Genomic DNA, 72,089 nt, shown 5'->3' on the forward strand with positions numbered 1-72,089 from the left:
GAAAAAATAAAATTTAGAACCTGTCAAAAAATTATAAAAATATCTCTATCTAGGTTTTTTCTTTTATTTTTGTGTTTATCTTCTTTTTTTTAAAAAAATAGTTACAGTTAAGAAGGACTCAATGTTATTCAATTTAACTCGGGTCAACTAAGGTTAACTTATCAAACTTGTGATCAAAGTCATGAGATGAGGATAATTTCATAGAAAACATATCAAAATAAATCACGAAGCATATTTCTCAATCAACCCAATACTGAATGATGAAATTGAGAAAAACAAAGTCAATTAGAAAAAACAAATCTCGAGTCAACTTAGTTAACTTATCATACTCGCATATAAGATTATGAGTTTGGGATAACCTCATAAAAAAAATTAAAAAACAATTATAAATTCCAATTCCCAATAAATATAATGTTGAATGGTAAAATTAAAATTGAAAAAAAAAACATAGATTAGAAAAAAAATCAAAGGAAGGAAAAACAAAACACCATTAAAGTGAATAGAATTAAGTAAGGAGGGGTACAATATTTGAATCATGAGATGAGATAACCTCATAGAAAGCAAAGTAAAATAAATTACGAAACCTAATTCTCAATCAACCCAATGTTAAGGATGAAATTGAGAAAAAAAATAGAAAAGAAGAAAAAAAAACTTGAGTCAATCCAATGTTAAAGAATGAGATTGAGAACAAAAGTTAATTAGAAAAAAAAAAAACTCGAGTCAATCAAGTTAACTCATCAAACTTGCAATTTGGATCATGAATTTAGGATAACCCCACAAAAAGTAAATTAAAAACAATTATGAAGCTCAATCCCAATAAACATAATATTGAAGAATAAAATTGAAATTGAAAAAAAAATATAGATTAAAAAAATATAAAAGGAAGGAAATAAAACACTATTCTAGTAAATAGTATTATGTGAGGAAGGGTACAATAAAACTCTCTCTTCCTTTAGTTTTTTATTAATATTAATGAGCTTATAAACCATTAAAAACTCCTTTCTATTCTTTTTTTAAAAAAACAAAACCAAAAATATCTATGATAATGAATGTTAGTAAGTTAGATTAAATTATGAATTAGATTCTCTAGTTTGGAGAAACAGATAATTAATTTGTCTTTTATTTAGAATTTTGATCAGTTTAGACCACCTTTAATTTAATATTGATTTATTTTAAAAATTGTTCATTTCTCATTAACCTTTTCATAATATATATTTATTTATTTATTCCATTTTTTCAAACAAAAAAGTTGAATAATTTGGAAAAGTACGTGAAATGAACAAAAAATAATAGTTAATTAGTTTTTGAAGCAGGAGGGATTAATTAATTTATTTCTCAAAACTAGAGAGATTAATTTATAATTTATTTTTAATATAAATTATTGTTTAAGTGAGATAATATTTTAGTTGAAATAGTTTTTTTTTAACATGATATAAAAGGTTTTATAACCAAATGATAACAATTTCTATCTCTACTACATATATTTTTTTTAATTAAATTAAGAATTTCAGAGTAAGGTAACGCAGGTTTATAAAAGTTTCAAATTCAAGGAAATTATAATACAAGATAGCTCTTATAATTTACGGCCAACTGGAAAGCGAGGTAAAATAAACTGTCCTTGGTTTTTTTTCTTTTCCTCTCACCACAACTCTTACAAGTTGCCATTGTGCTAGGGTCGCATGAAGGGGTTATAGCAAAGCAGATATGAATTAAGACGACGAAGGGTTGTCATGGTGGTTGCTCACTGTTTAATAGTGGTCGATGTTGGAGAAGGAGAGTGAAGCACGGTTGTCGTGCTTGTGAATGACAAGAAGGAAAAGAGGAGAAGGGAAGAAGAAGAAGAGGGGATGGTTTTTTTTTTTTGTTAATCGTGGGTGTCCGAGTTAGTTTACGCGCATCTCGACTAATTCCCCAAGACCCTGAAGTTTACGACCATATAAGCCTCTAGTGGCCATGAAGTTTGTGGCACTCGAACTGGTGACCTCTGTGGAGCAAATCCAGAATCTAACCAGTTGAGCTAGATCCATCAGGATTAGAAGGGGGGATGATTAACAGCATTGGTAGTGGAGAGAGAAAATGAAAAATAGCTAAAAATTTAAAAATGTGAAAAGACATCTAAATTCCTAAAATTTATAAAAAAACTTCGAAAATAACTAACATTTGGGTAAAAGTAATGATTTTTTTTTATGAAAAATATTTTTTTGTTAATTTTTGAAATTTTATTAGAATATTTAGAAAAAAATAATTGGGATTCAAAAATAAGCTAGAACTTTGCACATTAAAATTAATATATTAATACAAAATATCTAATAAAGTATAAATTATTAACGTTCACACATGTTATAGGTGATACTTTTATCAATATGTAACCAAGTTTATCTAGGTTTAAATCCTCATTCTAACATATAGTTGTTTTATATTTTATTAACTTAGAAGCATATTTTCATCAATTCATATTAAAATTATTTAATTTCTATTTACATGAACATCAATTTCAACTAGAAGGTTATTTTTTTTATATAGAAAGGTAATAAGATGTAAAGGATTGCGCTTACAACTATGTTTGTCGGCAAAAGGTAAAGGATTCTTTGAATGCAATATATTTTGTTTTATAGCTATGGACATTTTTTTTTCATATAAAGAAATACGTTTTACAATTTGTGTGGCCACTAAAAACAACTATTATAAAATAGAAGGAAAATTAAATCGAAGAAGAAGAAAATGTAAAAGAAGGAAAATTATTATTTTTTATTTGTTACAAGGAAAGCAAGGGAAATCAAGTTTTATTTTTTCTGATACATTCATGTAAAGAGAAAGAAAAATAATTTTTAAGATATTATTATAAATGTCAAAATTATTGGCATTGATTAGCAAGTTCACTCATTATAGAGTGAAATTTATTTTTCTTGTTGAACATGTCAATACTAACTTCACCAATGCAATTCAATGGTAAGAACTATGCTTATTGAAAAGTAAAAATGAAAGCTTTCCTCAAATTACAAGACAAGAAAGTCTAGAACCTAGTTTAGCATTGATGTACCAAGCCTAAACGTCTTTTAGTGACTGGACTAAGACGAATACAATGATTGTAATTGGAATAATAAAGGCTAGAATGCTATATTCATGGCAGTGTTTCCTGATGAATTTAAAAGAATCTCAATGTGTGAAATAGCCAAGGAAGCTTGTTATATTCTTGAAGTTACTTATGAGGGAACCAAGATAGTGACCAAATTCCAAATTATATGTCGTGACCTGATTTCCAGGTCCATGACTAGTAATGCAAACATAGCACCTCAAGGTGCCCCGTCTGCGCTAAGCCTCAGAACTTACACATTTGATATCATAAAAATCATAAAATAGTGCAGCATAAAACAAAATATTCAAAACTCAGGAATTCAAAACATAATTAAAATCACTATATGCAGTATCTATGAATAACAAATAAAGAATAAACTAGAGGCCTCGAGGAACAACTAAGGCATACTGACTCAAGAAGCAGGAAGAACATAGCCAAAACATCCTGCTACCGAAACTAAACTAAAGACCTGAAAAATATAAATGGAGGGGTGAGTCCAAACACTTAGTGAGAGATAATAATTATAATACATGCTAATAAACATTTTAAGATAAGTGAATTCGGTTACATAAATCAAGTATCGAATGAAACATGTATATCAAAGGTATCATATCAAATGATGCATAAAAAAAATTATGCATGTCAGAATTACATATCATATTACTAACATCCTACTCATCAACTAGGGAACACACACACACACACACACACACACACACACACACAAATATAATTGTGGAATCCGCACAGTATTGACACCCTGCTCGCCAACTAGGAAACATAATACCTTTTGCACATAGGCTACCAACTCTTTATTAGAATGGAGTAACTAGCTACCCTATGTTAGTCTGGAGTTTTTGACAACGGTCTAAATAAGGTAACAAGAATCATGAGCTGAAATGAACAAATAACATGAATATAAGTTTCATGGTTTATCATCAAGATTCACAATGCAAGCATGATCACATTTGAACAAATATAAAGGATATAAGAACCATGTTCAAATCAAAAAAGCATATGATGAGTATTTAAGAAGAAAACAAAATAATAATAACAACAACTAATCAGACTTATATTATCAACAATAGCAATAATACTCATCATTTCATACCAATATATAGCCACACACACATACATAATGTATAATAGAAATAATCTCACTCACCCGGAAAAAAAAAAAAAAAGATAAACGAATGCAAAACCAGAGATTATTGAGGCTCGCTAGGAGGAACGTCAGCAGAACTTATAACAGATATGGAAAACACTAAAAAACAACTCAAAGCAACATAACATAAAATATTAAAACCATAAACTTAGAGACCAAATAATAATAATAAAGTCGAACTAAATTCACTCAATCGATTCCGAACATAACCCAAACTAATCGAACCTAGCAGACCTGGTCGACTGGATTAACCAACTGGTCAACCATTACATAAACCAACCGGTCAGCTGGTTGTAAAATATGAACCGGTCGACCGGTTCAGCTCAACTGGTAGTCTGGTTGGTTGGAATTTCTAGAATCCCGAGCTGCTAATAAAAAATCTGCAGAACCCAAAAGTAATAGACATTCTGTTCTTCAACAAACCCATATTATAGACATCAACCCAATTCATTTTAGTCCAACTAACACCCTAATACATAGATTAAATCCCTTAAATCATTCATATATTAAATCAATATATATTAAACATCTTAAAACCCTAAAACACTTCCTTAATCCATGAACTATCAAATCCCAATTGAAAACTTAAAAGAAGGTAGTCATAATACTTGTTTCTCCAACACTTCTTAAATTCTAAAAGCTTAAGTTTAAAAAGAGCTGAATCCCTTGGTATTTTGAGAGAAAATTCATGGTAAAAGAAGAAAAAAAAAAAGAAACAACCTCTAGTCACATACTATTATATATGTCGGTTTGGATTGGTTTTTGGGTTGGCCTGAGCTTAGGCTTGGGCTTGGTCCAAGAATTTGGGTATTACATTATAAATGTTAACCTCAAGATTCAAGGAGATAAGAATGTTGAAAGATGAATCTTTTAATGAGTTTTATGCAAAAATTAACAATATTATAAATTTCAAGTTCAATCTAAGAGAAAAAATAGAGAACTTGTAAATTGTAAGGAAGATTCTAAGATCCTTACCTGAAAGATTTTGACCAAAGGTAAAAGCGAAAAAAGAAAGCAAGGATTTGAACACTATATGTGTTGAAGAATTGGTAGGTTCCTTACAAACTTATGAATCTACATTGCCTCATCAAAAGAAAGGTAAGTCCATTGCATTTAAATCTGTTAATAAAGAATATGATAATTCTTCTGATAATGATTTTAATAGTGAAGATATTGCTCTCATAGCTAGGAAATTCAGAAAATTAAGTTTAAGAAAAAGAATAATGGTAATGATAAAAAAAAATTTTGCCAAAAGAAATGAGTTAGAAAATGGAAGCTAAGGTAAAATTGAATCTAAGAAAAGAGTTAAGTGTTTTGAATGCTCAGAATATGGTCACTTGAGAAATGAATGTTCTAATTTTAAAAAATAAAAATAAAGGAGAAGCCCTTAATATTACATTAAGCTATGAATTTGATTCTAAAAATTCTAATTCATCATCTGATAATGAATTTGATTTTGTTTCTCTTTTTTGTCTTGTTGATGGTTGTACTAATACGTACCAAATTATCAATACATTAAGTGATTTTGACAAATACAAAATTGTTAACAAATTTAGTAGTTCTGACATAAATCAAACTATTAGTTATTCTAGTGATTCAAATATTACTTTTATTATTGACAATCATGAATTAAGCTTGTAGAAAGCTTATGATGACTTATGTGAAGAATTCATGAAAGTTAAGAAATTGAATAAGAAGTTGTTCAACAAGCTGAAAACTATGGAGAACAAGAAGAACAATCTAACTGAGGCTCTAAAGCTATCAGAAATAAAGATATCTAGATCTCTTACTAAGCTCAAAGCACTTGAGAAAGAGCTGATAATGTATAAATAGAAAAAGGAACAATCAGCAACACAAAAACATGATGAAATATTGAAAGCTCAAAAGCTCAACATCGATCGTATAGGTTTAGGATACACGATGCTTGGAAATTTGATCAACAATACATTGCTAGCCTCCTCTTCTAAGGAATTACCTTTAAAAAAGGTAAAGCAAAAGAGATTATCATGCTATAAACGAGTCAAACAATGTCCAAACAAGTAAGTTAAAAGGTAAGTTTACTCCTACTTGTAAGTAATATAGAATTATAGGACATACAAATATGAATTGTTTCAATCTAGGAAATAGATTTTCTAATAAGAGTCAAGATCTAGAGTACAAATTTGATTTATTATTAAATTAATTATGTACTATAAAAAGAAAACTTGGTAAGTTATCAGGTTGTAAGAAATCTCAAGAGTTTGAAAATTATAACAAAATAATAATAAAAATCAGTGGATAGTTAATAAAAGAAAAATATGTCTAGGAGCACATATAACACTCAAAACAATGAATAACAATTTGTGGTATTTAGATAGTGGTTGTTCTAGACACATGACAGGAGATAAAGGTTAGTTCAATAAATTTAAATCCTCGAGTGGAGGATCAGTGACCTTTAAAGATAGAAGCATAACTACTATAAAAGGTAAGAGAAGTATTGATATTCTTAGTTTACCTACTTTTCATAATGTTTTGTTTATAAATGGCCTTAAAGCTAACCTACTGAGCATAAATCAATTTTGTGATGAGAATCATAGTGTATAGTTTTTTAAAGATGAATGCAACACCTACAATTGTGCTAGCAAATAAATTATGCAAGGTACCAGAACATTAGATAACTACTATAGAGTTTCAACCTTAACCACTTTGGGTTGTCATAAGGTAACACTAGATGATACTAATCTTTGGTATCAATATATTAGTCATATCACATTTAGAGACTTGTCAAAGATATCTAAAAGGGAAGCAGTACATGGTCTATCAAATTTGTGAATAGTCAGCAAGATGATGTGTGGAGCATGTCAATAAGAAAAATAAGCTAAGGCTTAACATAAGAAGACCATTGACATTCTGACCTCAAGACCCCTTAAATTATTGCATATCAACCTAATAGGTCCAACTCAAACTAAAAGTTTAGGTGGAAAGAAGTATATCATGGTCAATGTGGATGACTATTCAAGATATATTTGGGCTATTTTATTTAGATAAAAGCTTGAATCTTTTGATCTTGTGAGGAAACTATTCAGAAGACCACAAATAAAAAGGCATATTTCCATCTTTAGAAGACGCAGTGACCATGAGAAAGAATTTGAAAGTATTAACTTTTCATTTTTTATGAACAAGGTATATATCAAGAATTCTTTGCTCCTATCACTCCTCAACAGAAAGGTATAGTGTAGAGGAAAAATAGAGCTATACAATAAATAACTCAAACTATACTAAATAGTAATAAAATTGCACTGTACTTTTGGAGGGAACTTGTCAACAATAATGTATGTATTTTGAACCATGTTGTAATTAAACCTAGAACAAAACTAACTACTTATGATTTATGAAACAACAAGAAGCTCATGGTCAAATACTTTAAAGTGTTTGAGAGTTCTTTCTACATCTTGAGAGATAAAAAAAACTTATGTAAGCTTTATAGCTAGAGTGATAAAGTAATCTTTCTTGGATACTCATTACACAACAAAGTCTACAGAGTCTACAACCTATGAACACAAACTATCATGGAATCAATCAATGTGATTGTTGATGACAATCTAAAGAAATCTGTCTAGAAACATCTCAATAATATCATTGAGATAACTGAAGAAACCTTATCAAGATAGGATGAAAAAAACAAGGAAAAGAGTTTTTCACACGTTTCTAAATAGTCATAAGAGAACGAACCTTTCTTAAGGGTAAAACATAATAATTAAAGGAGAATAATATTGAGAAATTAGATTTAGGTACAAGGTTAAGAAAATTAGTTATCAATCAAGATTTATATGTGTCATTTGTCATAGATTGAACCTAAAAAGGTTAAAGAAGCCCTACAAAATAAAAGTTAGATCAATTCCATGCATGAGGAACTAAATAAGTTCATAAAAAATAATGTATGGGAATGGGTTCCATGTCCTGATAATCACAACATAATAGAAGCCAAGCGAATCATTAAGAACAAATCAAAAGAGCATGAAACAATCATTAGAAACAAGACTGGTGGCACAAAGATACACTAAAGTAGAAGAAATTGATTTTGATTAAACATTTGCACCAATAGCTCATTTGGAATTTGTTTGCATACTGCTTGCAATTGCTTATCACTTGAATTTCAAATTGTATCAGATGGATATGAAGAGTACATCCTTAAATAGAATTCTACGAGAAAAGGTCTATGTAGAACAACCTAAATATTTTGCTAATCATTTGTTTCCTAATGTGTATAGATTAAATAAAGCCCTCTATAGTCTAAAACAAACATCGTAAGCATGGTATGAATGGTTAATAAAATATCTGTTAGATAACAGTTTCAAAACAGGACAAACTAACAAGATTTTTTTTTGTAAGAAAAACGGGTATACATCTACTCATTTCTAAGATTTACGTTGATGACATTGAATTTAGAGCTACTCCTAATTCACTTTCTCATGAGATTTCTAAAGAAATGAAATGTGAATTTGAAATTAGTATGATTGGTAAGTTAAACTTTTTCCTTGGCATACAAATTAAACAGGGTAAAAATAAAATTTTTATTTCTCAATCTAAGTATGATAGAGATATGGTTAAAAAGTTTGTTATTAAAGGAAAGAGTCGTGCTCGTACACCTATAAGCACATCTGTCAAAATCAGTTTAGATTTTACAAGTAAGCGTGTATATTCTATACTTTATAGAAGCATGATAGAAAGTTTACTTTATATTACTACTAGTAAATCTGACAGTACTTTTATTGTGGGTGTTTGTGCTAGATTCTAATCTAATCTTAAAGAATCACATGTTACAACATTTAAAGAAATCTTAAAATACCTTTGTACTACAATTGATTATGATTTAGTTGGCTATTCAAATATTGACTAGACATGTAATACTGATAATAGAAAAAGCACTACTAGAGGGTATTTTTATGTTGGTGGCAACTTGGCAATATAGATGAGTAAGAAATAGAATTCAATCTCATTATTCATTGTATAAGCCAAATATATTGCAGTAGGTAGTTGTTGCACACTACTTCTTTAGATGAAGAAGATGCTAGAGGATTACGGTTTCTCTCGAGATATTATGACTATTTATTGTGATGATCCCAATGTAATTAGTATCTCTAAAAATCATATGCAATATTCAAGAACCAAACATACATACATGGTTGAATCAAATATTGTGTCATTAGAACATGTGAACATCGAATATCAATTGGTTGACTTATTCACGAAATCTTTAAATGGTTTAAGATTTGAATTTCTTACGAAAGTCATTAGTGTATTTGACATGCCCTGATTCTTAAAAGAGAAAATTTTTAAATAATAATAATGATGATGAAAAAAATGTCTACATAGTTTTGTTTGTGTTTTTATATGTTTTCACACAAGTGATAAATTGCTAACATTAAAGCACAAAAGCAAACTTTGTAAGTATACCTAGTTTATACCTTTAAATCTCATAAATTTTATTTTGCTAAGATCAAGGAAAGTCTTGTCTAGTATGGTCTTCACTTTTAAAATACTATTCTTTTGGAAGATCAAATAAATGTATTATCTTAAGCACCAAGAGGAATTCAAGTTGTTTTATTAACTATTAGCAAAAGTAAAATTGAGTAAGGTGTCTTTGAATTGACTAAAGCTAGTTGAACCTAGTACACAAGTTGTTAAGATATATAGTTAGAAGCATTTGAGAGAGCAGCACTAACAGTGGAGTAAGAGTGCACAACCAGCTAAGAAGTTACATATAGTTTCACAGCATATACTCTTGATACATAAGTGGAGTATGAAGAAAATTCTTAAGGAAAACTGTTCACTGAAGAGTTGGAGAATCTGCAGACTCCTAGGAAGAGTTTCTGTGTTAACTGTTAGCAAGTGAATGTTCCAATTAGAATAACAACGTTTTTAAGATCATCAAGTGTTTAGGCAAGTTATTGCGATAGAAGACCAAATGAAGTGTTTGTCTTAACAAGGTAGTATAGATACAAATAATTTGTAGTCTAAAATACTACTCATGTAATCTTCTAAACTAGTGAAAGTTATTTATCTTGGGCTTAGCTATCCCGAAGAGTTTTTTTTATCTTTTAAAAAGTTATTTAAAAGCTTCTCTATAGTCAAATAACTTGTTTATTTAAGTTTTCTGTAATTATATTTATTTGGTTATTCATAAGTGTTTACAAAATATTAGTAAATTACTTCAACGGAAAAAAAAAAAAAAAGAGACTGTCAATTATGAACACCATTAACTCCCCCCCCCCCCCCCCCTTTTTTTTCCCTTTAACAAAGTAAATGACTTATTAATTTCTTTCTCATTACTTTTCTTCCACTTACTTTCTCTTAGTACATTCACGCTATTACTGCTTATTTATATCCGTATTAAAATAGACCTAAAATGATTACTTGAGAGCAAATCTTTTGCTTAACCAGCACAACTTCCAATCATTTTTCAATTTGTAGGCAATGAATGCAGTTTTTTAAAATGATTTTTTCAATTGAGAATGGATCTTTCACATTATTAACTTCAAGGTTGTAGCATTTGTATATATAATGATTATTTTTTAGATTTTTTTTAATTTTTTATTGAAAAATATTAATTTAATATTTTTTAAATAAAAATTAATTTAAAAAATATTTCAAACTACAAAATCAACACGCTTTGACTACGTGAGGTTTCTTTAGTTAGGACCTTCCAATGAGAAAAAAGCCACGTAGAAAATGAATTTAGCTTTAGGGCATTATAGCAAAATAACTTTTGTCTGGTTTTGAAACAGTTGGTCATTCTTGGTGTAATTTTGATGTTCTTGGATTATATGATGATTAACTCTTGAGCAAGCATTTCACACATTCGGGATGGAGTAACAATAAAATATTGTAAATCATCCTAAGATTCAAACGTTGAACAATTCAACAACATGAGGAACAAAAAATTATGTACAAGTTGGAGTGAAACCTCCAAGATTGCATGGCAAAATTATACACTGTGTTGTTATCTTAAAAAAATTAACACAAGTTGGAAGAAAATGAAAAAGGAAAAATACACGTTGCCAACTATTAAGTATTGTATAAAGTTTCACGCTGACGCCCCACACCTCTATATATAGCCCTGGTTCGTTCCTTTCCAAAGCACCATCCCTAGAACTCACTTCTTCCTTCTTTCTATCTTGTTTTCGACTGCAAAGCTCTTCCCTTTCTATCTTGTTTTGCTTACTTTTCAATGGCCGGTGGGTTTAAGGCATTGTTGGCGTTGTCTGTGGTGTTGCTGGTGTCAAACTGGCAACACTGGACTTATGGAAAGGCCACGCCTCAAGTTCCTTGCTACTTCGTCTTTGGAGACTCCTTGTTTGACAATGGAAACAATAACTACCTTACAACACCTGTTAAAGTTAATTATCTGCCTTATGGAATAGACTTTCCTTTGGGGGCTACAGGAAGGTGTAGCAATGGCCTCAACATAGCCGACACCATTGGTCTGCATGCAGTTTGCTCTCCTCTCTTATAATACAACATAACACTTTCGTTTTGCTTTACTTAACGGGAAATAATTATTCTCCTTAGGAAGTTATTATATTAAATTTAGAAATCGGGCCAAGTCTGCTACTGATACTTTTGTTGCTGAGATTTACAATTTTTATAACGTAAAAAATCACTTACTGATACCAATTTTACTAGCTAAGGCTATGCTATATATATATAATACGCGCACGCATGAGCTTGTAGCTCAATCAGTATCCATTTTTCCCTTCTCCTAAGAGCTTTTGGGTTCAAATTTCTTTATATTCATAAAATGGGTATATAATCATAATGCTATTGAACTAACTTGTATTGTTTTGTTTCAGCTGAACAACTAGGTTTCGACAGTTTCATCACGGACTTCGGTGTCGGAGGTTTCACTAATTTCCTAGACGGTGTCAATTACGGATCTAGTGGAGCTGGCATTCTTGATGAAACGGGATATCTTTCGGTGATTATTAATGATCATACACATGCCTCTATTGAAAGCTCTTGTTGATTAAAAAAACTATTAGAATTGTTTTGTATGGTTTTGGAGATGTTGTGTTTATTTGTGGGAAATAGAAAACTAAATAAAACAGATTTTCTAATTGAAAATATAATTTTTTTTCTCTAGAAAATGCTGGTTTTCTATTTCTTTCTATAGAAAAATGAAAAATATCGAAAAAGGTTATTTCCCCGTTTGGTTCACCAGATTTTTTATGTTCGTTACTTCTATTATTTTTTTTTCAATATAAGCCAAACAAGCTCTTATTTTCTCATAAAATAGTCTTTCTAGTTGTGTCTTAATTTCTATCATTGCCATTCCTCTCTCTATAATCAATTTTAGTTCTAGTAATTTTGGTCAACTTATTTCTTTCAATTAAAAAAAATAAAATTACTTACATAGTTGAGCATATGAAGTTTGGAATCATGTGTGTCCTTTGGCAACACTAACTATATATATATGTGTGTGTGTGTTTCTTTTTGTGCACGCCAGAGAGATCTGTTTACCATGAATATTCAGTTATATAATCACAAGATAACTGTTTCACGCATTGCCAAACAACTGGGAGGCGATGACGTTGCTAAGAAGTACCTGAGCAAATGCATATATGTTTCTGATATGGGCCATAACGACTACCTCAACAACTATTTCTTGGATACCTACAACAGCAGCGAGATATACAGTCCTGATGAATATGCGCAACATCTCATTAAGAATTACAAAACTCAACTGGAGGTGTCTCTTTTAAGACAATAACTAATTAATGTCTGATCTGATTAGAAACTAACTAGGAGCCCCTCTTAATCCCGTTTTCCTTCCTGCCAGGATCTGTATTCTACAGGAGCGAGAAAGATAGCCGTGTTTGGTCTTATTCGGGTAGGATGTATGCCGTCCAACATACAACAATATCCTAATGAACTAGATGACAGTTTATGTGCGTACAAGCTCAACGATGATGTTAAGATTTTCAACAGTCTGCTTCAAACAATGCTCGAAGAGCTTAATGAAAAGCATAAAGATGCTGTATTCACCTACATAAACTCTTACGATATTGATTCTGACGTAACAAATGCAGGTACTAATAAATTTCTCTTTCTTTCCCTCTATTTTTTTCTTCGTTTTCTTCTCTGGATTCGGAAGAATGGTTAGTTAATTAGTCCTTCGTTACTAATATTACTTTTGCTTCAATATTGCAGGTTTCAAACATACCCGTGAGAGCTGTTGCCAGGTGCTACAATCTGGTGCCGTCCCATGCCAATCCCTTTCCGTCCCATGTGCCAACAGGAGTGAGTATGTGTACTGGGACGGGGCCCATTTTACTGAAGCTAAAGCTTGGGCCTTCGGAAAAAGAGCATTTAAACGGCAGTTACCTCAGGATGCACACCCATATGATATCAGTGAGCTAGTTAAGCTAGAGCTTCATGATAATGATGTTAACAATGTCAACCTTGCTCAGCTCTAATGTAGGAGATGAATGTCCAATAAGCAGTACTAGGCGTGATTAATGAAGGACTGTTGTGATTGTGAGGGTAATGGAAAAACATGTGTTTCCATTATCTTGCATGATAATAAAAGTTGAGTGAATAAAAATATCAGACACATGACAGACCACTAGGCTGTCATGTTTCTGTTCAAAGACTCTCATCTCTTGGGCAACTTACATTTGCATTTATGCCTTCCGAAAGATTTCATAATTTTATCATGAACAGAATCAATCAATGTCTTCATAATTAAGCCTGGTAGCCCGAAGATTATTACATCATATATATCCATTTGATGTCAGTCTCAGCTGGTGATGAAATATTATCCTCACAATATCGACCATGGTACGTACTCACCTCTAATGGAAGAGATGCGGCAATAAATTAAAATAAGGTGATTGTAAGAATGGTGGAAAAAATTTAGTATTTTATTCCAAATATAAAAAAAAAGAGTATAATAGGTCATTAATTGAATTAGAATTTATTTATGAATTAAAATAAGATATAAAAGATTTTAATCTTCGAAGTTTGCCATAGCTACCTTGTGGGCTATCCTCATGCACTGCCATCTCAAGCCTCATTGCCAAAGCAAGATCCCGTACGTGTTCCCTCATTTTGTAAGATCCCTCCTACACTGCCATAACCTTGTGCATTAATTACTTGTCTTGGAGCATTTATTTCCTCGCGCACTGATTGCCCTCTCTTTTTGCGCACTACTATACCCTAGTGCACTTTTTTTTTTCTAGTGTCTACTTTGTTCAATGCGCACCAGACCAGATCACTAACGATGCAATTTTGTTTTCTTGGTGATGATTATATTTGTTGGGTGTCCTTGACTAGTTAGGTGATGATTATAACCGGTAATTGTTGTTTTATAAAATGTTTTTTATATTAAAATAATATTTTTTTATTTTTAAAAAATTATTTTTGATATCATCACATTAAAATAATTTGAAAATATCAAAAATATATTATTTTAAAACAAATTAAAATTAAAAAAATTTAAAATTTTTTTCCAGTGCCAATGTCAAACGCTGCTTTAAAACCCATCAACACTCCTGCTATATCTTGTTAAATTGGCATGGATCCATGCTACATAATAAATGGATTGGACTGAAGGTGAACTTTGTCCAACGCAAGGTTTTGGACCGTGCAAAGATGGACACAAACATTGTAGTATGGTTGATGCAAATCAGGAGGAGACAAATTGATGTAATTGCTCTCTGTTGCAACCTCTCGTTGCTTACAATAAGAACAGTAATCTAAGGCAGAATCTCTCTATAAAGGAATCACTCCAGATTTTGTATTAAGAATAGCAAATTGTCTGATTACAAGAAAACTGTCTATCTTATGTTATGCTCTCTTCTTAAATACCCTCTACTAATGAATTATAATCTACTACGTATTTAAACTCAAATCCTAATCTAACTAGAAAATAATAACTACAGCTAATAAGCTTTTAATCAGCTTTCACGATTCCTTGGTTTCCCATGTCTCTGTCTTCCAGTAGTCTTTGTGTTTTACAGGGTTCCTTCCTCTGTCTCCTCCTGATTTGCATCAATTGCTAACTCCTCTGAAGAACTTGACTCTGGCAAGTTATGGTGAACATATGCAGTAAACAAGTCTGGGTGCAGGCGCTGAAGCTCAGTTCCTTTGACCCATACTGAGTCGGAGAGGGGTCGTTGTCGCCAGTGGACTAAAAATTTGTAGTATCCCCCGCGACGCGTAGAAACGAACTAGTGATCCATGATGGAGGCAATGTCCTTTTGTGGTGTAGTGGTTGTAGGGACTTTAGGAAGGCATGCTGGCATTTTCTCTGTTCTGGAAGTATGACTTGAAACATCTTCATCACTTTTAAAGGCAGTAATGTCTTCAATGTTGAAAACTAGACTTATGCCAAATTCAGAAGGTAAGTCTATGACATAGGCATTGCTGCCTAATTTCTTAGTAATACGAAAAGGACCCACACGACGCGCGTGTAGTTTGGAGAAACTTCCTGAAGGAAATCTTTCTGGTTTTAGACGAACCAGCACCATGTCACCACTGTGAAATTGTATGTCCTTGCGCCTAACATTGGCAGAGGTGGTGTATGCTTCAGTATTGAGAGAAAGACGTCTTTTGACCTCTGCATGAACATCTCTCATGTATTCTGAAAAATCCAAGCCAGCTTCACTTGGGCTGGGGGGTAAGGGTAATGGTTTGAGATCCATGAGGGTGTAGGGTCATCTCCCATATACTGCTTCAAATGGTGTATGTCCTGTAGATCTGTTAACAGAATTATTAATAGCAAACTCTGCTTGTGGGAGCACAAGGTCCTAGCTAGTTGCATGGTCTGCGATGAGGCAGCGTAGCAGGTTTCCCAAACTTCTGTTGAGGACTTCAGTCTGACCATCTGTCTGTGGATGGAATGCACTGGAAAAATTTAACTTTGTCCCCATTTTTGTCCATAAAGTCTTCCAAAAATAGCTAACAAATTTGACATCTCTGTCAGACACAATAGAGAGGGGTACACCATGTAGTCGGATCACCTCTTGTAGGAATAAAACTGCTACCTTGGATGCATCAAAGGTCTTGTTGCAGGGGATGAAGTGAGCCATTTTTGAGAATCGGTCAACTACTACCATAACTGAATCATTTTGTCGAACCGTCCTAGGCAATCCGAGAACAAAATCCATGCTAATATGCTGCCATGGGTGGTCTGGGATTGGGAGGGGTGTGTAGAGTCCAGCTTGGCTTTTAGTCCCTTTGTTTAGTTGACAAATCCTGCACCGATCAACCACTTTGTGCACATCTTTACGCAGTCGAGGCCAGTAGAACCGATCAGCAACTATGGCATATGTTTTGTCATAGCCAAAATGTCCAGCCAATCCGCCACTATGGAGTTCAGTGATGATGAATTCACGGAGTGAACCTTTGGGGATGCAGAGCCTAGTACCACAAAATAAGTAATCATCTTTCAGCGAATATTCTCCTCTAGTTATCGTGATTTTGGCTTGTAAATTGCTCCATATTGTGCCAAAATCATCATCATCAGTGTATTGAGTCTTAATTTCTTCAAAGCCCGTAGCATGAACTGAGAACATATGCAGTAGGTGGGGTCGTCGACTTAGCGCATCAGCCACTTTATTCTCTGTTCCTGCTTTGTGTTTGATGATGAAATCAAATTGTTGCAAGTATGTTGTCCAACGGGAATGTCTTGGGTTGAGTTTGCTTTGAGAGCCAAGGTGTTTCAAGGAGTCATGATCAGTGTAAAGGATAAACTCTCTATGGATCAGCTACGGGCGCCAATGCTTAATGGTCTGAATCAAGGCATAAAATTCCATGTCGGATGTTGAATATCTCTGACGAGTGTCATTGAGCTTTAAGCTGTAAAAAGCGATTGGATGTCCTTCTTGACTTAGGACTCCCCCGATTCCTATATGTGAGGCATCACAAGCCACTTCAAAGAGTTTGGAAAAATCAGGGAGTCTTAGGACTGGTGCATTCCCCAGCTTATCCTTGATGTCAGCAAAGGCTTGTTTGCTGCTGTTGTCCAATTGAAATTGGTACCCTTTAGGCACTCGGTTATTGGGGCCATAATAGTGCTGAAATTACGAATAAAACGCCAATAAAATGTAGCTAGGCCATGAAAGCTACGGACCTCAGAGATGGTTCGAGGTGTTGGCCAATTCTGAATGGCTTGTATCTTAGCGGGATCCACTTCAACGCCTTTGCTAGAAATGATAAAGCCTAAAAAATAGACTTTCTTCTTCAGGAATGAACATTTGGCATGATTAATATAGAGTTGCTCTGCCTGTAATGTTGTTAAGACTTGTTCCACATGGGCTAAGTGATCCTGCAAACAGTTGTTGAAAATTAAAATATCATCAAAGTACACCACAACACATTTCCCCAGGAATGGTTTGAGAATTTGTGTCATAACACGCATGAAGGTGTTTAGTGTGTTGGTTAATCCGAAGGGCATGACTAGCCATTCGAATAGCCCCTATTTTGTTTTGAAAGCTGTCTTCCATTCGTCACCAGGACAGATGCGAATTTGATGATATCCACTACGTAGATCAATTTTGGTAAAAATGGAGGCGCCGTTTAGCAAGTCCAACATGTCATCCAGCCATGGGATTGGGAATTGGTACTTGACTGTTATTTTATTAATTGCTCGACTATCGACACACATCCTCCAGCTTCCATCTTTTTTTGGCGTGAGCAGTACTGGAACTGCGCAGGGACTAAAGCTCTCTCGAATGAATCCTCTGTCCATTAGCTGTTGGACCTGTCGGTTGAGCTCTTCATTCTCCGCAGGGCTCATCCTGTAATGGGGTAAATTGGGTAAAGATGACCCTGGGATGAGATCAATTGCGTGCTGTACATCCCGCATTGGTGGCAGTTGGTGGGGCATCTCGTCTGGCATGATGTCTTGGAATTTTTCAAGTATGGATGCCAGCTCCTTGGGCACTAGGCCATCAGTTTGTTTCACTTCGCGCCTTACTACAAACAACAACATTTGTTCTCCATTTACAACTTGAGAGAACTGCCGTATATTTAATACTGGTACCTGTTTTTGTGTTGTTTCAAATTCTGCAATCGGTAATGGGACTAGGACTAGCTTCTTGCCTTTAAACTGGAAGGAATAGGTATTGGTGTAACCATTATAGGAGACTCTTCTGTCGTAAAGCCATGGTCGTCCCAATAACATGTGGCAGACGGTCATCGGAATGATATCGCACCATGCTTCATCTACATACTCTCGTCCCAATGAGAACTGTACTAGGCATCGGTGTTTTACTAAGACTGAGTTGTGTTCATTGACCCAACTTATTCGGTAGGGAGAAGGGTGTGTCTCAGTCTTTAAATGCAGTCGTTCTACTGTTGTTTCAGAGATTACATTCATGCCACTACCGTTATCGATTATCACATTTAGTGTTTTGCCCCCATGTTCTAATCGTGTATGGAAGATGTTGGTGCGCAACCATTCCTGATTGGTTTTGAGTTCAGTTTTGTTTCCTGTTAATATTCGGTGAATAACACAGCTTGGAAGATCAGTAGCGTCTAGGTGTTCCTCCTCCTCAGTTGCAAGTTCTTCAGTTTTTTCCCCTTCCGCCTCACCCATTACTGTCAGCTCTTTTTCACATATAAAGGCGAGTTTCTTATCTCTGGTGGGACATACCACAACATAGTGTCCAAACCCTTTACATTTGTAGCACTGTGGACCATCACTTGTAACCTTTGTTTTTCCTCTTTGTTCTCCCAATATTGAGCCTCCCGGTCTGTCATATGGTGAGTGTGGTTTTGTATGGAAAAGTTTGTCGAATGTCCTGGTTTTCCCTCTATTGGCATGACTTTCCTGCCTATTGTGTTCCCTAGTTGTTTCTCAATACGCAGTGCTAGTTGGTATGCTTCTTCCACCATAATGAGTCGTGCGATCAACATTTCTTTGTATAGTTCTCCACGTAGGCCATTGCGATATCGGGCTAGTGTCTGTTGGTCGGTCTCTGCAATTCTGCTACGAACAGTCAATTCATGGAACCTGTCTGTATACTGATCCACTGTTAAGGACCCTTGCCTTAGTTGCAGCATTTCTTCAAACATCATCTGCTCATAATCAATGGGTAAGTATTTCTCTTTCAGTTGTTCCTTCATCTCCTCCCAGTTTGAGATCGGTGGGCATTGAGTTCGTCGCAGTTGTTCTTCCACGCTTCCCCACCAGACACGAGCATGTCCCTTCAATTTCATCCTGATATACCGGACCTTTCGATCTTCTGATACAGCAAACCAATCAAAATAGTCTTCAATGGCAGTTAGCCAATCTTCAAAAGCATGTGGTTCCAGTTTGCCATAAAAATCAGGCACATCCACCTTCATTCGTTTAGTGAGTTCATCGATTGGTTGAGTCTCCAGCCCTCGCCTGTCACGGTGTCGTGGAAGTTCTTCTCTGTGATGTTGCAGTCGGTGGTGCTGGGGTTCAACGTCTCTATAATCAGCGTCCAGGTTTTCCCCTAGTGCCTCCTCACGAAATTGTCCACGCCCCCTTCTATTGGGAGACCTTGCTCTATGTTCATCCACAACATCTATTTGGTTAGCAAGCTGTTCTAACATAGTGGTGATATGGATGATTTGTTGCTGTAAGTCTGCATGTTCACATGGGGAATTAGTAGGGGCTGAGCTGTTCGACATTGGATAGGAATTACCGCTTCGGGTTACAGTCATGAACCGCTCTTATACCAAATTGATGTAATTGCTCTGTTGCAACCTCTCGTTGCTTACAATAAGAACAGTAATCTAAGGCAGAATCTCTCTATAGAGGAATCACTCCAGATTTTGTATTAAGAATAACAAATTGTCTTATTACAAGAAAACTGTCTATCTTATGTTATGCTCTCTTCTTAAATACCCTCTACTAATGAATTATAATCTACTACGTATTTGAACTCAAATCCTAATCTAACTAGGAAATAATAACTACATCTAAAAAGCTTTTAATCAGCTTTCACGATTCCATGGTTTCCCATGTCTTTGTCTTCCAGTAGTCTTTGTGTTTTACAGGGTTCCTTCCTCTGTCTCCTCCTGATTTGCATCAATTGCTAACTCCTCTGAAGAACTTGACTCTGGCAAGTTATGGTGACCATATGCAGTAAACAAGTCTGGGTGCAGGCGCTGAAGCTCAGTTCCTTTGACCCATGCTGAGTCGGAGAGGGGTCGTTGTCGCCAGTGGACTAAAAATTTGTAGTATCCCCCGCGACGTGTAGAAACGAACTGGTGATCCATGATGGAGGCAATGTCCTCTTGTGGTGTAGTGGTTGTAGGGACTTTAGGAAGGCATGCTGGCATTTTCTCTGTTCTGGAAGTATGACTTGAAACATCTTCATCACTTTTAAAGGCAGTAATGTCTTCAATGTTGAAAACTGGACTTATGCCAAATTCAGAAGGTAAGTCTATGACATAGGCATTGCTGCCTAATTTCTTAGTAATACGAAAAGGACCCGCACGACGCGCGTGTAGTTTGGAGAAACTTCCTGAAGGAAATCTTTCTGGTTTTAGACGAACCAGCACCATGTCACCACTGTGAAATTGTCTGTCCTTGCGCCTAACATTGGCAGAGGTGGTGTATGCTTCAGTATTGAGAGATAGACGTCTTTTGACCTCTGCATGAACATGAGCAATTACATCAATGGTTAGTGTTAATACTCTATCTTTTAAATGTATTAGGGAGATTGACTTTGGTGGGCTCATAAATGCCAGTTGAAGTAGTTTAGCTAAAAATAGTCTATTGTTTTTTTAACCCATTTGTTTTTTAACTCATTTGTTAGCATTGCATCTTGCTTCAAACACCTATTTTACTTAGATATTTTGAAAGTGTTTTTTAAAAATATTAAAAAATGTATATATATAATTTTTAAATTAATATATTTTTTATATTTTTAGATCATTTTAATATGCTGATGTCAAAAATAATTTTTAAAAAATAAAATTTTTTTATTTTAATATGTTTTGGAATGAAAAGTACTTTAAAAAACAACCATTATCACACTTTTAAACACCCTTTAATTTTCTAATTAATTTGCTGCTAATCTTATAAATCAAAACATCAACTTCTAGTATTTTAATGGATTTGCTAACCTATCACTGACTTATTCTTGAAAACCCTCCACACATACTTTTATTCTCTTAATCACTTAAAAAGACAACCTGCTCTCTAAGCTCCCCCCATTCACAATTTTCAATTTTCTGTTTTCATTAAAAAAATAGAAAAGAAATTAATGCATACCTCCTTAATCGCTACATAGCATTTATGCATGCAATATCGCAAGCATCCCATTTTTTTTATATTCTATGATTAGAGGCAGGGCCGGATCCAGGCTTAAGAGGGTGGGTCGACAGACGCCACTACAATAGAGACAAACTAATGAATAGAGTAATATTTTATTAGAATTTTATCGTCGTTATAGGTTTTCTAATTTGACACCACTGAAATTAATACAAAGTGTAATTAAGCCTATAAAATGAATTTTCTCTCTAATGTGTCTTCTCTTTTTTGAAGCATCAGTAAAATCCGCATATTAATTATTAAAAAAAAAACACTTTCATTCCATCAATTGAAAATGTCTCAAAAAGTTTATTGTAAAATTCATTTTTTCCCCCTAAAAACTGGTGTAAAATTATCTTAGAAAATTCTTAGTTATATGTTCTCTTCCTATGTATCTCATTTTGCCCTCTCATTTCTAATATTTTTCTCCTAAGTTTACTATTTTCTTGCTAATACAATTTCAATATCAAAATTGTATATTCTTTCATATCATTTACATTGTCATATTTTTATATATGATTAAGCAAAACACCATCTATTTTAATTAGAAACGAATTGTATATTTTAAGTATTATTTATTTATTTATCTATTGTATTTTACTTTAATATATAACATTAACAATAAAATTATCATTCAGTATTTTCAAAATATGAGGCCTCCGTGGATAACTATTTCAAACATTTCACTGTATGTTTTTTCAATTCATTTCATTTTGCATATATTTAGTAACTTAATGTAAAGTACTTTAAGATTTTTTTTTTCAATTGGCGGTTATAAATTCACCTCACTCATAAAAATTTATGAATCTACCATTTAATCGTTAAAGGATATATTGATGAATTATAGGTAAAATTATAAAATTTAGCTGTCACCTAGTTTTATAATAATTAGAAAACCCTAGCTAATTTTTTAGAGATACTAGGTCTGTTGTTTATGTAATATAAAAGATAATAATTATTTTATACATCCTATCTAATATAAACTACATTGTGCTTATTTAAAAAAAATGTTTATTGTATTTAGGAATTGTCTAAACTAACATGTTTTTATTTTAAAATTAAACTAAAAATAATTTTGAATTTAATCCTGAAAATGACTTGATCTGCACTAGATAAATGACAGGTATTTGACCTGTGGTGATGGTGAGTTATTGATAAGCATGAGCTCATTTCAAATTATATTGATTGAAATTGATGGGTTATGATCATGTTTGTCATAACCCAATTTTTAAACAAACAATAAAAATTAAATATAATTGAGAATGGGGTTTAAGACAACACAAATTCAAAGTTAAGGGTTGAAATTATCAAAATTAAGAGTAAATTGGTCAGAAATTGAAGAATTAATAAGTTTGAAATTTAATTAAAATTTAAATTAGTTTAATTAATAAAATCAGGAGAATTAATAAGTTTGCAGACTTAATTAAACTTTAATTTAATTAATTAAATAAATTCAGGGATTCAATTAAAATTAATCCAAGGGAAAAAATTACAATTTATTGATTAAGGGACCCCAATTGTTAAGTTTAAACTGTTTAGGGACCAAAGTGAAAAACAGTCATGCCCAAGGACACAACGGCGCCGTTTTGGAAGCATTGTTCATCGTCTCCTACGTTTTGCACGGATGAAGCCGGTTTAACAGGGAAAATCCAGCAATCACAGCCACTATACCCACGATGCCCATGATCTCTTGCCTCCACGATGCCCGCCGTTGCTGGAAGCAGAGACACAAGACCTTCTCTGGCATTATAAAAGCCAGAGAAAGGCCTCGGTGAGAGGCAGGGGGGGAATTGGACTGAAAAGGGGATGAAAAAAGAAAAGGGGCAGGAGAGAACAGAGGAACGAACAAAACACAGACGTGGGAAGAACTGGAAGAAGAACACTGGAAACACAAAAAAAAAGGGGGATTATACAGAGAAGGAGAGAAAGGCAGAGGAGCAACACAGAGACGAGTATTGGCTCTGCCACTGCCTTCGTCCTTACAGAAAAAGAAAGACCCATAATCATTCAAAACACAAATTCACAGCAGGCTGGCCTCTTCATCATCTTCTTAGTTCCAAAAGCTGCTGAGAAAGCAAAAGAAAACGCAGACAAGTTAACGCAGAAGGAAGACAAAGGGAAGCAGTAGGCAGCGTTGCAACCATCTTCGCCGTCTCCAGAAGCAGGTACGCACATTCTTCATCCCCCTTTTACATTCTTTGAAATCCAAGTGTTGCAAGAATACTGTGCGAAGGTAATTTAATTACCTTCGCACTGTTCATGCACGCGTGAAGTTGCTTCACGCATGCATCCTTCTTTTGCCCAGCCGGGTCACTGGCTTGGGCTAGTGACCGGGCCGGGCTGGCTGGGTCTAGCCCAGCCCAAAAAAATAAAAAATAAAAAATATGTCTATGCATAAATAAAAAATAATAGAGATTTATTGGTTTATTCACTGACGCCATAGTCATGAATAAAAATGTTGATTTAAATTTATTTTATTTTAGCTACATAAAAAATAAAAAATATATGTATGCATAAAAATAAATTTTATTTTTGTTTTTATTCACTGACGCTAGAGTCGGGAATAAAAATATGGATTTAAATTTATTTTGTTTTATAACTACGTAATATTTACCAACGCCAGAATTGGAAGTATCCGTAGAATATTCACTGACGCCACAATCAGGAATATTATAAGCAAATCATTATGGCAAAAAAAAATTAATAAACATTTAGCAATTTAAGACAAAACCAGCAATGCAGTTTGCTTCAGGCAGAACGTTTAAGGGGTGATAATATCTTTCTTTTTACGTAACCAGTCCCGAACCATAGAATCTATGTTGACCAGTTAGGGTTCCTAGTGATCATAATACTAGGTGGCGATTCCTTAAACAAGATCATTCCCCATCAAAGAATAGGATGCCAGAAATCCATTCTTTCCAAGAAAATTTTAAGGCCGTCGCGATGTCAGGTGCGACAACGTTGATCAAATCCAAACGTACTCACAACATCAAGAAAAATATTTCAAACACAAAAACAAGTAACAAATATAAACATTTCTTCAATTCAAGTATCTGATAGTCAACATTGAATGATATGAGCTGGAAGTGGGTCATTTGATCCAAGGTTGAGATCTTGGAATAAATGAATACACCACCATAAACACAAACAAATATGAAAAAGATAAAATATGTACTTGTCAATTCAAATATTTGATAGTCAACATCTAAAAATATAAGCTGAGAACAGATCATCTAATCTTAGTTTGAGTTCTCAAAATAAATGATAATTTATACACAACAACAAACACGTAAACATCAAAATGACAAAAAACATGTATTTACCAATTCAAATGTCCAATAATCAACATTCAAGGATAGGATCCAATAATGAGTCATTTTATTTGGGGTTGAGTTCTCGAAATAGATGACAGTTAATTCATCATAACAAATACAAACAAACATGATAACAATAAAAATGTTTTTCGTCAGTTCAAATACTTGATAATTAACATCTAATGATAGGAGTCGGTCAAGGTTCATCTAATCCTAGGTTGAATTGTTGAAGTAAATGACAACAAATACACAACACAACTTGAAAACAAACGTAAGATGTAAAACATAAAATTGATTGAAAATCTATATTTTAGCATAAACATCGCTACAAATAAACAAATATACACGCATTAGATTTCCACACCGTGACCAAACCATTATACCTCGGATAAACCGGTTGCAACCAATCCTCCTAACCCTAATACAAGGTATTGATTCCAACCAAGGTTGTTAAAATCGCGATTTTAACACAACACGGAAAATACAAAACAAACTCGGATCGTAAAAACGAATCGTAAAATCGTAAGGAATTTTAAAATACATTAAAAAAAAATTCATGCTTCAAATAAAAATTCATACATAGTTCAAGCATCTTAAAACAAATATGCATAAAAATTACTGCATAACATAATTAATATAGAAATACTAACAATAGTTATGTACCTGAATTGGAGCCGATTATACATATATTCCTGCAATTAGCCAATTGAAAATGTGATATGTCGATGATTAGATCAAAGGCTCCAAGCAATGAGAATCAAATAAAAACCAAAAAAAAAATTACCGGTATTCAATTTTTCATAATTTTAAGGTCAAAACAAATAAAAGACTATATAAAGAACACCCAAAGAAAACATTATTTTTTAACAAAATAATGACCAGAAACATAAAATTGACTCGGTAGACTAAATAAACAAAAATTTAAGAGAAAACAAAAATTGTGAGACTTTGCCATCAATTAAGCCCAAATTAAAAATAAAATAAAACTTTACCGTTGCATCAGTTTTATTCTCAGCAACCAACAGAGTATAACAAAAACGTTAGATGCATGTGGATATTAAACGCTCAAGACATGGAAATTTAACCAATTACACCAGAAAAAAAAAAAAAAAACAAGAACAAGAATTGGCCTTCAAAGTCAAACAAGAAACAAACAACATGTCCGCACTTTATAAAAAAAATCCCAAGATGATAAAACTTAGAAACAAACCTCGTAGATGCCATTAATGAGATAACCAAAGAAGAATCCGGAAGAGCAAATAAGAAACTGTTGCCATTTAGATAAAAAAAAACCATAATTTCTTTTCTATGAATGGCATAAAAGTCTGTGATTTTTTATAGATATGCTTCGAATATAGCTAGATTGGTGAACTTTGAGGAATATAAATTGTATGGAATGAAGAGTCATGAATGTCATGTGTTTATGCAAACACTCATTCCAATTACATATAGAGATTTATTTCTAAAAAAAAAAATATGATGCACTTACAAAGATTAATTATTTTTTTAGAGATGTTTCCTCAAACAAGTTGCGTTTATAACATATGAAGTAGCTTGAAAGGAACATCATTAAAACAATCTATAAATTTTAGATGATTTTCTCTTCCTTCTTCATTAACTTAATGGAGCATTTGCCTATACATATAGCATATAAAGCATAACTTAGAAGTCTTGTGATGTCTATATGGATGTATCCTTTCGAGAGATTAGGGATTACATGCATCCTAATTTAGTATTGTGTTTTTTAAAACTTTCAGTCATTCAATCTATATATGTTTATCTTAAGGCAAACACTTGTTCAACCTTAAGAAAAAAAGTTAAAAATAAAATATATGTTAAAGGCTTCAATGTGTGAGGCTTATACTATTAAAGAGATTTTAACATTTATGTCATATATATTATTCTGAACCCTATATGAGAAAAAGAATCAATTGCGTTCCAATACATGATGATGGTGGTGAATTACTTTCTAATGAGAATTTATCAATATTTTCCCATCTTGGTTGACTATTGTCGAATAATGCAATTTCGATAAAATTTTTTAACAAACATCAAATTTAGATAATCATATAATTATGTGCTATTTAACTATGATGAATTGAGACATTTTATTAATTAATTCAAGTTTATAATTTTTGAAAAGATAAATGATTTTCTCATGTATTCTCATTTATGATAAATGATCACTAACTTCCTTATAAGAAACATTGTAGTGTTTTGTTATTTCAAAATTCACATCTCACTAAAGCTATAATTTCTCAAATACAAGATGAACAATTCACCACGTGGTTTAAAACAAAAATATATAATAATTTTTCATTGTAACAAAAATTCATTGACTTTTATTTTTTTTCTCAATCATAAATGGTTGTTATTTGTAACCAGGTGTACAATATAGGAGGCAATGCTAAAAGTTTGAAATTACTATCTCTAGGTCCTGAAAGAAAGATTCAATGTTATAATGGGTATTTCATCAATAGATATATCTTTTATATTGAAGATTATAGAGAAGATGGAAATACCTATAATAGTGGTGTTCGTGTTAAGGAGTCAATTTTTAATGAATTTGAAGTTGATTATTATAGCAAGTTAGAAAAATGTCATTCAATTACAATATCATATGGCATAAAATACAATTGTTTTTATTTAAATGCTATTCGTATGATACGTATAGAGAAATTAGGATAGATCATCACCATGGTTTGGTTGAAATCAATAAAAGAGATAGACTTAGCAACATCAATTATGTTTTTGTATTTTCCAAACAATACCAACAAGTGTATTACACATACACTCAATACTTAGAAATGATCGTAATAGAGTTGATTGGTTGTTTGTTATGAAAACCAAACTTAAGAGTCATTCCAAGTTGTTCATGATAGTAATGATGAAGTAACTATGGGATAAGATGTATTTCAACTAAATGAGTTAGTTGATCCATATCGAGTCAGTTCATTTACTCATATTGATATTAACAAGCTAAACAATATATTGAGTACTAGTGGAAATACAGAAAATTATAGACATGAAAATGATGCAAATAAAGGAAGATGAAAATGATGAGGATTTAGATTAAACAGTGGATCTGAAATGATTTTAGGTGTAAAACAACATTATGCATTTAACATATTTATTGTCATTGTATAATGTATTTTAACTTTATACATTTATCAAGCGTTTATTATGGTGATTGTGGTTTTAATGTGTTATGAATACACATGTTGTTGCTGCATAATTAGGTTCGATACGGATTATATCCAATATATAAGAAAATAAATTACTATAAATTTACCAACAGAATACCTAACAAAATATAAAATCATCGGAGAATTATAGATAGTTTGGAAAAGAATTCAGGAATGTAAAACAACACACGGATTCTTTGACAGATTATTTTACGTCGGTGATATTAAATATCGATACACTCACTAACAGACAACAATATCATTGGAGAATTATATAGAAGAATGAAGTAATTTTATTATCTAAAAGTTTTACTAATGGAATATAAAATCATCAGATAATTATATAGTATTTAGGGAAGAATTCAGGGGATTGGATTCATCAATGGATATATACCGACAAATGAAAAGTTATTGGTGAATTTGGGGGTTTTCGAAAGAGTTCTGAAATGTTTAAATGTTCGACAGAGTCACTAACGATATCAAATTCCCATCGTTAAAGCTATTGGTAAAGTGTAGACATGGTTTATTGTCAATAGATAAACCAACATAAATTTATTTCGGTGATTTTAAACCTAGATATGTTGAGGCAATCCCTAGTTGTTCCACATTTCATCTCCTCCCTCTAAATCCTCTCTCTCTCTCTCACTTTAACAATAATAGTCACTAGCGCTATCTCTTCTCCAGTCAGTTGTTTCTCTCTCCTTTAGAAGACATTTTCTCTCTCATTGAAGTTTGATTTCTTTTAAGCTCTTGGACTCTACTGTTGACATGCTATCATTTTGTTATGAATCTTTCTTCAATTATAATGGTGTTTCCTCACTTATTTTTGTTTGAAATTGAAAAATTCCTAATTTGAGGGAAGTTAAGGTTTATGCCAATTTTGGATTTTATGTGAATTTATTATCTAAATAGACTACATAAAGAATTTTTTTAATAATTTTATTTATTGATTTTCAGATATGATGATGATTTTTTAATAATTTAGTTAGTTAGTTGAATAAAATAATTTTATTTTTGAGTAACATACATAGATTATGTCATGTGGAATGAATTTGACCTCTCATTATGTATGTATGGTATCTTTTTGTTTTTTTTTTTTTTGGTTCAGAGGTATTTGATTCATGTTATTATGTTGTTTTTAGTTAATGCTCTAAAATATAAATAAACAAGTATAGAAAAAATAAAAATATTTTTTTATTACAGATATGTAGACATAAAATAAATGTATTTGAAATAGTTTTTGAGTGAAATTTATATTTTTAAAATTAAAAAAATACAAGAAACATGTCCCCATGCTTTCTTTATCCATGTCTTGAATATTCTAGGTTAGAAACCAAGTAAAAAGAATGAGCATTAACCAAAATTCTTTCCTTATAATTGTTTTTTAGATCGTGAGCCCATAGAAATAAATGGTAGTGTTTCTATATCTCCCAACCCCACATGGCCGCCAATAAATTTGCATCTCAAACACTTATATCTCTTTGGTTGCCTGCATTTTTTTTTTCAATTTTGAGCAAGGTCCTGTATAGAGAAGGTGCTGTCGAAACTTATAAATAGATAAATGCAATAAATTAAAAAACCATCAATCATAGATTGAGAATATAATTGAATATTCTTAATTATTTAGTTATATTATTTAGATGTTGAGGAATCATTTAGGGTCGAAACGGAGTGCTTTTGCATCTTCAAGTAGTAGTGCTCCTAATCTTGCGGTGTATTTAGGACCCGATCATGTAAAGACACCTGATACACATTCTAACGATGCAAGCTTGTCGACTACGAGTCACAAATCTAGCAATCCATTTGACAGAGACCCATATTCTGGCAAGTTAATAGCGGATTAAAAGTTAAATTTATGCATGTAAGAAAAACATTTTAATTCAAATATACAATTATATTAATGATTACATGTTTATATAATCAACCACTAATTAATTGATTTTCATATTCATAAATATGGAAGCTAAGTAAACGATAAGATCGATTATGAAATAATCGATGTAAGTTCTATTGTTTCAATAGAGCCAACGTAAAAGGCATCCTGAATGGATGCCCGTGGTTGAGGTTTGGTGGGGGAAGTTTAAGGTTAGTAAATATATAATTAATACTTGTTTTTATTAATAAAAGATGTTTTTAAATTTATAAACTAATTAGGGTGGCATGGCAAGTTTGGAAAAATCACAATGTAACTAGGTAAGTTTTAATATGTGAAGTTTAGATTTTTTTTATTAAATTGTAATTTTTTTTTGTTATATATATAGTTCTTTTATGAACTTTTGAACCAAGTTGCATGATTTGTGGTATGATGTGCACTCTTATGCTAGAAGATATACCGAGTTAGATGACTTTGAGAACTGGAAGAATTATAGACTTCCCCACATCACTAGGAGCAATTAGAAGAGATATCTAAAGTTATTCACGCTGGAGGGTTTTAGGAGGCGTTCACAGATTTAATCATCGAACAAAAACAAAGAGACTCACACGGTCCCATAAACAAGCATGCCAGTGAGTCGCTTCCTTTTACTAACCATGCAAAACGCCTAGTAAGTAAGCCTATTTTAATTTTGAGTATTTTTCTTAAAGTAATGGTTATTATTTGTGATAATGTTTAACTAGAGATTTATTTTGGAGGCTACACAACTTGGACACAAGCCAATTTCGATGGAGTTATACATGGAAACAGATATACAAAGGGAGGATACACATAATGAGGAGAAATAATTTGTGGACAACTGAGCTGAGGAGTTTATTATAAGTCACCTTTTAAACCTTTTATACATTGTTTGGACTAATATTTTTTTATTCATATCTTTGACTTGTTTATTTTGTTGTGTACGAACAATATAATGCCAACATGCGTGCCAAACATGGAGAGGACCCTTCAACCTATTTAGAATACGATTCAGAGTTGTGGTTCAAGGCTGGAGTAATCGGTGGACCCAATAGGAATCGGGTTTATAGTATCTCTATAGCTACAGCCTGAGATATGAGGTTAGGTGATAAGTACTTAAAAATGTATTTTTATTAAGGTTCTATATTATCATATTGCACTTAAAGTATTATTAAATTCTGTAACTTAAACATGTTTTATAATAACAAGTCTAATAATATAAGATATTTTTAATTTATAGTAAATGCTTGATTTTAAATTTAGGTTTGTAAAATATGCATATCTCACAATTTAGAGGACCGATTGATGTGTTTGATTATTGAAATTGAGTAGATAAAGAGAGGTCTAAACTTAGAGAATAAATTCTAGTTGGGTTGGTTCAATTCAAACTGGTACGTCATTTGGTTTTTGGGTTATAACTGAAGTTGTGGACATTGGAGTTAGGTGTGGTTTAACTTAATGGAAAGCTAAGATATATGCCTAAAACATTAATGAAGAGTTTAAGACTCAATACTGCCATTTTAAAGTTTAAATTTTAGCAATAAAAGAGAAATTTAAATTTGTCTATCAGCCCATAAACTATTTAGTGTTCATCCCATTCATTTTTGTTGGAAAGTTGAGACAAATACCTACAACTTTTATGAAGACTATATGTTCAAATTATGATTCTATTAATGATGTTTTGTCTAGCCACCAAATCAATAGTTCTAAATTTTAGCCAATAAACGAAGACATTTACCATACATTTAGACATCTTGGTTTTTATATCAAGATCTATGCTCTTGCTTTTTTTCTTTGTATTTTTGCAATGTCCAAGTTTTATTTCATGTTATATTCTCATTAATATTTTGTTTATGCTTATAATTTCCTTTATTATACTTAGTTAATTTATATAATAGCTATGTTCTTATCTCGTTTATTTATTTATTTTTCTTTTAAATCAAGTTTAGTTAAGCTTATTTTTTCCAAGGTGAAAAGGTTACACTAATGGTGTAATAATAAGTATAGTACAAACTCAACATGAACTTTAAAGTTTAAATTCAAGAAAGTTTGTTGTTAACATGTATTATAATTGTTATCTTAATCAATTTTAATACTCCGTTTGTTAAGTAGTTAGGCTATATTCCTGATGTACGATCATTGACACAACAAATACTTGATTCTTTTATAGTCTACTGTATGGATAACCGACACATATGCTAAGAAAGGATCTTGATTTATTGTTAACATAAGTTAGCTCCATGAATACATGACAATATTTACAAGTATTGATGTTACTCAAAAAAGGTAATTAATATGATCACGTTAATAAATTAAAACGAGCCATAAATAATAAATCATCCAATTGGAACCTTCTTTGTTTGTGATTTTCAGTTGAGTAATAGAAAGAGTTTGGACTACACTTATTTGACATACCATTAGTTGAGTAAAGAAACAGAGTTTGGACTACACTTATCCGATTGGACCATTCTTGTTTGTGATTTAACCTTGACAATTGTTTTATCTTTGTTAAATCTTTATATTAATATTACATCTTTTAGATTTCTTTAACTGTGTTTCTTTTATTTTTTGTGGTTTTGTATAATTAACTTATTTGTGGATCGATCTTGATCTTGCTGGGTTATTTAATACTCTAACACTCCTGCACTTGAAAAAAAAGCATCAATTATTTGATCGTATCATCAGGTTGTAGCGTCTCGACTATAAACACCCCACAATTCAGCGCAAGTCAACCATCATTAGTCGTTGAGGAGTTGGTTGAACAATGAATTGGTGCTGAAATGAAGGCAAAGTATGAAGAACAAAAAAGGTAGCAATGGGAGGAGATTATTGCATACATGTCCGGTCATTATCCTCCCTCTTATGGACTTCCCGAGATTTTCCTCCCCCCTCTACGTCTATTTGCAACCTCTTGTTAATTAATGTTTATAAGTATTTGTAATTTATTTTTACAGTTAAATTAATAATATTAAATGTATTATTCAAGTTAAATTAGTTGTTTAACTATTTAATATCAAATTGTTTTGATAGCATTAAAAACAATACTACACCATCGATAGAATCATTAACGGACATAAACTGTATTAGTTATTCTGTCGGTAAAATATGGTAATTTTTCTTGAATAATTACAGAAAATTACTAAATTTTTTTATATAGACCGACAGAATCACTGATAAAATATGGTTGTCAATAATTTTATTGGGTATCTATTAGAAAAATAAGATGTATTACTAACATGTTATCTATCAAAAGTCCATCAATAATATTTTATCTACTGATATACCAACAAAAACGGATCTTCGTATATTTTTATAATTGATAATAATATTTTGTCCATGATTTTATTGGGTATCTATTAGAAAAATGAAATTAATTACTCACATGTTATCTGTCAAAAGTCCACCAATAATATTTTACCACCACAAACTGATCATCACATATTTTTATCATCTATAATAATATTTTGTCGGCCAGTGATTAAATTAATAATTAAAATACAACGGATATGAAATCATCTACGTGATTCTATCTAATGACACGATTCCATCGGATTGCAAGTCAGAGAGAACATTAATTAACGTGTCCTATATGCAATAAATATATAAATACAAAGCGGTAAGACTCAATTATTAAATTCAATAGTCTAATGCCCTTGTACTGTGAGATGACTTGATTTGGTTGCTTTATTTCTTACAAATAAACACACAGTTTAAAACCATCTACATTTTTATTTGATGTTTGTGAATTCTTATTTTATGTATTGTAATAGATTGAGAATTATAAAATTAATTAATGATTATGATAATTGATTTCCTTGTGATTAAATATTATTAGGATATATTTTATTAGCTTTTTTGATTTTTTTTATTTGATAATAAATCCAAAACTCAATTTTATGTATCCAAATAATACAATATATCTAAGCTAACTTTTGGTGTCATAGCTACAAAAGTACTTAATGGGTCCATATATAATGAAAAATAATGGCTTTTTATAGTTTTTTTTATTACCGACATACTTAGTTTTTCTTACAAATATATTATAGAAAATGATAAACTAGCTTTTAACATGAATATTTAATTTTGTTTTTACTATAGAATATAATTTATATTATTATTTAATGTGTTTATTTAAGTGATTTTTAATTTAATTAGAGAATGAATTGGTAAGAATTGAACTCGTGATTATTTTGTTATCTAAATTATAATACTATTTTAAAAAGAATTATTTTAACCAAAAAATTTCAATACACATAAGTAAATATAACCTAACAATTAAATTAGAGTGATTGAAAAGAATGATGTTTTTCTTTTGATACGAATATTTGGAAGTGTGGTAGCGGTTACTTTTCAAATTACTTTTCATCTAAAAATATATTAAAATAATTTTTTTTATTTTTAAAAAATTATTTATAACATCAGCACATCAAAGCGATTTGAGAACATAAAAAAAAATTAAATCAAATTTTTTTTTTGAAATTTTGTGGAACGCGGTTTCCACCGCGTTCCTGAACGGTGTCTAAATGCATGTATTTAACAAGTATACTTGATTGAAAAATATATTTCGACTCAATTCTCCTCTCCTACTAGTCTTGGGGTGCTAGCTCGCGATCCTCTTTGCTTTTAAAGAAGGACTGTGGTATCAGTTAGAATCTACAAGTTAAAACCTAAAAAATATGCAAAATCTTGACTCAATTTTGTAATAAACCAGACATGGTAGCTTCTTGTGACTCTTCTTTGAGTCAAAAGTTTAAAAAACAAGTTAAATTAACTTGAAAAAGTCATACAAAAAATAACCATAAAATACTTAACAAGTAGAGTTTGATTTAATTCAAAAATTATTTCTGAACAAAATAACATGTTCATGACCGTTCTTGAAGGAAAAGCTAAAAAACAAATTAAATCAATTTAGAGAAAAAAAAGAGTAAAAGTGACCACGTGTTACTTTTTATTTAATTCAAAAGTCCAAGTGATTTCAGTACTTTTGCGGAAGAAAAGGCATTCCTTCAGCAGCCTTGTAATAATAATAATAATATAAAAAAAAAAAACATGAATTCCATGCATCCAAAGTTCCATGTGAAACGCACATCCATATCTACAATGTTTCCTTAGCAGTATAAAGTAAAATAACAGAAGGATCTGACATTGACTTCCATTTAATTGTTGTAAAAAAAAGAAAAGGAGAGCCATTTTATTTAGAGATTTTATTATCAAGTATTAATTATTTTACCAAAAAGTTTACAACTCCTTTAATTAGCTAAAGAATCAATCTAAACAATCTATATATAAAACCTGAAATTAAAGGAAAAACAATAAAAATCCTAAACTAACTAGGAAATTTAAGATTATTAAGCATAATATTTAATTTTATAAACTAAATAGAACAAAATAAAAATAACTAAGGAAAAATTATTTTACTTAAAACAGATTTTTGAATTATGAATTTAATTGTAAATGATGCAGGACAAATTTTTAAAAACTAAATATTTGATTTTATAATTTTATTTTTTCTATTGAGTTTAGGAATACCTGTATTAACTTTATAATTATTTCTTAAGGTTTTTGTTTGTCTTTAAGGATTAGTATTTAGACCTAGAACTAGTCTAAATAGGGTTGTTTGGTATATATTTTTAGCAGACATGGATGACTAATTAAAATTAAATGTTTTGGTTTCTCTCTATAGTTATGTATTTGCTTGATCTTTAAGGGTTTTGATGTATAATAATGTTTTGTTTTGTAATATCAAATTATAATCATTGAAAGTCGAAGAGGATGTATTCATAGTGAAGGACAGTTTTTTATAGAGGTAGTTCTTCTCGAAGAATGTTATGTTGGAAAATTTCGTTATGGATGAAGGTTTTCAAATTAGAAGATTCTACTCGAATAATGATATTTTAGATGTTTTCATGGACAATTTGAACTCGAAGATCAATTTCTTACAACTTAGAAAAACTTATACATTAGCAATTTTGGGAAATTAAATATTTTTTATAATTTATTTTTTTATTAAGTTTTGTGATCCATATATTAACTTTATAATTGTTTCCAATGATTTTTTTTTCTTTTTTAAAGATTAGGTTTTAGATCTAACACTAGTATAAATATGGTTATTTGACTTGTATTTTTAGCATACATAGATGATGACTAAAACTAAGTATTGTGGTGTCTTCTTATAGTTATGTCTTTTATCCGTTTCGAGGGTTTTGAATTGTCATATACCTCATGGGTCTTTAAGAGTTTTGACATGTAATAAGTCTAATTACCATTTGTTTCCGACTACATCAGCTGATATCATAACCTTATGATTCCTGAAGATTTTTGTTACGTGCTATTGAATCATCATGATTGAAAGTTGTAGAGGACTTGTTCATGATGGAAGATGGTTTTTGACGGGGGAGAATCTATTCGAAGAATGTTATGTTGGATGTTTTCATGATAGATGACTGTTTCCAATTAAGAAGGTTTTGTTCAAAGAGCGATATGCTGGACATTGTCATAGATAATATGAACTCGAGGACGATTTCCTTACAACCTAGAAAGATTGATGCAAGAGCAATTTTAGAAAATGAAATATTTTTTTTCTAATTTTTTTTTTTAAGTTTAGGAATCTCTACATTAACTATATAATTAGTTCCTAGGATTTTTTTTTTCCTTTTTAAGGATTATGATTTAGACCTAGGATTGGTATAAGCATGGTATTTCGGGTTGTATTTTTAGTAGACATGGATAAATAAAATTAAGTATTTTGATGTTTCCATAAAATTTATGTGTTTTTTTTTTTTTTTGTCTTTGAGGATTTTAACGTGTAATAAACTCTTTAGGTCTTTGAGACTTTTAACTTTTAAGAAACCTTATTATAATTCGCTTTTCGGCTGCGTTTGTAAATTATAATTCAAAAATTATTTTTCATAAATAACTTTTAAGAAAAATAAATTAAAACAATTGAAAATCTGAAATATGTTTGATGAAAATGTCACAAATCAACTTTTTTAAAGAATGAATATGGTGTAAGTGAGAATCCATAAGTTAAAAGTTATTAAATAAAAAATTTGACTCAATTTTGTAATAAATTTTTGATTTAAGTCAAAAGTTATTTCTATCAAAACATGCTTATGTTTTTTTCTTCGAGTCAAATGTTAACAAATATTTTAAATCAAATTGTAAATGTCATACAAAAGATAACCTAAAAACAATCAATGTGTAACTCAATGAGTAACCTTTGATTTAAGTCAAAATAATATTTCTAAATAAGCATGCTTATGGCTTTTCTTAAGAAAATTAAAAAAAAAAACTTAAATAAAATTGAAAATGTCATATAAAAAACAACTTTAAAAACTTAATTAAAAACTTTTAATATTTACTCAATAAACTAATTAAGGTGAAAATAAACACACTTAACATCTTACAATAAACTTTTATATCATAAATAAAAATGGATATAATTTTTTTTTCTCTTTTTTGTATAGATATAAAAAATTTAAATAAAGCATAGATTATTAGTTTGGATATAATATGAGAAAAGAACTCAATCAAGATATGCTCAAGTTGAAAACAAAAATAAAGTAAAAGTAAAACCAATAATAATAAAAAAAGAATAACTCACATTTGTGTTCTATTTGGTAAAAGAAAAAAAGAAAAAGAAAAAGTTTTAATTTTTTTTATCATTTAGAAAAAAGGTAAAGGTAAAAGTGATCGCAATTAATTAAAAAGCCTGACTATACCTACCAGCCATATAATGCATCCAGAATTCTCATGTGTTACACACATCCATGTCTACATTTTTTAAAAAGTAAAAAGTAGTCGAGGTATGCGCAAGCTGACCCGAATACCCACATTAAACTTAAAAAAAAAGTAAGTGAGCGTCTGGAATTGTACTTGTGTTTCCAAAAACTTTATTTATTTTTTGTTTTTTATTTGTTAAAAATTATTTTGTTTTATGTTTTGGATTGTTTTGATGTGTTAATTTTAAAATAATTTTTAAAAAATAAAAAAAATATCATTTTAATACATTTCAACACAAAAAAATATTTTAAAAAATAACCATAACAGATAACCCAATAATTCACTGTGACCCATTTTATATGGTGCAGCAGCATAGTTTGCAGTCAATCCCGAAAAAAGATAAACAAATGGCATAGTCTGTTCCCACATTAGACACTCACCAATAAAGGCCAATAATTATGGTGAAGTGACAAGAGACTTCCATGCGAAAAATTTTATGAAGAATTTTGAGTGATTAATAATATTATATTAGTTGCTCTTTATGTTAAAAGAAAAAAGAAAAAATATAAAAATAAGAGAAAAAATAAAATTTACAACCTGTCAAAAATTATAAAAATACCTCTATCTAAGTTTTTTCTTTTATTTTTGTTTTTTTAAATAAATGGTTGCAGTTAAGAAGGACACAACGATATTCAATTTAACTCGGGTTAACACATCAAATTTATAATCAGAGTCATGAGACGAGGATAATCTCATAAAAAACAGACCAAAATAAATCACGAAGTATAATTCTCAATCAACCCAATATCAAATGATGAAATTGAAAAAAACAAAGTCAATTAGAAAAAAAAACCTCGAGTCAACTTAGTTAACTCATCATACTCGCATTTTACATCATGAGTCTAAGATAACCTCATAAATATAATGTTTTATGGTAAAATAAAAAAAAAAACACATAGACTAGAAAAAAAAACAAATGAAGGAAAAACAAACACCATTCAAGTGAATAGAATAGTAAGGAGGGGTACAATACTTGAATCATAAGATGAGATAACCTCATAAAAAGTAAAGTAAAATAAATCACGAAACCTAATTCTCAATCAACTCAATATTGAAGGATGAAATTGAGAAAAAAAATAGAAAATAGGAAAAAAAACTCAAGTCAACCCAATGTTGAAGAATGAAATTGAGAAACAAATATCAATTAGGAAAAAGAAAAGAAAAACTCGAATCAACCAAGTTAACTCGTCAAACTCACAATTTGAATCATGAATTTAGGATAACCCCACAAAAAGTAAATTAAAAACAATTATGAAGCCCAATTCCAATAAACATAATATTGAAGGATAAAATTAAAATTGAAAAAAATAAACATAGATTAGAAAAAAATAAAAGGAAGGAAATAAAACACTATTCTAATTAATAGTATTATGTGTGGAAGGGTACAATAAAACTCTCTTTTCCTTTAGTTTTTTTTTAATTAATATTAATGAGCTTATAAACCATCAAAAACTCCTTTCTATTCTTTTTAATTAAAAAAACCAAAAATATCTATGATAATGAATGTTAGTAAGTTAGATTAAATTATGAATTAGATTCTCTAGTTTGGAGAAACAAATTAATTAATTTGTCTTTTATTTAGAATTTTGATCAGTTTAGACCACCTTTAATTTAATATTGATTTATTTTAAAAATTGTTCATTTCTCGTTAACCTTTTCATAATATATATTTATGTTTTTTTTCATTTTTTCGAACAAAAAAATTGAATAATTTGGAAAACTACGTGAAATGAACAAAAAATAATAGTTAATTAGTTTTTGAAGCAGGAGGGATTAATTAATTTATTTCTCAAAACTAGAGAGATTAATTTATAATTTATTTTTAATATAAATTATTGTTTAAGTGAGATAATTTTTTAGTTGAAATAGTTATGATATAAAAGGTTTCTATCTCTACTATATATATATATATTAATTAAATTAAGAATTTCAGAGTAAAGTAACGCAGGTTTATAAAAGTTTCAAATTCAAGGAAATTATAATACAAGATAGCTCTTATAATTTACGGCCAACTGGAAAAGGAGGTAAAATAAACTTTTTCCTTGGTTTTATCTTTTCCTCTCACCACGACTCTTACAAGTTGCCATTGTGCTAGGGTCGCATGAAGGGGTTATAGCAAAGCAGATATGAATCAAGACGAAGAAAGGTTGTCATGGTGGTTGCTCATTGGCTAATAGTGGTCGATGTTGGAGGAGGAAAGTGAAGCACGGTTGTCGTGCTTGTGAATGACAAGAAGGAAAAGAGGAGAAGGGAAGAAGAAGAAGAGGGGAGGAAGAGGGGATGCTTAGCATCACTGGTAGTTATCCGTAGTGGAGAGAGAATGAAAAATAGCTAAAAATTTGAAATTATAAAAAGAAGTAAAAATACCTTAAAAATATAGAAAACTTCTAAAATGACTAACATTTGGGGAAAAATAATGATTTTTTTTTTTTATGAAAAATGCATTTTTTGTTAATTTTTGAAATTTTATTAGAATATTTAGAAAAAAATAATTGGGATTCAAAATTAAGCTAGAACCTTGCACATTAAATTAATATATTAATACAAAATATCTAATAAAGTATAAATTATTAATGTTCACACATGTTATAGGTGAAACCAAGTTTATCTAGGTTCAAATCCTTGTTCTATCATATAGTTGTTTTATATTTTATTAACTTAGAAGGATATTTTCATCGATTCATATTAAAATTATTTAATTTCTATTTACATGAACATCAATTTTAACTAAAATAATTAGAAGGTTATTTTTTGATAGAAAGGTAATAAGGTGTAAAGGATTGCACTTACAACTATGTTTGTTGGCAAAAGGTAAAGGATTCTTTGAATGCAATATATTTTGTTTTGTAACTATGGACAATTTTTTCATATAAAGAAATACGTTTTACAATTTGTGTGGCCACTAAAAATTATTAGGAAATAGAAAGAAAATTAATTTGAAGAAGAAGAAAAAGTAAAAGAAGGAAAAATATTATTTTTTATTTGTTTCAAGGAAAGCAAGGGAAATCAAGTTTTACTTTTTCTAATACATTCATGTAAAGAGAAAAAAAAATAATTTTTAGAATATTATTGTAAATATCAAAATGATTGGTATTGATTAGCAAGTTCACTTATTTTAGAGTGAGATCTATTTTTCTTGTTGAACATGTCAATACTAACTTCACCAATGTAATTCAATGGTGAGAACTATGCCTATTGGAAAGTGAAGATGAAAGCTTTCCTCAAATCACAAGACAAGAACTTAGTTTAATATGGATGGACCAAGCCTGAAACGTCTTTTAGTGATTGGACTAAAGATGAATACAATGATTGTAATTGGAATAATAAAGGCTTGAATTTAAAAGAATCTCCATGTATGAGATAGCCAAGGAAGTTTGTTATATTCTTGAAGTTACTCACGAGGGAACCAGGACAGTAAAAAAATTTCAAATTACATGTCGCGACCTGATTCCCGGGTCCCTGTCTGGCAATGCAAACATAACACCTCAAGGTGCCCTGCATACGCTAAACCTCGGAACTTACATATTTGATATCATAAAAATCATAAAATGATACAGTATAAAACAAAATATCCAAAACTCAGGAATTCAATAAATAAATTAAAATTGAACTCTTTCATAAATAATCCAAAATGAATTCAAAACATAATTAAAATCATTATATGCAATATCTATGAATAACAAATAAAAAATAAACTAGAGGCATCGAGGAACAAATGAGGCATACCAACTTAAGAAGCAGGAAGAACATAGCCAAAAGATTCTGCTACCAAAATTGAACTAAAGACCTGAAAAATATGAATGGAGGGGTGAGTCCAAACACTCAGTGAGAGGTAATAACTATAATACATGCTAATATACATTTTAAGATAAGCGAATTCAGTTACATAAATCAAGTACCGAACAAAACAGGTATATCAAAGGTATCATATTATATAATGTATAAAAAAAGTATGCATGTCAGAATTACCTATCATATTACTAACATCCTACTCATTAACTAGGGAACACACACACACACACACACACACACACATAATTGTGGAATCCACACAGTACTGACACCCTACTCGCTTGCTAGGAAACATAATACCTTTTACACATAGGCTACCAACTCTCTATTAGAATGGAGTAACTAGCTACCCTTTGTAAGTCTGAAGTTTCTAACAATGGTCTAAATAGGGTAACAAGAATCATGAGCTCAAATGAACAAATAAAATGGATATAAAATCCATGGTTTATCATCAAGATTCACAATGTAAGCATGGTCAAATTTGAATGAATATAAAGGATACATGGACCATGTTCAAATCAAACAAACATATGGTGGGTATTTAAGAAGAAAACAAAATAACAATAACAATAACAATAACTAGTCAGACTTATATAATGAACAATAACAATAATACTCATTATTTCACACCAACACACACACACACACACACACACACATAATGTATAATAGAAATAATTTCACTCACCCGAAAAATAGAGAAAAAAGATAAACGAATGCAAAACCATAGATTATTGAGGCTCGCTAGGAGAAACATCAGCAAAACTTATAACGGATATGGAAAACACTAAAAAACAACTCAAAGCAACATAACACAAAAGATTAAAACCATAAACTTAGAGACCAAATTGTAATAATAAAGTCGAACTGAATTCACTTGATCGATTCCGAACATAACTCAAACTGATCGAACCTAGCAGACCTGATTAACTGTCATTACAGGGTTAATCAGCTATAACATGTGAATCGGTCGACTGGTTGGTCAAGATTTCCAGAATCCTGACCTGCTAACCAAAAATCTGCAGAACCTAAAAGTAATAGACATTCTATTCTTCAATAAACTCATATTCCAGACATCAACCCAATTCATTTAACTAACACCCTAATACATAGATTAAATCCCTTAAATCATCCATATATCAAATCAATATATATTAAACATCTTAAAACCCTAAAACACTTCCTTAATTCATGAACAATCAAATCCCCAATCAAAAACTAAAAAGAAGGTAGTCATAATACTTACTTACTTCCCCAACCCTTCTTAAAATCCAAAAGCTTAAGTTTAAAGTGAGTTGAATCCCTTGGTATTTTGAGAGAGAAGTCACGGTAAGAGAAGGAAAAAAAAAAACCTCTGGTCACATACCTTTATATATATATAGGTTTGGTTTGGTTTTTGGGCTGACTTGGGCTTAGGCTTGTGTTTGGTCTAAGAATTTGGGTCTTACATTACAAATGTTAACCTTAAGATTTAAAGAGATAAGAATGTTGAAAGATGAATCTGTTAATGAGTTTTATGTAAAAATTAAAGATATTATAAATTTCAAATTCAATCTAAGAGAAAAAATAGAGCAGTTGTAAATTGTAAGGAAGATTCTAAGATCCCTACCTGAAAGATTTCGACCAAAGAAAAGCCATAAAAGAAAGGAAGGATTTGAACACTATATGTGTAGAAGAATTCGTAGATTCCTTATAAACTTATGAATCTACATTGCCTCATAAAAAAAAGGTAAGTCCATTGCATTTAAATCTATTAAGAAATAATATGATTATTCCTTTGATGATGATTTTAATAGTGAAGATATTGCTCTCACAGCTACGAAATTCAGAAAATTAAGTTTAAGAAAAAGAACAATGGTAATGATTAAAAAACAATTTCCAAAAGAAATGAGTTAGAAAATGGAAGTAAATGTAAAATTAAATCTAAGAAAAGAGTTAAGTGTTTTGAACAATTGAACAATTTTATAATTGAACAATTGCAAGTATTATCAAACAAGTATAATAATTTTACTATTAAGTGGGAAAAAATATTGATGTTGTTGACAAGTTGCTAATGAATATGCAACAAGATATTATACAGGTTAATTATATACTTGTTTAACTCGACTTGGATGTCGAACAAGTGCATTAGTTTGTTGTTGGTGAAGATGAGAACTAGGATTAGTGTCAAACCAAGAGGGGACAACGATGCATGCAAGGGATGCAAATGACAAGCAAAAGGAGAAAACAAGTAGCCAACCAGCCAACTGTCATAATTGTTTTTGCTTTACTAGAATTTTGCTGATTTTTAATTATAAGTAATGAATATTAAATATTCTGGTCTGTAATAATTATGATATTGTTTTTTGTAGAATAAGAACCTCTATGTTGAATATTTGATGCACTTTGAACTTGATATATATAATTGTATAACAATATCTTATATATGATAGTTTTTTAATATATTATGAATTGTTATGATACAATATGTTGCATATAGTATTTTTTAAATATGTTATTAACTGTTTACATGAAATATATTAAGATCGATTAATTAGGATGATGTTGCATAAATATTATTATATTAATTTTTCTCATGCTACTTGTTTCAAAATTCTCAAAGTAAATGACTTATTAATATCCTTCTCCTTACTTTTCTTCCACTTACTTTCTCTTAGTACATTCACGCTATTACTAATTATTTATATATATCCGTATTAATATACACCTAAAATAATTACTTGAGAGCAAATCTTTTGCTTAACCAACACAACTTCCAATCATTTTTCCAATGAATACACTTTTTTAAAATGATTTTTTCAATTGAGAATGGATCTTTCACATTATTAACTTCAAGGTTGGAGCATGTGTATTTATAATGTATTTTTTAATTAAAAATATATTTAAATGATTATTTTTTAGATTTTTTTTAATTTTTTATTGAAAAATATTAATTTAATATTTTTTAAATAAAAATTAATTTAAAAAATATTTCAAACTACAAAATCAACACGCTTTGACTACGTGAGGTTTCTTTAGTTAGGACCTTCAAATGAGAAAAAAGCCACGTAGAAAATGAATTTAGCTTTAGGGCATTATAGCAAAATAACTTTTGTCTGGTTTGAAACAGTTGGTCATTCTTGGTGTAATTTTGATGTTCTTGGATTATATGATGATTAACTCTTGAGCAAGCATTTCACACATTCGGGATGGAGTAACAATAAAATATTGTAAATCATCCTAAGATTCAAACGTTGAACAATTCAACAACATGAGGAACAAAAAATTATGTACAAGTTGGAGTGAAACCTCCAAGATTGCATGGCAAAATTATACACTATGTGTTGTTATCTTCAAATATCAAAAGCAACGCGTAAGTGAGAATGAAGCACTTGATGAATCGACACATAAAAATATTATTTTCATAAAAGATAATACTCTGCACGTTAGAAACAAAGCAGCAGGTACTATGGTGTTAAAAAAATAACACAAGTTGGAAGAAAATGAAAAAGGAAAAATACACGTTGCCAACTATTAAGTATTGTATAAAGTTTCAAGCTGACGCCCCAGACCTCTATATATAGCCCTGGTTCGTTCCTTTCCAAAGCACCATCCCTAGAACTCACTTCTTCCTTCTTTCTATCTTGTTTTCGACTGCAAAGCTCTTCCCTTTCTATCTTGTTTTGCTTACTTTTCAATGGCCGGTGGGCTTAAGGCATTGTGGGCGTTGTCTGTGGTGTTGCTGGTGTCAAACTGGCAACACTGGACTTATGGAAAGGCCACGCCTCAAGTTCCTTGCTACTTCGTCTTTGGAGACTCCTTGTTTGACAATGGAAACAATAACTACCTTACAACACCTGTTAAAGTTAATTATCTGCCTTATGGAGTAGACTTTCCTTTGGGGGCTACAGGAAGGTGTAGCAATGGCCTCAACATAGCCGACACCATTGGTCTGCATGCAGTTTGCTCTCCTCTCTTATAATACAACATAACACTTTCGTTTTGCTTTACTTAACGGGAAATAATTATTCTCCTTAGGAAGTTATTATATTAAATTTAGAAATCGGGCCAAGTCTGCTACTGATACTTTTGTTGCTGAGATTTACAATTTTTATAACGTAAAAAATCACTTACTGATACCAATTTTACTAGCTAAGGCTATGCTATATATATATAATACGCGCACGCATGAGCTTGTAGCTCAATCAGTATCCATTTTTCCCTTCTCCTAAGAGCTTTTGGGTTCAAATTTCTTTATATTCATAAAATGGGTATATAATCATAATGCTATTGAACTAACTTGTATTGTTTTGTTTCAGCTGAACAACTAGGTTTCGACAGTTTCATCACGGACTTCGGTGTCGGAGGTTTCACTAATTTCCTAGACGGTGTCAATTACGGATCTAGTGGAGCTGGCATTCTTGATGAAACGGGATATCTTTCGGTGATTATTAATGATCATACACATGCCTCTATTGAAAGCTCTTGTTGATTAAAAAAACTATTAGAATTGTTTTGTATGTTTTGGAGAAGTTGTGTTTATTTGTGGGAAATAGAAAACTAAATAAAACATATTTTCTAATTGAAAATATAATATTTTTTTTCTCTAGAAAATGCTGGTTTTCTATTTCTTTCTATAGAAAAATGAAAAATATCGAAAAAGGTTATTTCCCAAATCATAATACATATAGAATAAGAGCTCGTTTGGTTCACCAGATTTTTTATGTTCGTTACTTCTATTATTTTTTTTTCAATATAAGCCAAACAAGCTCTTATTTTCTCATAAAATAGTCTTTCTAGTTGTGTCTTAATTTCTATCATTGCCACTCCTCTCTCTATAATCAATTTTAGTTCTAGTAATTTTGGTCAACTTATTTCTTTCAATTAAAAAAAATAAAATTACTTACATAGTTGAGCATATGAAGTTTGGAATCATGTGTGTCCTTTGGCAACACTAACTATATATATATGTGTGTGTGTGTGTTTCTTTTTGTGCACGCCAGAGAGATCTGTTTACCATGAATATTCAGTTATATAATCACAAGATAACTGTTTCACGCATTGCCAAACAACTGGGAGGCGATGACGTTGCTAAGAAGTACCTGAGCAAATGCATATATGTTTCTGATATGGGCCATAACGACTACCTCAACAACTATTTCTTGGATACCTACAACAGCAGCGAGATATACAGTCCTGATGAATATGCGCAACATCTCATTAAGAATTACAAAACTCAACTGGAGGTGTCTCTTTTAAGACAATAACTAATTAATGTCTGATCTGATTAGAAACTAACTAGGAGCCCCTCTTAATCCCGTTTTCCTTCCTGCCAGGATCTGTATTCTACAGGAGCGAGAAAGATAGCCGTGTTTGGTCTTATTCGGGTAGGATGTATGCCGTCCAACATACAACAATATCCTAATGAACTAGATGACAGTTCATGTGCGTACAAGCTCAACGATGATGTTAAGATTTTCAACAGTCTGCTTCAAACAATGCTCGAAGAGCTTAATGAAAAGCATAAAGATGCTGTATTCACCTACATAAACTCTTACGATATTGATTCTGACGTAACAAATGCAGGTACTAATAAATTTCTCTTTCTTTCCCTCTATTTTTTTCTTCGTTTTCTTCTCTGGATTCGGAAGAATGGTTAGTTAATTAGTCCTTCGTTACTAATATTACTTTTGCTTCAATATTGCAGGTTTCAAACATACCCGTGAGAGCTGTTGCCAGGTGCTACAATCTGGTGCCGTCCCATGCCAATCCCTTTCCATCCCATGTGCCAACAGGAGTGAGTATGTGTACTGGGACGGGGCCCATTTTACTGAAGCTAAAGCTTGGGCCTTCGGAAAAAGAGCATTTAAACGGCAGTTACCTAAGGATGCACACCCATATGATATCAGTGAGCTAGTTAAGCTAGAGCTTCATGATAATGATGTTAACAATGTCAACCTTGCTCAGCTCTAATGTAGGAGATGAATGTCCAATAAGCAGTACTAGGTGTGATTAATGAAGGACTGTTGTGATTGTGAGGGTAATGGAAAAACATGTGTTTCCATTATCTTGCATGATAATAAAAGTTGAGTGAATAAAAATATCAAACACATGACAGACCACTAGGCTGTCATGTTTCTGTTCAAAGACTCTCATCTCTTTGGCAACTTACATCGTATTGAAAATTGCATTTATGCCTTCCGAAAGATTTCATAATTTTATCATGAACAGAATCAATCAATGTCTTCATAATTAAGCCTGGTAGCCCGAAGATTATTACATCATATATATCCATTTGATGTCAGTCTCAGCTGGTGATGAAATATTATCCTCACAATATCGACCATGGTACGTACTCACCTCTAATGGAAGAGATGCGGCAATAAATTAAAATAAGGTGATTGTAAGAATGGTGGAAAAAATTTAGTATTTTATTCCAAATATAAAAAAAAGAGTATAATAGGTCATTAATTGAATTAGAATTTATTTATGAATTAAAATAAGATATAAAAGATTTTAATCTTCGAAGTTTGCCATAGCTACCTTGTGGGCTATCCTCATGCACTGCCATCTCAAGCCTCATTGCCAAAGCAAGATCCCGTACGTGTTCCCTCATTTTGTAAGATCCCTCCTGCACTGCCATAACCTTGTGCATTAATTACTTGTCTTGGAGCATTTATTTCCTCGCGCACTGATTGCCCTTTTTTTTTATTTTATTTTTTATTTTAATATATTTTAGAATGAAAAACATTTTCAAAATCAATCGTTACTATATTTATAAACCCCATTTAATTCTCTAATTAATTTGATGCTGATTTTATAAATCAAAACATTAACTTCTAGTATTTTAATGGATTTGCTAACCTGTCACTGATTCTTGAAAACCCTCCACGCATACTTTTATTCTCTTAATCACTTAAAAAGAAAAGCTGCTCTTTAAGCCCCCACACCTCCAACCCCTTTCTACATGGCATTTATGCATGCAATACCGCAAGCATCCCATTTTTTTTATATTCTATGATTAGAGGCAGGGCCAGATCCAGGCTTAAGAGGGTGGGTCAACAGACACCACTTGAAAGACAAACAAATGAATAGAGTAATATTTTATTAGAATTTTATTGTCGTTATAGGTTTCCTAATTTGACACCACTGAAATTAATACAAAGTGTAATTAAGCCTATAAAATGAATTTCCTCTCTAATGTGTCTTCTCTTTTTTGAAGCATCAGTAAAATGCGCATACTAATTATTAAAAAAAAACATTTTTATTCCATCAAATGAAAATTTCTCAAAAAGTTTATTGTAAAATTCATTTTTTCCCCTAAAACCTGGTGTAAAATTTTCTTAGAAAATTCTTAGTTATATGTTGCCTTCCTATGTATCTCATTTTTCCCTCTTATTTCGAATATTTTTCTCCTAAGTTTACTATTTTCTTGCTAATACAATTTCAGTATCAAAATTGTATATTCTTTCATAACATTTACCTTGTCATATTTTTATATATGATTAAGCAGAACACCATCTATTTTAATTAGAAACGAATTGTATATTTTAAGTATTATTTATTTATTTATCTATTGTATTCTACTTTAATATATAACATTAACAATAAAATTATCATTCAGTATTTTCAAAATATGAGGCCCTCCATGGACAACTATTTCAAACATTTCACTGATGTTTTTTTAATTCATTTCATTTTGCATATATTTAATAATTTAATGTAAAGTACTTTGAGATTTTTTTTTTCAATTGGTGGTTATAAATTCACCTCACTCATAAAAATTTATGAATCTACCATTTAATTGTTAAGGACATATTGATGAATTATAGGTAAAATTATAAAATTTAGTTGTCACCTAGTTTTATAATAATTAGAAAACCCTAGCTAATTTTTTAGAGATTCTAGATAAATGATTGTTTACGTAATATAAAAGATAACAATTATTTTATACATCCTATCTAATATAAACTACATTGTTGCTTATTTTTTTAAAAAAATATTTATTGTATTTAGGAATTGTCTAAACTAACATGTTTTTATTTTAAAATTAAACTAAAAGAATGATTTTGAATTTAATCCTAAAAATGACTTGATCTGCACTTGATAAAAAACAGGTGTTGGACCTGTGGTGATAGTGAGTTATTGATAGGCATGAGCTCATTTCAAATTATATTGATTGAAATTGATGGGCTTAAAAGCCAACACTTATTCCCAATGGGTTTATTTGGGATCACGTTGATCAAATCCAAACGTACTCACAACATCAACAAAAATATTTCAACACAAAAACAAGTAACAAATATAAATATTTTTTCAATTCAAGTATCTGATAGTCAACATTAAATGATATGAGTTGGAAGTGGGTCATCTGATCCAAGGTTGAGATCTTGGAATAAATGAATACACCACCATAAACACAAACAAACATGAAAAAGATAAAATATGTACTTGTCAATTCAAATATTCGATAGTCAACATCTAAAGATATAAGCTGAGAACAAATCATCTAATCTTAGTTTGAGTTCTCAAAATAAATGATAATTTATACACAACAACAAACACTTAAACATCGAAATGACAAAAACATGTATTTACCAATTCAAATATCCAATAATCAACATTTAAGGAGAGGATCCAATAATGGGTCATTTTATTTTGGGTTGAGTTCTCGAAATAGATGGCAGTTAATTCATCATAACAAATACAAACAAACATTATAACAATAAAAATGTTTTTCGTTAGTTCAAATACTTGATAATCAATATCCAATGATAGGAGTCGATCAAGATTCATCTAATCCTAGGTTGAATTGTTGAAGTAAATGACAACAAGTACACAACACAACTTGAAAACAAACGTAAGATGTAAAACATAAAATTGATTGAAAATCTATATTTTAGCATAAACATCGCAACAAATAAACAAATATACACGCTGTCGCACCCTCCCGAGAGCTCGACGTCGCGGCGACACTTTCTCCGTAGCGAGGATTTGATATTGGGGTCTTTCTGTTGTGAAAAAGGGAGTCGCCACCTAGTATTATGGTCACTAGGAAACCTAACTGGTCTTTCAGAGATTCTAAGGCAAGGGACTGGTTGCGTAAAGGGAAGGTTTTAGCACCCCTAGTACGCCCTACCTAAGGTAAGCTGCTTGGTGTTTGATTTGCCTTATAATTGTTATGGTGTTAATGTTCTCTAATCCCATCAGTTTCCTAGGATAAGTCTGCTCTGATGAACAAAATCTATGGTGCTTTAAAACCTATTTTTTGTCTCGTAAACCGTGGAGTAAAAAAATTGAAATGTCCTCGATTATAATCAAGGCTTCTTTCAAGGATTTGTGCGGATTTATTATTCCTAGAAAATTATTTTGGATATTTACCACTCCGGGTTTCTTTATCCAAATATTAACAGTGAATAATAACAAATTATTCCCAATAATATTTTGGATATTCGTCCTTTAAGGATTTCTTTATCCAAACATTAGAGGTGAATAATAGATGAATTCCCCCAAAATAAGATTTTTATATTTTTTGGAATATTGGCCAATACCCTTTGGAGTTTTACAAACATGTTGTAAAATCCAGAAATGCAAGAAAAATGATTTTTGTTGTGTTTAAGAAATCCATGCGAAAACACATTTTCAAAACTTCAAATATTTGTTTTTTATAAAAAAAACGTAAAAACAATGTTAGGGTATTGGCCGTATGCAGGAAAACAAAACATTTTTGCATTTTATATTTTTTTTTGATGTCCCGACGAAAACCGGGTATTTTCATACCGGACTTGTATCTTTACCATATAAAAAATACAAGCAGATATTGATAAACAATGCATCAACAAACTTTCAGAAAATCACATATTTAAATAATTCTTTAAAAGAAAATTTTCTGAACGGGCCAGACCCGACCCAAAAGGAAAATGAGCCGAAATCAGCCCAAAAATAAAATGGGCCTACTTTCTACAGGGCTGGACTCAGCCCAGCCCAAACCACATGACTGGTTACTGTTCACTGTACAGTACAGTACCGGGTAATTATTATTCTCACATTAACAAAGCAAACTGCATGCAAAAGACCACGTTACTGTTCAAGTGAATTAAATTTCACTTGAACAGTGCAAACACAAAGCAAAAAATTACACAGTGCGGGAGGTTACAGTTCAATCCAAGCTGGCGGGTTACTGTTCAAGTGAATTAATTCACTTGAACATGCAAATACAAAGAAAACAAATGCACGCAAAGGGTGAAGAGAACACCTGGAGACGAAGAAGCTGTCTGCGTTCGTCTGTTTCAAATCTTTTCCTCCTGTCCTGTATTGGCGTCTGTTTTCCTGTTTTTGCTTTCCTCTACGTCTGTCACTTTCTGCTCTTTCTTCTTCCCTGTTCTGCAGATGTTATATGTAAAAAAAAATGAAAGCAAAGACCGAAAGAGATGATGAGCTGGTGCGGTTGGTGGTGTTGCTGCGACTGCTCTTCCTCCTCTCTGGTGTTGTTGGGCTGCCTTTCCTCCTCGTCTGTGCAGTTGCTGGTGCAGTTGGTGGTGTTGCCATTTTCGTCTACTGGCTTCTTGTTTCCTCCTCTTTCTATCTGCCTTCGGGTTCCTCTGGTGCTGGTGCTTGCTGAAGATGGAGGTCGGGAAGGATATCCTGCTGTCATGTTACTGCTGCTGTTTGCTGCTTCAGGAGGAAGGATCCGGCTATTGTGCTGTTCTTGCTTATTGCTGCTCAAAGTGGCTGAGGAATTGCAACTGGTGATGACCGCGCCCCTGCTGGTTCATGCTCCCAGTGCAGAGCAGAACACAGCTACTGCTGGCGACGGGGAAAAGATATAGACGCTTGGGATCAGCTGCTGGTGCAGAGACGAGACTGGTTGCCATCCTGGATTGCTGCTGCGGCTAGTACCCACTCCTGGTGATTGAGGGGCTGCTAGTCAGCGATGGCTGCTGGAGCTGAAGACGACGCCGTTGTTGAGGCTGGAGATGGCTGCGTACTGGTGCGGGACTCAGAGAAGAGCTGTCTGTTTGGAATGTGAAGCAAAACTCCTGACGCTGCTTGTGGCTCACGATTTTGGCTGGTCTTAAGAGAAGCTGCTGGATCGTGGGGGAGAATCTGGTGGTGTTGGGAGGAAGCCGACAATGCCTCACGGTGGTCAGGAAGGTGGCGGTGTGCTTCCAAACGGTGGAGGGAGAGAGCAGAGAGACAGGTTACCGTTCTCCTCTTCCCCTCTGTTTTCCTCCTTTTACTGCCATTTTCTTTCATTCAAAACTTTCCCCCTCTTTTAGTTTTCCAGCCCTCTCTCCCCTTTTCAAAAAAAACTCTCCCCCCCTAAATTAATTGTGAGCGGTATTCATAGGCACAAGTGGAGCGGGGCAGCAACGTGCGCATGGGGAGCAGGGGACACCAAGCCAGGGCAGCGTGCACTGCTCCCACGCCTGCGCTGCTCCCCACTCCTGAAGGTCTCGGACAGCGGCATGCACATGGGAGGAACGTTGTCTACACTATTTTGGTTTTTTTCTTTTTATTTTTTTATTTTTGTGGGGATCAAAAAATGGGTTACAACACACGCATTAGATTTCCACACCGTGACCAAACCATTATACCTCGGATAAACCGGTTGCAACCAATCCTCCTAACCCTAATACAAAGTATTGATTCCAACCTTATGTCACCTTAAAAATAAATCCCTAGTGGCATTATACGCCTAAGTTACCACCCATCGGTGGAGACCATAACACTTCAAATATTTCATCACAAATGTCTAAAAAAACCATAACATTTTTAAAAACTAATCAAAATCAAATATTTCATCATAGTATTCATAAAAATCAATAACATGTTAAAAATTATTTAAAATAAACAATACAATACATTTGAAATTCAAAAAGACCTTAGAGAGCAGCTAGGGTTAACCGGAAGTTGCTGGAACAGTGAGTAGTAGTGTTGACAAACCGGGTAGTGTTGGCACATAATCCATATCGTACCCTCCTTGCGGAGGCTTGACGTTGCGGCGATATTTTTTGGGCGATTTTTTGGAATGGTTTTTGGTTGGTTTAGGAAGTTGCCACCTACCATTATGATTACTAAGAATCGTAACTGGTCTTTCAAAGATTCTAGGTAAAGAACTTGTTATGTAAATGGAAGGTATTAACATCCATAGTGCGTCTTACCTAAGGTAAACTGCATGTTTTTTCTTTTTGTTTGTTATGGTCTGATGATATTCCTATAAGCCTACTATGGCGAAATTGTTACTATGAACATACTCTGGTTTTCTAGATTAAGAACTTGGTCTAAAATGGTGAAATGGCATCAATTATCATTGAGGTTTTGACACGATCAAAGAGTTGATGTCTTCTCCCAAGTGCAGGAGTGTCGAAGTAATAAATAACCGGGCAAGACCGGGATCGAACCACAGGGAGGTGAACTATATAAATTATAAATGATGATGATGATGATGATGATTTAAAAAGGACTTTGAGATGTGAAGACTAACAATGTTAAAAACAGTTGTCAAGTTTAGAGGATCCACTAATGGTATTTCAAATAAATATAATATAAACTCTTTTTATTACTCAACTAGAAACCACACATAAAGGAGGTTCCAATCGGATGATTTATCGTTATTAGCTCATTATAAATTATTAACATGGTCATATTAATCATCTTATTTACAATATACTTGTAAATATTGTCAGGTATTCATGATGCTAACTTATGTTAACAACAAATCAAGTTCCTCGCATAACAACGATGTCGGCCGAAAACTATGAAGGATCAAGCATTTGATGTACCAAGTGTTATACAACACAAATCTAGATTAACATCTTAATAACAATCTTTCTTGAATGTAAACATTAAAGTCCATGTTGAGTTTATATTATTATACATATTCTAACACCATTAGAGAAACCTTTTGACCTTGACATAATTAACTTAACTAAACATAATAAAGAAGAAGAACATAAATAAACTAGATAAGAACATAGTTATGATGAAAAGCATAAACAAGAGATTAATGAAAGCAAAACTTAAGCATTACAAAAATATAAAGAAAAAAAGCAAGAACATGATCTTGATCTAAAAACCAAGATGACTAAATACATGGCAAATGCCTCCTTTTATAGGCTAAAATTTGGAACTATTGATTGGTTGAAAAACTATTTAGTTGGTGGCCAACCATTGACTTGTTGGCTGGTTTTTGACATTGTTGGCTGGTTATTATATTGTTGGCTAGCCAAAACATCATTGTTAACATCAGAATTCGAGCCCATTATATTCATGAAAGATGTGGGCAATTGTCTCAGCTTTCCATACATATAAACTAGACCTAAATCCAAGGTTTATAACTCCAGTTATGATCCAAAAACCGAATGGTGTTCCAGTTGGAATTGAACCAGCATCTCTTCTCCTAACCCTTTCATTATCTTCTCAGTTTCAATAGTTAATCACATCAATCAATCATTTGAGTTGTGGGATAAACCTGCATTTAAAATAAGCATTTACCATAAATTAAAGATATCTTATATTATCAAACTTATTATTATAAATCATGCTTTAGTTAGGGAATTTAATGAAACTTTAAGTGCAATATGATGATATAAAGCCTTAATGAGAATGCACTTTTAAGTACAAATCACACCCCCCCAACCAGCTTATTACTAGTCCCTAGTAATCAAAGCATTAAAATAGAAAAATAATTTGCAAGATCTATAAAGTAAGGCATTCATCGTTCAACTTCCATTAATCTATCCAAATAAACAAACTCTCATTAAATTTATATATCTGCTTCATACTGTCGAAACAAGATATTAATAAACCTTTTTTTTATATGCTTAATGTATGAAAACATAGATGATGAGGCTTTTATTGGAAGAAAACAATATTTTGTTCTAATGTTTTTCTAAGATTAACCTCCTTGAGTTGGGATTATTATCTTTTTTTTTTGGTATATATACATATAACTTAAAACAAAATGCATCCTTAACCCATATAGCGAGCTTTAGGCTAATGACTCCCAGACCAGTTGGCCTTAGGGCATCAGGTGTTGAGACACCCCTACGAGCTTAGTAACTCGGGTTGCAAATACTGATATGTAGATAGTGCAATGTTTGATTCCCTTAAGCTTTCTCCTCAACCCATATAACAAGCACTAGGCCAATAGCTTCTAAATCAATTGACTTTAGGGTACTAGGTGTTAAAACACCCATTCGAGCTTAATTGCTTAAGTCAAAGAGGCTACGAAACCAAACTTATCTACTTTTTTATTTATTCAATTTGTTATTTTTTTTTTTGGGAAATTATATACTATCTCTTTCCCTTAGTTGTTACCTTTAACAAAAGAACATAAATAATGTAATAATCCAATGTGCAACCCACAGTCATATGTTAAAGTGTGTGTGTGTGAAAATGAAGGTTTAAGAATACTTGTTAAATGAGTATATGAGCAGAATCAAGTGATAACAATGCGAGAGTTTGTAAACCTGAATATTTCAAGAAGTATTCTGATAGACCTTGTTAAGAATGTTTACTAAGATGCATCTCAAGAGTCACTAAAGTTCCTCCTTTACTCTGCCATCCTAGTAACAACAGTTTTGCAAATGGTTTTAATAATAGAAAACACAGTTAGTTAATTTTTTTTGGTCAACTACTACCCTCTCCCCCCAACCAAAACGAGACATTGTCCTCAATGTTCTAAGGTAGAAAGATAGAGTATAGAAGACATCACCTGAAACAACGACTACTGACAAACCTGAAACACACTTAAACAAATATAAGAAACAACAAAACATAAATATTATGCTATTAATAAAACCAAAAGACACAATTTTTCATAAACTAAGGCTCAAATCCAATCTAAGCTTTTTACGACGTTCCGTGATTGACCAATTGAGTCAACTCATGGAGGGATTAATTATAGGGATGAAAGATTGTAGTTGGTCAATTAATTGTTCAGCTGTAGCAGCAGAGATTATGATTTGTCGTGCAGAAGATGTTAGAAATTTATGTTCCACAGCTTGATCAAGAAAAGACAATAAATTATCATAAAAATCATTAACATTTAACAAACCTATAGGTTTATGGTGAATGTGCAGTTAGGCCCAAGAGGAAATATGAAAGATCTCTTTCAATGTGCCCAAACCACCTGGTAAGGCAATGAAGGCGTCAGCATGGTTAAACATTGTAGTCATTCGATCAGACATTGTGGAGACCTGTAGTTCCTCTCCAATTGTTTTTCCAATGATGTCCCCTTCGGCTAAAGCTTTGGGGACGACCCCCAAAACTTGACTGCCTCCTAAAAATACAGCTATTGAAACACCCCCCATTAACCCAAGGTTGTCTCCCCCATACACTAAATGAATCTTTCTCTCAGCTAGTACTCAACCAAGATGATTTGCTGATTCTAAAAATTATTTTTCTTTCCCAGGACTTGATCCACCAAAAACACAAATATTTTTTATTTTAAGAGTCGAGGTAACCTCCATTTGTGACACTTTTCTATTATTGGTGGCTGTACGGGTTGAGTAGAAATGAGGTGAAGGAAAAGAAGATTTATAGATGAGAAATTGAAAGTGCAATCATACTACCTATAGGTAGGCCAGTTGGGCTCGCTCTTTTTTTTTTCCTTTTTTTTAAAAAACAAGTGTATGTACAGGTAGTTGTGATTATGGCTCACATCTTCCCTTGGTTTTACGTCCAAGAACGGCTTAAACGCCCTCTATGGGTCAGGGATAGGCTTCTCATCCAGTTTTCTTAAAAACTAACAAACATGGTCTTTTTAGTCAGATTCCCAAGACTAAGTCGATCATGTTCTTTATGAAAATAAGGTTATAAATCATGAATTGCACGATGCTCATCTCCACTATGATGAGACTTAAAAGTCAATAGAAGATTATCTAAAGACTCTCTATGTTTTGAAATAAATCCCACCTTTTGACAATTTTCACAGGTTTTACAGAATGCATATTTGTATTTGAACATGATGGGCCAATAGAATCCATATTGTAAGATTTTTGCAGTCGTTTTTTTACAAGAAATGATCCCCACATGCCTCAGAATGATAAAATTTAATGACACTACTTACCTCATTATCAAAAATGCATCTTCGATATATTTGATTAGGACAATATTTGAATAAGTAAGGGTCATCCCAATAAAAGTTCAGCACGTCGCTCAAAAAATTTCTTTTGTCTTGGGTATTCCAATGAGCTGGCAAAAATCTTGAATTAAGAAAATTGTCAAAATTAGCAGACAAAGGTATCGAAGCAATAGAAAGTGAAGATTGACCAGGAAAGTATTCCTCAATTGGTGTGATATCAGATGTCGAATCTATTGTCAATTTTGATAAATGATCCGCGACAACATTTTCGGTGCCATTTTCATCATCGATTCCTTCCTGTTTGAAAGTTTCAAAGAGTTCAGAATCATGATTGACTTCCCTTTGTTTGGTCATAGCATGAGGAAATGGAAGTACTGGTGGGGAATCAGTCTTTTCTTTGCAATGTTCAGGTTTAACCCCTTCCTTACCCTTAGAGAGTGACTCATCATCTTTCTCATAAGGTTCAAGAATGAGTTTTTCAATAACCTTACCACTGTGGAGAGTAATGACTGATTGGACGTGATCCATGTGTTGGCTTCCGGAGCTGCTAGCACTTGAATTGTATTGCCCTTTGGGATTTTGTTGTGGTTGAGATGAGAACTTACCTTTCTCCTGAAAACTAAGAGCAGATGTGAATTTTGCAAGAGTATCTTTAAAATTTATCATGCTTTAAGCAAGTTGAGTTTTGATTGTCTCTTGCTTTTCAATAAATGCATGTAATATCTCCTCAAGATTTCTTCTATGAGGGGGAACATAAGAAGGTGCATATCCATGAGAATTTTGAAAATTATGGTGTGCTTGAAATGGTGGCTGTGAAGTTTGTGCATTATTGTTACCACTTTTTCAATTGAAATTTGGATGATCTCTCCAACCAGGGTTATACGTTTGCGAGTATGGATCATGATTTGGCCATTGAAAACTGTTTAAAGCATTGGCTTGTTCATAAAGAGATTCCTTAAAAGAAGGCAAAGTTGGACAATCATTGGTTGAGTGTTAATTAGTTTTACAAATTTCACACATAATTTCTTGAATGGATTTTAATTGACCATTCTTTTTTAATTCTAATGCCTCGACTTTTCTAGCTAAAGATGCAAATTTGAGGTGGAGGTCATGATCTTTCTTAAGGTTGTACATGACTCCACTAGATGTATGAGGTTGAGTTTTACCTGGTGCCTCATAAGTGCCTGTAGTGTCCTAATTTTGAGCATTTTCAGCTAACAAGTCTAAGTACTCCATTGCTTCATCAGGGTCTTTATTTTCAAAAGTTACATTACACATCAATTTCACCATTTGCCTATCTTCAGATGTTAACCCTTCAGAAAATTATGAAACCAATCTCCATGTTTCAAAACCATGATGAAGACATGTATTAAACAAATCTTTATATCTATCCCAACACTTGTAAAATGTTTCTTCTGGTTTTTGAGTGAATGTGGTGATTTGTCTTTTGAAAGAGTTTGTTCTATGGGATGAAAAAAACTTCTTTAAAAATTGTTGTTGCATTTCATCCCAAGCACGAATGAATCCTGACCTAAGATTTTATAGCCATGTTTTAGCTTTATCTTTTAATGAAAAAGAAAAAAGTTTTAATCTGATGGTGTTTATGCTACAATTGAAGTCATTATAGGTATTATAAACTTCTTCAAATTCTCTTAAATGCAAGTATGGATTTTTCTAATTCTAAGCCATGAAAAATAGGTAAAAGTTGAATAATGTCTGGCGTAAAATTAAAATGAGATGCATCAGGAGGAAAAATTATACATGATCGTGCACTTGTTCTTGTTAGATTCATGTAGTCTCTAAGCGTTCTAACACGATTATTCTCCTTATGAATTGACTGGTTATTTTCGTCGGCCACGTTTTCTGAAAAAGATGAGGATTTCCTAGAAAGTCTACCACTTAATGTACGTGTCCAAACTCTCATGCAAGTGCAGAAAGAAAGAAAAAAGAAGAAGAAGAAGAAACAAAAATTAGAGAAACAAATAAAAGTGAAAAGAAAAGAAAAAATATAATTTATACAATAACTTACCTCCTCGGTAACGGCGCCAAAAAATTGACACGATCAAAGAGTTAATGTCTTCTCCCAAGTGCAGGAGTGTCGAAGTAATAAATAACCCGACAAGACCGGGGTCGAACCATAGGGAGATGAACTATATAAATTATAAATGATAATGATGATGATGATGATGATGATGATGATGATGATGATGATTTAAAGAGGACTTTGAGATGTGAAGACTAAACAATGTTAAAAACAGTTGTCAAGGTTAGAGGATCCACTAATGGTATTTCAAATAAATATAATATAAACTCTTTTTATTACTCAACTAGAAACCACACATAAAGGAGGTTCCAATCGGATGATTTATCGTTATTAGCTCATTATAAATTATTAACATGATCATATTAATCATCTTATTTACAATATACTTGTAAATATTGTCAGGTATTCATGATGCTAACTTATGTTAACAACAAATCAAGTTCCTCGTATAACAACGATGTCGGCCGAAAACTATGAAGGATCAAGCATTTGATGTACCAAGTGTTATACAACACAAATCTAGATTAACCATTTAACAAGCAAGATATTAAGAATTGGTAAGATAAAAAGATAAAACATGTTAATAACAATCTTTCTTGAATATAAACATTAAAGTCCATGTTGAGTTTATATTATACATATTCTAACACCATTAGAGAAACTTTTTCACCTTGACATAATTAACTTAACTAAACATAATAAAGAAGAAGAACATAAATAAACTAGATAAGAACATAGTTATGATGAAAAGCATAAACAAGAGATTAATGAAAGCAAAACTTAAGCATTACAAAAATATAAAGAAAGAAAGCAAGAACATGATCTTGATCTAAAAACCAAGATGACTAAATACATGGCAAATGCCTCCTTTTATAGGCTAAAATTCAGAACTATTGATTGGTTGACAAACTATTTAGTTGGTGGCCAACCATTGACTTGGTGGCTGGTTATTATATTGTTGGCTGGCCAAAACGTCATTGCTAACATCAGAATTCGAACCCATTGTATTCATGAAAGTTATGGGCAATTGTCTCAGCTTTCCATACATATAAACCACACCTAAATCCAAGATTTACAACTCCAGTTATGATCCAATAACCGAATGGTGTTCCAGTTGGAATTGAACCAGCATCTCTTCTCCTAACCCTTTCATTGTCTTCTCAGTTTCAATAGTTAATCATATCAATCAATCCTTTGAGTTGTGGGATAAACCTGTATTTAAAATAAGCATTTACCATAAATTAAAGATATCTTATATTATCAGACTTGTTATTATAAAACATGCCTTAGTTAGGGAATTTAATGATACTTTAAATACAATATGATGATATAAAGTCTTAATGAGAATGCACTTTTAAGTATTAATCAGGTTTCTTTCAAGATAAACTTGGAATTTTTTACATCGCTTCATTCTAAATAATCTTTCAAATAAAATTATTTATGGTTTTTATCTTTATATTATAAATGAATGAGTTGTATTACTCCCAATAATATTTCGAATATTACCCTTAAATAATTTTTTATCCTTATATTAAGGGTGAATAATAATAAATTATTATCCCTAATAATATTTTAGATATTAACTCTTTTGTAGGTTTTTTGTCCTTATCTTAAGAGTGAATAATATATTCTCTTGCCAAAAATAAATTTTTAATATTTTTGAAATATAGGTCAAAATCCTTTGGAATTTTACAAACTTATTATAAAATCCATGCAATATATTTTTTGAAACATGCCTAAATATTTTAGTTTTCTTTTTATATGCTCAAATAATTTTTAGGATTTTTGGCTATATGCAAGGAAAAAAAATAAAATATTTTCTTAATATTTTTTTAGACTTTGTTTGGCAAAACCCATTTTTCTTTGTAATAAAATTACCAAAACAGGCCTAAGGGTTGTTTGTCAAACACACCCTTAAACCAAAATTCCCTTTATCAAAACAATGGCAAACCAAACAGGTCCTTAACCCTTTGACCTGATTTTGACCCAATCCGGTTGACCTGAAATCTTTGGCTCGACCATAAGTCGAACCAAAAACATTGGTATGACCCAAAAACTAAACCAAAATTGAAATAAAACTTAAAACGAATCAAACTTAAAAAAATAGAAAAACACAAATTTTTTTTACCAAAAACTTATCAAAAGCAGAAAAAAAAAAACTCAAGAACACGAAGAATATTCAAGGCGAACCTAACAACATGAACACTAATCCAGGCTAGATTTCATGAAATCTGAAGCACAAAAAGAGAAATCAATCATTAAATAATAATCAAGCATCAAACATCGATCATTATTAACCAATAATCATAATTTAGTCAAAATAAGTTTTGGTTCAAAACCAAAATTCTGAGATTAAAAACCCTTAGAAAACTTGTTATTAATGCAAACTAACCCTAGATTATTGATTAATCAAGTCACACAAAGTGTTCTGTGCAAAGAAATGGACCAAAACTGGTCCAAATTATAGAGCTAAGGTAATCTTCTTCCCAGGAATATGAAGAACGCTACCCAGCAACCCAGAAAAACTCAGCACACTATTAAACTCAGAACTAGCCTTTTAGGCTTCTAAAACATGTTGTTTTTTGTCCTCACAATCCACATTATCAATACTAAGTATAGTTGATCAAAAGAACTAACAAAAAACATTAAATCATCAAAATCATGCATTAGGTTCCACCTTCCATAACTGCAGCCCTAATGACAGCCAACAAAAACATCAAATTTCACTTCAAAACTGACTCTTTAAACATTTGAGACCCAAACCAAACTCAGGAACCAAATACATGCACTAACAAATTAGAAAAAAGCATTAAACACTCATTGCCACTTTTTGGAAGAAACCAATACTATTTTATTTTATTAAAATCAGTCACTAACATATTGTCTTGACATCCAGTAACATCAACAACAACTTTAAGCACGATGTAAATAGTAACAACAATATTTTTATGTACTAACTGAAACCAAAACAACAATCAATGTTATATAAAAACAATATTTGAAAACATCATCAAACATGCATGAACAAGCTAGAGATATGTCTCATGGACATCTTCTACTAAACTAAGCGAAGGTTTTATACCTTTCAAGCTCTAACAAATGTTGCTACCCTTTCTTTCCCAAGCTTGCTATTTTTTCTCAAAGTTGCGAAATCTTTGCGTTGGGCTCTTAAACCTTTACACTTAGAGTTTCTTTATCCTATCTTCCTCAATTTTCTTCCTTTCTTTTCTCTACCCCCTCTGCCTTGATTTTCCAAAGGTATTTATGTGGTTTCAAGCTAGGATTTTGATGGATTCAATCAAAGATTGATCATCATTCATTAATGTTTGGCCTTCTAATCGAAATGGGATGGTTTTGGACAAATGTTAACAGCTAGAAACTCTTTTCTTTGTTGGTTTTGCAATGGTGGTTTTGTAACAAACTCAAAGATGGTTTTTTGCAAAACTTGGAGGCCAATGTGAGTTTTTTTGGCCTTCTAATCTTAAGATAAGGGTTTTAAATTCTTAATAAGAACCCTCTAAGCAGTTTTGAAGTGTGAACACTTGAAAAAGATTAGTGGTTTTACAAAATAGGTATCATAGTCACTGATGACTGAGTTAAACACTTTCAAAGCTTCGTTAGAGCAACTCTGACGTCATCGTTATTACAAACCACCTAAAGTTAGTAGAGGGGGTGCACACCTTCCGTTTGGATCCAACCTTGCTTGCTTTGAAAGTCTATAGCTTCAGATCATTCGCTTGAAGGTACCAACTCGATCAGCCCAGAATATAAAAATGTAATGAGGGCTGGTTGAGGACAAGATGTTGTTGAGATCATTGAAGAAAATGAGAAGTAAATGTTTGATGAGAGTATCTGATCTTGGTAGATGGGATGTTTCTTCGTCGAATGGTGATAGTTATAGCCCTGAAGTGTTCAGAAACGCCACATTCATTTGCCTAAAAATGCCTACTCGATTATTCAAAACTACCAAAGAAGAAAATACATAGTGGCCAAATGACTTGTCGTCTAAGTTAAACCTTAAAAATTTAGGTTTTTTAATTGGGATTCGAAAAAATTCAATTCAATCCCTATTATTCCAATTTCTTTTAATTGCACCCATAATTGCCTCTCAAGTTTTTAATTTCATGCAATTTAATCCCTACCAAACTCAATTGTCAGCCCCAAAGTTGACCACTTGTTTCATTTTAGTCCTTGGTTATGAAATTGTGAATTTTGACCTTCAATTGGTCAACAAACTTTGAATTTCTTCAATTGGACCCCTAATTTGATCAATTTCAACCCTTGCATTCACATGCCTTTTCGATTTGGTCCTTGGTTTTGGATTTCTTAAATCAAGTCCCTAATTGCCTATCAAACTTCAATATTTATACACTTAAGCTCCTAATTTGACCAAATTAATTCTTTTTAAAATTGCAATTCGACTCCCATACTTTAATTTCCTCTAATTAAAGCCTAAATTGACTTCGAAAATCAATATTTCTTGTAATTAAGCCCTCAATAAATTCAATTAATCCTTGAAAAATTCTAAATGATTCCTTAAAATCCAATTTTGAATTTTCCTCCTTAAATTAAAATTTTATTGCCAATAGGGCCTTCATCAATCAAAATTATGTTGTTAAATTTTTTGATATTGTATATTTTGATCTTTTTCAACCAGTCTTTGGAAATTTTCTGGTCGTTCTTCATGTTCTCCGTACTAATGTATATTGTTTTTGCCAACTTTTTCTTCATTTTTTTGTATTTTTTATTTTACAATTTTTTATATTTTTATAGGGTCTAAAAATGGGTAACGACAAATGCCTTCTCTTTACAATACTTACGAAGTAAAGACTTGTCAAATGCTTTGAGTAGTAAGTTTGTAAAGACAAATGAATTGTTCTTCAAACCTAATCTTCTCAGAGCTTTAGTTTGGTTGACTTGAAACTCTGTTTTCATAGCAATCCCCTTCAAACAGAATAATTTTCCAATTATTTCCATCGAGAAATGAATCATGTCATCTTGACAACTTTTGTTCTCAGCTCAGCTAACCTGAAATCCTACATCTCAGTGATTCCCTTCAACTACAACTTTGGTTTTACATCTTAGTTAATCTGAAATCTCAATCTGGTTATTCTTTTTTAATTAGAACCAAAATCTCTGTCTTCAACTCAGTTGACCTGAAATCCTAAATCTTAGTGATCCCCTTCAACTAGAACCAAAAATATTTGTCACAACTCGGTTAACATGAAATCTTAATTTGACGATCCCCTTTAACCAAAACCAAAATCTTTGTCTACAACTTGGTTAACATGAAATCCCAATCTAGTGATTCCCTTTAACTAGAACAAAAAATCTCTATTAGATCAGTTGACCTGAAATCCTGAATCTCAGTGATTCCCTTCAACTAGAACTAAAATTTGTCTCTTGTGCTCGGTTAACTTGAAATCCCAATCTGGTAATTCCCTTTAACCACAACCAAAATTTTTGTTTTATGCTCGGTTAACCTGAAAACTCAATCTGGTGATCCCCTTTAACCAGAACCAAAATCTTGTTTATAGCTCGATTAACCTGAAATCCTAATATAGCAATCCCCTTTAACCAAAACCAAAATCTTGTCTATCACTCGATTAACTTGAAACCCTAATCTGGCGATCCTTTTTAACCAAAACAAAATCTTTACATGTAGCTTGGTTAACCTAAAATCTCAATCTGAAGATTCCTTTTAACCAGAACCAAAATCTTTGTATAGAGCTTATTTAACTTGAAATCCTAATCTAGCGATCCCTTTTAACTAGAACCAAAATCTTTGTCTTCAGGTCGGTTAACTTGATATCAAAATCTCATAGCTACTAGGAGAACCGTATTCTCATAGCTATTCTCTTGTGCAACACTTTTCTGGCAGAGTCTTATCATCTCAGCGACTCATATTTTTGGTTAAGTTGACCTGAAATCCTGAATTCAGTGATTCCCTTCAACTAGAACTATACAAAGATTCTTAATTGTTTTAACTGAATCCAAAATGTTTTGATTGCGAGGGTAGTTCCTTCACCGATTGCAAGGTTAACTTTCTTCTTCTTGATTTCTCAGCTCAGGAACTCCTTTTTTGTCATTCTTTGACTCATATGAGTCTGATTTTGAGAACTTTTCTGTAAAATAAAACCTTTCGCAATGTTTTGGGGTTAAATGCATGCATCCTTACCTGGTTTGGAAACTTAGATCCCCCCCTTCTTTAGTATCTTATGAACTCCTTCTTATGGTGTGAGCTCATTTATTTGTTTGAATTTGTGTACTTGAACTAGGATATATTTCATGTGCTACATCTCATACCTAATTCATTCTTGGGAAGAAGTCTTTACCTTTTGTTTCTTGTAGAGCTCACATTGCTTTTCATCATGCTCTTGACAATGCTTTATTTGTCTTTTTTATTTTAAGGACATTTTTTGGTTTTGTTTCAGCACATAAATCTTTTTCAAAAAGAAATCTTTAAAAGATTTGGTTTATCCATGAAAACTGAAACTTTCAATGTATGCATCAAAACAGTTTTTTAAGCAATTCCATATTATGGTTTTATCGGTTTTAGAGTGTGAGTTATCTTTAGGTCAAGTTTTTACTAGAGGTGACCTTCTGTTTCAGTTCTCAAAACGATTTCAAGTATTTACTTGAAAATTTGTATAGAATCAAATTTTGCTTCATGTTAAAAAGTATGGTGCTTATATATAAGATGAATCCATAATTTATTAGTTTATGTTTTTTAGGTTATTATTATATACAAGTTGTTACAAATATATGCCCAAATGACTCATGTCTCACACATATAATAATGTCGATTATGTCTGCCTTTTTTTTTACTTTTCTTTTTCTTCAAAACAGAATATACGCAAACATTGATCAAGATGGCCTAGGTATTGTTGTATTTGTATGTGATATGGGCGTTTAAAATTTGGAATTTCTTATGGAGTCCTTATTCTTCATTATTTACAAGTTTTTTAAATGATTAATTATTTCTGGGCTTTATAAACTAGCCATTGGAAAACTAGCGGTTTATGATCCTCGGAGGAAACTTATACAAACACGTATAGAAACCATTTTCATCCAATTCCAATCTCAAGTGTCCTCTCTTTCTCTTCTCCTTGAGTTTTTCCTAAACATAAATGGTGATTTTGAAATTCTCAAAATACATCCTTGACCTTCTTTGTTTGAGAATAGATTTGCCCTTTGATTTTGTAAAAATTGATCTTCACTGCTCTTGCTAGGGAGAAGGTCTTAAGCTACTCGTTTATTCTACATTTGACTGCACATTGTGGAGAACGGCTACAAACTAATTAATCCTGGAGAACTTGAGTAGCATAGTGTACCTTATGCACCAAACAATTCATTATTTGGCTAAACAATAGTGCTCTCCTGGTGATTTTGTGGATTAATTTGATGCTTCCAAAGGAGTATTTGGCTGTGCTGCCCTTATTTGTTGTGCCAATTTCAGTATTGTTTATTTATTCTGTAAATATGTAAAATATTCTTCATATACTATACTCTCTCCGTCTCATTATTATTGGCTTTGTTAAATAAATAAAAAACACCAACAATATATTAATTAATGTTGATTTTAGTATCTTATTCTTTTTCTACCTTTGTATTTATCTAACTCTTAATTTTTTATTTTAAAATTGTGAATTTAAAAAATGTTAAAAGAAAAAAAATAGCTATTATAAAAACTTGAACTTGTAAAACAATCAAATTTCAGTCTTGTTTGTTTTTACGTTTTAAAAGCATTTTTGAAAAAATTTAAAATTTTTTTATTTTTTTATTTTTTGAAATTAATATTTTTCAGTGTTTTAAGATCATTTTGATATGTTGATGTTAAAAATAATTTTAAAAAATATTATTTAATATAATTTTAAATAAAAAACATTTTAAAAAGTAAAGGTTATGGCAATCTCAAATGTACATTTGAAGTAGTTAATTTGGTCTATCTAACCACTTAAATATCCAACGGACATTTCGGTTAGTATTTGGCCAAAAGTTGTCGACATTAATTGAGAGAGAGAGAGAGAGAGATGGAATTGGAAGTGTTGATCTGCTATAAATTAGCTCTCATTCGTTCCAGTGGAACAGAACAAGACAGCTATATATGACAGCAGGTGCTGAGTTTCATCCACTCCTGTTCGGCAAGAAAGATGTTAAATTTCCATGGATACCACGCCATCACCACTTACATATCCAATTGAAAGCAATAAAAAGAAAACAGTGTCTTCTTCTATTAATTAACTAAATTTAGCTAAAGATATACTGACATGAAAACTAATCTATAAATGAAACGATTTGATACTGTTATGATTCACCTGGGTATGGTGCGTACATGTGCTAGTTCCTCACTAGACAGTCTAGGAAGGTAAGATACTATAAAAAAACAAAGAGATTAGGAAGGTAAGTTTGACCTTTTCTAATGAACAGAGCGAGGCAAGAAATAAGGGCAAATGCATGGGCCACATACATTAGAGCTGCTAGAAATAAAACAACATCCGTGAACAACCGAATTTGGGAGATCAGAGTTCTTTTATTCAAAGAAGGAAACGAGGTCGTCCTTCCCAGGAGATCTAGCTAGCTAGGTGACATATTTTCCATAGCAAAATCATAAACCCTGCTTTTTTAAAATATTAAACTGTATAACATCCTTGACTTCTTACATCTTGATCAATACAATCATCACACAGCCAGACAATGTATAGCAACCCAGCCCCTAGGCCGCCCCTCCTGTTCTCTTCCTTGAATTGCCCTTCGCTGGCAGTATCCTAATCCTCTTCGCCACACGCACAAAGTCTCTATATATTCACACCCAGAGTGACAAATTAAGAGCAAGCAATAGTGTAGCATAACCATTTACAATACAGGCATAACCAATAATTTATCGAGCGAAAAAGAAAAAAAAAAAGAAAAGACCTCTATAGGTTATGGGTTTGCGATGCTACAATTTCATTACGGAACATGAAGTGGATCCGTACGTGTTCATAGATATACTAATGTGGTCATTAACATAAATATATATTTATCGATTTATCATATATATATATATATATATGTTGATGTGATAGTCAATATAAATAAATTAATAGCTAGATCCATCAACATCAGCATGATCAAGATAAATATATCAACAAATCTACCAATATCAGTATATCAATCATCATATAAACATATATGTGTCAATAACGATCTCTATGTTGATTGTTATATCAATAAATTTGTGTAGTTAAAATAATCATATTAATCAGATCTATCTCTGTACGTAAATATACAAGACCCATATAACTGATGAGGCGATAAGAAACTATACCACTATAAGTTTTTATTAGGATTGCTTACTGCTGAAAGAAATAGAGTTTCATAATAAAAAAAAACCATTTATATATGGAGTCCTGGTTAAAGGACATGTACATTTAGTCAATGACATTAAAACATGGCAATATAAGAAGTCAAAATGATAACGTATACGTACTTCCAGTTAAGGTCACCAGCAAGAAGGAGATCACTTTCAATGTCTTCATAGGCGATGAGATGACCAGGAACAGCATTTGTGAGATCAAGATCATGGTCACTGACACTCTCTGATGCTGATGATGCGGTCGACCCTCCGGAATCGCTGCCTCCGTCAACAAACATCTGCCTTAGAGCCTTCGCAAGGCTATGATAGCTTGCATGCTTATGAAGGCTAATTCTCTGGCAGATCGAACGGCCCTCGAGAACAACTGTCACCGGAGGGATCATGGTAGAAACAAGATCATCATCTTCAAAGCCAGGAAAGGTTATAGGCTTAGTCATGAAATTGGGTAAAGAAGAAGTTGGCCTAGGGAACTGGCTCATGTTTGGGACACTTGTAATCTCTTGCCATCTTCTTTTCAAGGGTTCTTGTCTTTGTTGAGATTCAAAACCGTTCATGTTCATTTTTTTCTCACTTGCTTGATATCCCTTTTGGGTGGGGGGGTTATGGAAAAGTGTCTGTGATCTTTTGAAAGAGAAGTAGCTAACAAACTGAAAAGGGTGTGGTCCTTGGTGGGATTTGTGTAGGAGGGAGAGTGAGTGCGGGCGTGTGTTAATTAGTAGTAATAAGCAGACTGAAAAGAGTTTGGTGTCTATGCAGGAGAGGTTGAGAGAGAGAGGTATGAACCTCCTGGTAGGGCAATGGGGTGACTCTGTGAGTTTGAATTGTATTGTTTGTTAGGTTTTTGGTAAGAATATATATAAATGAGATAGAGAGAGGGAGAGGGGGAGAGAGATAAATGAGAGAGTTTCAAGTATCGGGGAGGTCAGGTAGGTGTCTGAAAGAGGTTTAATTTACCTTCTTTTTCTTTTTCTTTTTCTTTCTTTTCCATTTTCAAACGAATCAATGTCATCTTCATGTGAAGTATGAATCTATAACTCTTTTATTCCTTCTCCCCTTGCATCTCCTAGTTCTTCACTTAACTACCCGGTGACGCCTGAGCTCTCAGCCCTGTCTTTTATATTAGGACGTTGCGTTGTATATAATATATAGTGCCAACTGGCATATTGAAAATCTACTCTTATAAATATAATATAAAATCATATTTATTGGGATGGTGATTAAAAGCGTGAAGAAAAAGCGAGCTCAAAAGGCGTAGTGCAATTCATGAGGAATATATAAATACATATATAGATTAAGAAGCAATATTTTAGTAAATAAATAATAAGAAAGGTGTCTAGTAAATTGAAATGCATGGGCTACATAAACGACCGCGTTGCGGTCGGCGAACGCATCGCTTCTTTTTGACTCTCAGGCGGTCGGGAACTCCAAATTATAGTTCTCTTTGGCCACTAGATCTCACCCTTTTTCTATTAAGATTAATTAATGTGTCCCCGTGAAGGCAGAGGAAATCCTAACCTTACTCAAGCAGAGGAAATATAGAATTTTGTTGGCTAGGGTTGTTTTGGTCATTCAAGTGGTTGCCTGAAGAAGGTGGGGCCAAGGGGCCTTGTAAAGATCACAACTCTTTCGGAAATGTCCAAGGCTCAGCACATTTACTCCCCGTTGGCTTTGCCGTGAAACATGATTTATTTTTATTATATAAAACACATATACATAAATAAATAGTGCTAAAAGGAAACCACAAGGGTGAGGTTGGGTAATTAAGGACATTTATTTATTATTATTATTATTATTATTTATTTCTTGAATGCACAACGGTGCATTTGTTTTTTAATCATTTGAATAAAAACTTAATCTTGATCAGCATATAAATTAGTTAATATTATCTCTGAAAGCAATATATATATATATATATATATATATATATATATATATGAAGGTGATCTATCTTAAAAATCCAACATTTTTTTCTTTCCAATTTATTGACCAAGATCTAAAAAGAATTGGTTGTAACGATAATGTATAATACATTAATTTGGAACATATGCTCATCATAACATATGAATTCTATGTGCTAATAAGTTCATGAACATAGATTTCGTACGGATCGTTAGTGTCAAATATAACTATTATTAAGGGTTTCAAATTTAATCAACCTATTTATTCTATATATATATATATAAAAAAAAAAGACTAATCTATTTCATACATTACACTATATTCTCTCAATAAAACATACATGTTAACTAAGTTAAGTCAGGTGCAGAGATACAAGCAAGGACATCTACAGTTTATATGCTCTTGTTATTGTTTACATAAATACAAAGTATCGTGGATTGGAGCAATATAATAGCAGAGTTGTCCTTACCACAAAAAATTGGAAAGACTGCAGGGAGAGGGTAGGATTGTCTTTTCACTGGGATGCATATGGCATTTAAGGGATAGTTGAGGAGAAAATGGTTAGCTCCAGTTTTGGTAGGGCTGTAGGCCCCGAATTGCATACACCTGGCATAGGGGTTGGCAAGCCCTGGACGCTCGCGAGCCAAGTGGGGCTGCAAGCCCCAGGCTGTAGACACACGATGCTGGGGCTGTCCTGGGCGCTGGGGCCAGACCCGCTTAGGATGCCTTGGCCTTGGGTCCTCTGTCAGGACCCACTGCTCATGAGTCTTGCATCAGGACCTAGGTCTCTTAGGTCCTGCGTCGGGACCCAATCATCTTGGGTCCTTTGTTAGGACCCAAGGTTTTTAGGTCTTGGGTTTACTAATATAATTATTTGTCTTATAAATATTATTTTTTTTTTATAATTCAAAGTATTCATCTCAAAAATAAAATTATCTATGTTATCAATATTATAATTTTTATTATAACTCAAAGTATTCATATCAAAAAAATTATAATTTGCGTTTGAAATATTATTATTTTTATTATAATTCAAAGTATTCATATAAAAAAATATAATTATTTGTGTTATAAATATTATTATTTTTATTATAATTCTCTTGGGTGCTCCAGATGCAAAACCAATTGGCCTTGGGTCCTGCGTCTGGACCCAATGCTCTTAGGTCCTGCGTCAGGACCCATTTCGTTTGGGTCCTGGGTCAGGAGCCAATTGTCTTGGGTCCTGCATCGGGACCTAAT

General features: G+C 32.0%; 2 protein-coding genes across 5 annotated transcripts; one reads left to right on the plus strand and one right to left on the minus strand.

Moving 5' to 3' along the window:
* The first annotated feature begins 11,337 nt into the window (after positions 1–11,337).
* Positions 11,338–47,608, plus strand: LOC18100486 (GDSL esterase/lipase At5g45670). 4 transcript variants are annotated; one of them, XM_052453728.1, is made up of 6 exons: positions 11,338–11,704; positions 12,074–12,198; positions 12,727–12,969; positions 13,060–13,309; positions 13,431–13,604; positions 47,341–47,608. In XM_052453728.1, the coding sequence occupies exons 1-6, from the start codon at positions 11,452–11,454 to the stop codon at positions 47,430–47,432; spliced, it is 1,137 nt and encodes a 378-aa protein (XP_052309688.1). In that variant the 5' UTR covers positions 11,338–11,451; the 3' UTR covers positions 47,433–47,608. The 4 variants fall into 4 exon arrangements, with proteins under 4 accessions (XP_052309688.1, XP_006381791.3, XP_052309689.1 ...); XM_006381729.3 differs by lacking the exon at positions 47,341–47,608 and having other exon boundaries at positions 13,431–13,872; XM_052453729.1 differs by lacking the exons at positions 12,074–12,198; positions 12,727–12,969; positions 13,060–13,309; positions 13,431–13,604 and adding exons at positions 45,779–45,903; positions 46,463–46,705; positions 46,796–47,045 and having other exon boundaries at positions 11,350–11,704; positions 47,167–47,608.
* A 20,379-nt stretch (positions 47,609–67,987) lies between these two features.
* LOC18100489 (auxin-responsive protein IAA33) lies at positions 67,988–70,018 on the minus strand. Its single transcript, XM_006381732.3, has 2 exons — positions 69,066–70,018; positions 67,988–68,391 (listed from the first exon to the last, which is right to left on the minus strand). The coding sequence occupies exons 1-2, from the start codon at positions 69,509–69,511 to the stop codon at positions 68,310–68,312; spliced, it is 528 nt and encodes a 175-aa protein (XP_006381794.2). The 5' UTR covers positions 69,512–70,018; the 3' UTR covers positions 67,988–68,309.
* Between the last annotated feature and the right edge of the window lie 2,071 nt (positions 70,019–72,089).

Source organism: Populus trichocarpa, chromosome 6, assembly GCF_000002775.5.
Source record: "Populus trichocarpa isolate Nisqually-1 chromosome 6, P.trichocarpa_v4.1, whole genome shotgun sequence".
Classification (NCBI taxonomy): Eukaryota; Viridiplantae; Streptophyta; class Magnoliopsida; order Malpighiales; family Salicaceae; genus Populus; species Populus trichocarpa.

What these genes read in the sequence shown, in the direction of transcription:
- LOC18100486 (XM_052453728.1), top strand. Translation starts at nt 11,452, where the DNA reads ATGGCCGGTGGGTTTAAGGCATTGTTGGCGTTGTCTGTGGTGTTGCTG. An exon ending in CAACATAGCCGACACCATTG is followed by an intron (nt 11,705 to 12,073) that starts GTCTGCATGCAG and finishes GTTTTGTTTCAG; the next exon opens with CTGAACAACTAGGTTTCGAC. An exon ending in TTCTGACGTAACAAATGCAG is followed by an intron (nt 13,310 to 13,430) that starts GTACTAATAAAT and finishes TCAATATTGCAG; the next exon opens with GTTTCAAACATACCCGTGAG.
- LOC18100489 (XM_006381732.3), bottom strand. Translation starts at nt 69,511, where the DNA reads ATGAACATGAACGGTTTTGAATCTCAACAAAGACAAGAACCCTTGAAA. An exon ending in GCTGGTGACCTTAACTGGAA is followed by an intron (nt 68,392 to 69,065) that starts GTACGTATACGT and finishes GTGAATATATAG; the next exon opens with AGACTTTGTGCGTGTGGCGA.